Genomic DNA, 72,089 nt, shown 5'->3' with positions numbered 1-72,089 from the left:
ACTATGCTTCGGAATCCGACATTAGTATGGTGAAGCAGCGATACATCGATCGTCCATGGGTTACGCAATTGAGACCGATCAACTTATATTTGATATAAGTAATCCTAATGCAAAGTACGGTATATGTGATATACTGTTTCTGTTTCGTTCATTCAAACACTAAATGATTGTTTTCCTTTGAGCGATCAATGGTCATTTGCTTCGGAATCCGACATTAGTATGGTGAAGCAATGACCTGTTGATCAATCATACTGAATCAACAATCGAGGTGTGTTTGACGGTCTGAAATTGGCGCATTAGGGTTGGTGACGGCGCAAGGGTTGTGTCGTCAAGGAGTTGTGAATTTAGGGCTTTTTGGAAGAGGTCTATAGACTGTTTCAAAGTTCTGTTATTTTGGCCGCGTGAAGCTCGTGTGACGAGCGTAACAAGCGTAACAAACTGGATGCGTGACGGTCGTCACATGCCTTGTGACAGTCGTCACACTCACATTGCCTGTGACGTTCGTCACACGCCTGTGACGGTCGTCACACTCCCAGAGTCAAAATTTTGGGGTTTCTGTTTTGTGACTACGCAAGGGTTGTGTTGATGCAAAACAATGTCCATTTCAAATGAATTGTTCATTAAAAAATTTTGACCGGGCAGCGGAACCCCCGACTAACTCTGCGTAGTGTGATCGGTCGCCGAAATTTAATTTGGTTTAATTAATTAAAGGAATTAAAAATTAATAATAATAATGTGTTTGTTATTATTGCCTTGTTGTGATCAGTTATGGCCTTAGTCTTCCTTCTTTTTATTTTGGGTTTTTAAATACGACCTGCGTGTCGTGCCTCTCCTTTTGATCTCTTAATGTAACTTCTTTTCTCATCTCAAACCCTCGTATGTAAAACGAGTTTCTTCTGGAATGTAATGTTATGAAGAAAGAGAAGAAAACAATGTTATGAAGAAAGAGAAGATTTCAATATCAAAGGAGGACAATCTTGAAGATCTTGCTTGGAGAAGCTTAGAGAAAAACTCAATATTAAAGGAGGACAACCTTGAAGATCTTGCTTGGAGAAGCTTAGATCGTTATTAGGTTAGCTTAGGTTCTCTCATTGGCTTGGGAGAACAATTGCGCTAGGGGCCATAACTGTTTCATTTTGTTTGTATGTATGTTGATGCATGTGAATGTATGTTGATGCATGTGAGAGACGATTTATATGATAAATAAGTCGGTGAGATCAGGATAATTACAATTCCCTCAAACTAAATATTAAGTTTATGCTTTCCAAGTCTTAGCACTCATCAAGACTAGTATCGGATAATGTAGGTTTCGCCTACGCGAGGTGCATGATCTATATATTAGTAAGGTGCGATGGGATAATTGTAATATCCAACTGCTAAGACAATGGGTGAAACTTATCTAAACAAATTATAATGATATTATATGTTTGCTTTCCAAGTTTTAGCACTCATCGAGACTGGTATCGAATATGTAGGTTTCGCCTACGCGAGGTGCATGTTTTGTATTAGTTAAGGTGCGATGGGATAATTGTAATATCCAACTGCTAAAACGATGAGTCAAACTTAATTATAATTTTATTATATATGTTTAGAATCAAGAGTTGGGAATAATCCATATGATGGATTGGAATAAGGAGTTATTCACCCAACTGAAATTTTCGAGAGTTGTATGAGATACAACTAAAAGGAGTTCCTACCTAAATAATCTAGTTTTGTGTAATCCGCCTACGCGGACTTAGAACGAAGTGAAATATGGATCTCGACCCACTAGAAAATCTTCCAACGGGATTTTCCGAATCAAATGATGAGGGTCATTTGTTTTGAGTAAAATAGTGGGAGCATATTTGATTAAAGGCCTAATTAAATATGTCAATGATACTTATATTTTCTTAATCCTTATGTAGATAACCATGACAACAAACACCTCTAACAACATCTTGCGATCAATTCTTGACAAGGAAAAATTGTCTGGGACAAATTTTCTGGATTGGCACCGAAACCTGAGGATTGTCCTCAAACATGTTAAAAAGTTGTATGTCTTGGAGACACCTGTTCCTGAAGAGGAACCTCCTAGTTCTGCACCTAAGGCAGAAAGAGATGCTTATAAGAAGCATGTCGATGATGCCAATGAAACTGCTTGTCTCATGCTGGCTACCATGAACTCAGAATTGCAAAAGCAACATGAGAACATGCCAGCGTTCGATATGATCGAACACCTGAAGCTGCTCTATCAAGAGCAAGCAAGGCATGAGAGGTTTGAAGTTTCAAAAGCCCTTTTCCAAAGCAAGTTAGCTAAGGGAGCCCCTGTAGGTCCCCATGTACTCAAGATGATTGGGTATGTGGAAAACCTTGAGAGATTGGGTTTTCCCCTCGAAAAGGAACTTGCGACTGATTTGATCTTGCAATCGTTGCCAGATAGTTTCAGTCAATTTGTCCTAAATTTCAATATGATTGATATGGACAAATCTCTTCCTGAACTGCTCGCCATGTTAAGAACTGCCGAGCAGAATCTGAAGTCAAAAGGGAAGTCCATTCTGATGATCGGAAATGGAAAGAGACAGAACAAAAGGCCTACTAAGCAGGGTGATAAAGGGAAAGACAAGTGTTGCACCTCAAAATTTGCCCTCTATTTTTAACTCTAACCAATTTTTTGTTTCACATTCATTTGCATCATCTTCATAGCATAACATTTTTTTCTGTCTTAATATTAGCCGGAATAATTTCTCGGAATTTACAAACAGACTGGTCAAATTAACTTTTTAACTGTGCCTAAAAATTAGTCAACGAAAAAATGTCAAGTTTAAGTTTGCAAATGTCGGTAACATTAATCTTCGGTTCACGTGGTTTAATTTGACATGCTAAAAATATTTTTACGACTATTTTTGGTCATATGTTGATCAGTCTGAGCAGTTTAAACGGTCATAATTTTTATTTCAAAATCCGACCAAACGCTGTATTTTTCCGAGTCATTTATTCCGCGCTGATTATTTTGACGTGTTCATTTTATTTTTTCGAGCATTTTGGTGCCCGACTTTTTTTTTTTTGAGTCTATTTATTTTTATATTGGGTATAGAATAAATAAATAGGTTAATTAGTTTTTATTTTAATTTTAACTATTTTAATTATTTAACTTTATTCAGTTTTTAATTTAATATTGGGTTTCAAAATAAACTTAGGCCCATTATCATTAACCTAATTTGTTCCTATATATATTTACTAGCATGACTGATAGAGGGAGGCCGAAAGACAGAACAAAAAAGAGAAACTGAGAGTGGCTGATCTATACTATCGTACACACAGTTTGGTAATAGTTTATATATGATATATACTTTATCTATTTTGTTGATATATTTGTTATTCTGTTTCAAATACATGTTCATATGTGTGACGGTGTTATGTATTCCAGATACATGCGGTTTGGTTAAATATATATATATTTCTATTTTATGTTATAATTTGATTATGTTTTCAGATCGGATCGTGTCAATACGCTGTTTTCACATATACGTGTATGAGGCGTGACATTTGTGTTATCCGATCCAGTTGCGATGATCGCAATTTTGCGCTAGCAACGCCGTTGTTTTTTTTTAATTCATATTTTTTTTATATACATATATTTAGATCTGCACATTTTTTTCATAACTAACTACCCTGATTTTTCCTAAACCCTGACAATTTCGCCACAAACTCTAAATTTCAAACCTAAAACTTTAACCGTGCTGTTTCCTCTAAACCATAAACCTTTTCTTAAACCTTAACAAACCTTATTATTATTTCCTATTTTCGCTCATATTTATGTTATTCATACACTGTAACTGCTTCGCCCTTGTAATATTTTAAGTTTTAACTTGTAATATTTTCAGTTTTACTTTTCGCCATCTTTATTATGTAACTGCACCAAAGCGTTGTAATAATTAGGATTTTATTTTCTGCCATTTATTTTCTGCCATTTTATTTTTCTGCCATTTATTTTTCTGCCATTTAAATTTCTGCCATTGATCCTATATTAACTGCGTGGTTTAGTAATGTAGGACGTGAAAACCTACTAAATTAATTATTTAATATTTTTCTATAACCTTTATATTTTTTTTGTAAATAAATAATAAATACTAACTATTTTAATAACTTTTTTTATTACTTACTTATAATAATAAATCCTTATATATTTTGTAAATAAAATCTAATTGACCATTTTTCTAATTGAATAATAATAATAAACCTATTAATCTAATAATTTGATATTTTCTATAATCTTTATTTATTTTGTAAATAACTAACTTAATATTTTTCATATAACTTTTTTATTTTATAATTTTTACATTAATGTATTTTAAATTCTTTTATTATTACTAATTTATTTTAAACTCATATTTTTCCAATAACTTCTAAAAAAATCTAACTTGTTTAACCTAAAATAATTTCTTTTAAAATTCTAACCTTTTTATTATCACTTTATTATTATTGTTATTTTATTATTGCTTTATTACCATTGTTTATTTATTATTTTATTATTATTTACTTTTATCTATTCTATTTTTGCTTCATTATTTTCCTTATTTTAATTTTGTTTTATTTATAATATTAGGAACAAATGTATAGGTTGTAAATTTATTCTTTCTCGCCTGATTATTATGTATCTGTCCCATAGCCATGTAATAGTTTAGGAATTTATTTTTCTTGCTTTTATTTTTGTAAATATTTATTGCGTGGTTAGTAATTTAGGGAGTGCAAAAAACTAACTGTAAATAATTGAACTTAGAAAATTAAATTCAAGACAAATATCTGAAAAATAACACTCACACCCGTAAGTCGATCTTTGATCGCCATCTGTACTTCCTAGGGTATTCCTCTTGGTTGCCTTCTTTAAATGGTCAAGTCCCTCGAAAATAGGGGTGTCTTAAGCAGAGTCCCTTCAAACAGAAAAATCATCAAGTCCCTATAAACTTAAAAGATCAAGTCCCTACGAGGTTGCCTACGATATAATGATCTTGTCCCTTCGGTAAATATGATGATAGTCCCTACGAGTTGCTAAAGACACCCCTTATGTTGCCTTCATTGACCATACGATGACCCTACGCCCGTCCCTTAAACACATCCAAGGTAATGACTACCTATTCCTTAATAATAGGGACAGTCTTACCATTGAAAGAATATACGAGAACATGAAAGACTTAATCTAGGGTAGGTATCTCATAGTTACTTGCTCACACTTTTCATAATTACTTTTACACCTCACAATTTCTAAACTAGGCTTTGTATACACCCATACGAGGGTCATTACAAGGTACTTAAAGAAACTTTTCTAATCACACACTACACTCTTGCAAACAAACAAAGTGAGCTAAGTAACTAAGAGCCCATGGATAACCATGGATATAAAGGGTGCTAATACCTTCCCTTTGTATAACCTACCCCCCGAACTCAAAATCTTTTTAAGGTCTTTCCTGTTCTTTTATGTCCTTTCCTTTTGGATAAAATAAAAGTCGGTGGCGACTCTTGCTATCCGCAACATTTAATTAAAGTCAGTTCTCCCACCGTGTTACAGAACTGGCGACTCCACTGGGGACTTAATAAAAGAGGGGTACCCTTAGGAATTAGATCACTTTAAAATTGTTTGCCTTGTTTGCTTTATACTTATCTGTTGGGTGCTCTTATGTGTGAAAGACTCTAACCCGGATCTAGTGTACCTTAGGTAAATGGCAATAGACCAAGGAAACTGTACGGCGTATATCGATATGGTTGATCTGGTGGCCATAGTTAGTGTGACTTCTTGGTTGGTGCTTATGTTCCTTAAGCAAGTTGAGGATAATATGAGGCTGCCATATGTTGTCAATACACTAACTGACTTTTAGAACCCTAGTCATCCCATCTTGGCCTTTAGAAAGTAGTGAGATAACCAGCTTTGGTGAAGACTGAAGTTGGTTGATACTCGATACTACACTCATTGAGATCCTAAACTTGGAGGGTTTTGGTTGGCAAGTAAGTTGCCTACTGAACAACCACCCTTGTGAAGGATCAATGATTTTGAGATCCCTTAGAACCTGGTTACTTTTGTAGGACAGGATGAATCAACTAAACTTCAGGGGAGGGTACTTACCTTTAAACCTCATGCAAGCCTTCAAACCTAGGGCTATTGTGTGACTTGTTTGTGTGTGCCACATGTTTGTGATTGAGCATAACATCATAGCATCATCATGCATCATAAGCATAGCATTTTCACTAACCATTTCAAGGACCAAAGGATTTATCTTTGTTCTTTTTGCAGGTCATGGCTTCTGCTCGTAGGAATACTATCCGGATCAACTTTGTAGGAATACCTCCTAAGCTTAAGGAATTGGTCTCTCAAGTTTCTGAAAACTCCCAGTTCATCAAGAGGCATGGTCACCTACTGGATCTAGTCACTTCAAGGTTCAATGAAGACATGATGAGTGTCCTGTTTCAGTTCTTTGACCCTAAACATCATTGCTTCACATTTCCCGACTATCAGCTGGTTCCTACAATGGAAGAGTTCTCCAAACTTCTGGGTATACCTATTCTTGATCAGAAACCCTTCACAGGCTTGGAAAAAGAGCCTAAACCTGAAGTCATTGCTGTAGCCTTACATTTAAAGAAATCAGACATTGTCCTAGAAACAAGGAGTGGAGTTAAGGGTATTCTTGCTAAGGTATTGGTGGAGAAAGCTCAAGTATTCCTGAAGGCTATGAGTTATGATGCTTTTGAGGAGATCTTAGCCCTATCGATTTATGGCTTAGTATTGTTCCCCAATCCAGACCAGTTCATAGACGTACACGCCATCAACATATTTCTGACTCGCAATCCAGTGCCTACATTACTTGGAGACATCTTACACTCTCTTCATACCCGTACTACGAAGGCACGAGGAACTCTGATGTGTTGCATACCTCTATTATCTAGGTGGTTTATTTCTCACCTTCCTCGATCAGTGATGAAGAATGAACAAGGGTTCAGGTGGTCCAAGAGGATTATGTCACTTTCTCATTCAGATATTCATTGGTGCTCTAGATCTATGGAGAATGTTACCATCATTGACCATTGTGGGGAGTTCCCTAATGTGCCACTCCTTGGCATAAGAGGGGGCATTACCTACAACCCTTCTTTAGCTCTACGTCAGTTTGGTTACGCTCGGACTGATGGTCCTCATGACATGTTTATTCAGGGTATTGTGTTCGACTACGACAACGATCTTCAAGGTTACCGTCAAAGGTTCATACGAGCATGGGGTAAAGTGAACAAGGTTGACAGCAAGACTCTGGAACCCAAGTACACTATTCCTATGGAACCATATCTCAGATGGGTACGATCTCGTGCTCAGACTCTTATGATGCCATATCCTGCTATCCTGCCAGTTACCATGGAGCCTGTTGCTGAAGGAGATACTTCTTACATCATTCTTCATCCAGACATGCCCACTGACATGGAAGAGTTACAGAGGTCCTGGATCCAGTTGAAGGAGCAAAGAGATACTTTTGAGACTCATTACAAGGCAAGTCAGGAAAGAATCCTGGAGCTAACAAAACAAATTCACGAGGAGCGGAATCTCAACTCATACCTCAACACAAAGAGGAAACGTCCATGGGAGACTTAAAACCCCATTTTTTGTATTCATTTCATTTTTTGTAAGCCCAAGGGGCAAACAAGTTTATTACTAATAAAAGTTTACTTTTTGGTGGTTTAAACAAATTTAAATCCTACGGTCCTTGAAAACATTGCATAAGCATCTACATACCATATTATTGCATCACAGGTTTCTTATGAACAGGTATCTTATCTTCTCGCTGTTTACCTCAGCAGAAATGGCTCTTGAACAGACTGTCAAAGATCTCCAGGCTCAGAATGCACAATTCCAAGAGTTGATTCTGAACTTGTCCAAGGGGCAAGATGAGTTGAAGACATTGCTGGCTAAGAAGAAGAAGAAGACTAGAAGATCAGGAGGCGTTATCAATCTGGGAAGAAGATTCAGAGGCCCTATCAAGACAAAGGAATAGGTTGATGATTATGAGTCTGAAAATTCTGAGAAAGAGGGAGGTAGTCCCCATGATACTGTGGGAGATTCTGATTCTGAAGCAAATTATTATCATGATCCTAATGAAGATAAGTACAAGATGCTGGTGGATAGAATGAATGCTATGGAGTTACAAAAATCTTCTGGGCTGGATTTTGAAGATCTGAGTTTAATATCTGGAGTGGTCATACCTATTGGTTTCAAGGTTCCTGCTTTTGTGGTGTATGATGGTGTCTCATGTCCCAAGCTGCATTTAAGATCCTATGTCCGGAGGATTCAACCACATACTGCTGATAAGAAGTTATGGATTCATTTCTTCCAAGAGAGCTTGTCTGGAGCTCAATTGGAATGGTACTATCAATTGGAGAGTGTCAATATCCGTGATTGGAATGATCTTGCTGAGGCCTTCTACAGGCAATACCAATATAATGCTGATTTAGCACCTACTCGCATGCAGCTACAAAGCATGTCAATGGGTGCTAAGGAGAATTTCAAGGAGTATGCCCAGAAATGGAGAGACCTGGCTGGCAGAGTTCAACCTCCTCTGACTGACAGGGAGCTAGTGGATATGTTTATGAGTACGCTGAATAGTCCTTTCTATAGTCACCTCATTGGAAGCTCATCATCTGGTTTCACTGAGCTGATAATGACTGGAGAGCGTGTGGAAAGTGGTATAAGAAGTGGTAAGATACAGGTGGGTGCCTCTTCATCAAGCACTGCAAAGAAGCCCCCTAGTGGAAAGAAGGAGTCTAATGCTGTGTATGGTCAACCTGGCCGTAACAGAAGTCACCAATCTGTAGGAGCAGTTCACATTTCTAATCCTACTCCTGCAACACCAGAGCTACCACAGAGCAATCAATAGAAGCTTAAAAGACAATTCACCAAGATCAACATGTCACTGGCCCAAGCCTTGCAACACATGTTGAAAGGGGAACTCATTACTTTGAAGGACCCTCCTCAGAATCCTAATACTTCCTCTCCTCGGTACAATCCTAATGCACGATGTGCCTATCATTCTAATTGTCCGGGACATGACACCAACAATTGCTGGGTGCTGAAAAATAAGATTCAAGATATGATTGAAGCTGGGGAGATTGAATTTGACCCTCCTGGGACTCCAAATGTGATTACTGCTCCCATGCCCAATCATGAGAAGACTGTTAATGCTGTTGATGAAGTTTCATATGTTTCCTCAGTAGCAGATGTGACTACTCCCTTATCTATTATCAAGAAGAAGCTGGTGCAGGCTGGATTCTTTCCAGGTTGCAACGAAGACTGTTTTTATTGTGCCTACAAACCTGATAGTTGCTGGAAGTTGAAAGATGGTATTCAACGCCTCATGGACAATTACACTATATTGTTTGAGAGAACTCCTTCTGTGGAAAGTATGTGTGAACACCTAACTCGAGGTAAGAAGTTTGAAGATGTGGATATGGTTGATAAAGTGCCAGTGAAGATTACCTCCAAAGGCCCTGTCAAGATCACTTCCAAGGGTCCTATCAAAATTACTGCTGAAGGCCTGGTGAAGACTGTTGCTGAAGTTAGAGTGCCTCCCGTGATTTTTACCACTCCTGGCCCTATTCCTTATACTTCGGATAAAGCTATACCCTGGAATTACGGTTCTGATGTTTATATCCATGGTGTTAAGCAGGAACCTTTGACTGATACACCTGTTACTGATGATAACCTTGATGTTGATAATATTGCTGGATCTAGTAAGATCACCAAAAGTGGAAGAATTTTCCCTCCTCCAGCTACCTCAAAAAATACAGTTCTTCCAACTACTACCTCCACTTCTGAGCCAAGTACTGATGCTCGAGGCAAAGGTCTTGTGGTTGAACCTGTGCAAGCTGAAGCACCGACTGCTGAAAATCTCTCTAAACAGATGGAAGAAATGCTGAAGATCATTCGTAAGAGTGATTATGATATTGTTGACCAGTTGGGGCATACTCCCTCCAAAATTTCCATGTTGTCTTTGTTGCTGTGTTCTGAGGCTCATGCTAAAGCCTTGATCAAATTCTTAAGGACTGCTCATGTACCAAATGAAATTTCTACGGATCAATTTGAAAATTATGTTGCACATCTGACTTATGATAATGGGTTAGGTTTTTCTGATGCTGACTTGACTCCTGCCAAAAGAAACCATAACAGAGCTTTACATATCTCCATTGAATGTAGGGGCACTACCTTGACTCATGTGTTGATAGACAATGGCTCTTCATTGAATGTACTTCCCAAAGAGGTTCTGAACAAGCTCAGTCCTGAAGATGCTGTGTTAAGACCAAGTAATATAGTGGTGAGAGCCTTTGATGGTTCAAGAAGAGTGGTGCATGGAGAAATAGATCTCCCGATCAAAGTAGGCTCTCAAGTCTTCGATTCTACCTTCTATGTAAAGGATATTCGTCCTGCGTACTCTTGTTTGCTTGGGCGCCCCTGGATCCACGGGGCAGGTGCTGTGACCTCCACTCTACATCAGAAGCTGAGATATCCAGTGAAGGGAAAGATCGTAACTGTTTATGGAGAGGAAGAATATATGGTCAGTCATGTGAATACATTTAAGTATGTTGAAGTGGAAGGTGAATATGTTGAGACTCCTTGCCAGACATTTGAAGTAGTTCCTTGGGTCGTTCCCGCTACTGAAGCTCCTCCTGTGGTTAAAAGAGTTCCTGTGGTTACTAGAGTACCTCCTACAATGGCTTCCCTCAAAGATGCTAGAGCTGTGGTTGAAGAAGGTGGTTGTACTATTTGGGGTCAGCTTCCCGACATTCCTTACAAGTCTGACAAGTTTGGTTTGGGTTTCACTGCAGAGTCCCAGAAGGCTGTTCGTCGTGCTCGTGCTGTTCGTATCACCAATCAAGGGAACATGAAAGATCAAATCAATGTTGTGGGTGACTATAATGAAGACTACAATCTGGATAACTGGATTTTTCCTACTGTGGGTGATGGGCTCAACAATTGGAAGACTGAAGACGTTATTCCTATCTCCTTTAGTCAGGAGTAAATACTATTACTGCGTTGTTATTTTTAAGCCTTGTGCCTTACCCGGGGCACAATGGTATGCTTGTTTCGGGATGTCATTTCATTTGCATACTTCATTCAATAAAAATCAATGGACGTTTCGTTTTCATAAATATTGGGCTCTTTGTTTTTCTTTTATTTTATTTTCATCAGCTATGTGTTCTTACACACACCCACATCACTAAAATGCAGATCCTCATCCACCCTGGATCCTGTTGATAACAGTTCTACTATTGCCAATTATAATTTCGAGAATCCGATCTATCAAGCTGAAGATGGAAAGGATGAAGATTGTGAAGTACCTGTAGAGCTTGCTAGGTTATTACAACAAGAAGAGAAAGTTACACAGCCGCATGAGGAATTAATTGAGGTTGTAAATCTGGGTACTGAAGTAGACAAGAAAGAAGTCAAAATAGGAGCAGGCTTGGAAAACAGTGTCAAAGAAAGATTGAGTCGGATGTTACGTGACTATGTAGAGGTTTTCGCTGGAAAAATCAAGAGATGATATGGAATGATGAATGTCAAGAAGCTTTTGATAAAATCAAGAAGTATCTCCAAGAACCTATAAATCTGATGCCACCAGTTGAAGGAAGACCTCTAATCATGTATTTGACCGTGTTAGAAAATTCAATAGGGTGTGTGTTGGGGCAACATGAAGAGTCTGGTCGAAAAGAGCATGCAATATACTACCTTAGCAAAAGGTACCGACTGTGAAACAAGATACTCCCAGCTCGAGAAAGCTTGCTATGCTTTGGCTTAGGCTGCTCGCCGACTAAGACAGTATATGTTGAATCATACCACTTTATTGATTTCTAAGATGGATCTTATCAAATATACATCTGAGAAACCTGCTCTCTCCGGAAGAACAACAAGATGATTGCTGAACTCTGCACGCAGTTCAAAATAAAACACCATAACTCTTCTCCGTACCGGCCAAAGATGAATGGCGCCGTGGAGGCTGCTAATAAGAATATTAAGAAGATTCTACAGAAGATGATTGTTACTTACAAGGATTGGCACGAGATGTTACCATTTGCTCTTCATGGTTATCATACTACAATACGTACTTCAACAGGGGCAACCCCATTCTCCTTAGTCTATGGTATGGAAGCAGTTCTGCCCATTGAAGTTCAGATCCCTTCCTTAAGAATCATGAAGGATGCAGGCTTGGATGAAGATGAGTAGATTCAGACTCGACTCGACCAGATAAATTTGATTGATGAGAAGAGGTTGGCAGCTGTTTGTCATGGTCAAATGTACCAGAAACGGATGATCAAAGCTTTCAATAAGAAGGTTAAGCCAAAGGTATATCAGGCTGGTGACTTGGTAATCAAGCGTATCATACTACCACAGGGTGATCCTAGGGGCAAGTGGACTCCTACATATGAAGGACCATTTGTGGTCAAAAGAGTATTCTCAGGAGGTGCCATGATGCTTACTATTATGGATGGTGAAGACTTTCCACAGCCTGTAAATGCAGACATAGTTAAAAAATACTACGCATAAAAAGAGACCCGCTAGGTTGACTGGCCTAGGCAAAAATAAGGGCATCCCGGCAAACCAAAAGGGTTCGGGCAAAAATTAGGGATATATATAAAAAAATGTACACCCGGCAAGTCGAAAACCTGAAAAGGCGGCTTGGGCAAAAAAGGGTATCCCGGTGGATTGAAAACCTGAAAGGGCAATCCAGGCAAAAGTTAGGGATTAAAGCGTATGACTATGTCTCGTTTGGATCACTCATGTAACTTCAACTGATGGTGCTACCTAAATCAAGTTCAAACAGATAAAGATCAATCCAATCGTTTCTGTCTCAACAGCAGAAGATGAGATATTTGAAGATAATGGCAATAGTAGAATTGAAACTCAATAGGATCATTTTTCACATAGCTGTTTTCTTTGTTTTATAAAAAATTTACGACGAATTCCTCTTACTAGGATTTATGTCTCCTTGTACAAACTTGCCTATGTATAGGTCACTTTGTGATATAAATATTTACTTTTACTCTATTTACATAAGCGAAAACGTCCATTGGTTGTGTTTGAATGTATGTATGCTTTTGAATACGATTGATGTCTACCAGAAATGCATAAAATGCAGTAATAGTATTTACTAAGGACGAACGAGGGTAGTAGTTCTACGAAGATTCGCCGGTTCATCCCCACTACAAATCCCCAGTAGAGCAAATCTATCTTTATAGATACTTCGAATTACGTCTCCCCTTGAATTTATGTCCATCTCTTTTATCCTCAGTCGGGATACTCAGGAACTTATTCCTTCAATAGAAGTACGACGAACGAATACGGGAAGTGACAAATACTATACTATCAAACAAGACGGGAACGAGTTCCTCATACTCTTCAGCAACGAATCAGGATTTATTTTCCCTAGCCAGCAGTTGTTATACAAAGATATCTGGACGCTTCAGGCCGCATGATTCATACATACATCACTTACATCATACCATAGCATATCCATAAGTGCATAATACATTTACTTAGATGCACCATGCCATGCATGCATACATATTGCATAAACTAACCTTTTCCTTGCAGGATGGTTATATACAGATAAAATACTATCAACAATTCACAACAGGTCAGAAACGATCTATACGAAGATCTAGTGCTGATACTTAATCATTACTCAAGGTGTCCTCGGATAGTAGGCAAACGGTCTATACGAAGATCTATTCCCTAGTCCATGATATTTTCAGGAGATTTCATCCTGATATTCTTTTGTTCTTGGATATTAGGCAAACGGTCTATACGAAGATCTATTCCCTAGTCCAGGATATTTTCAGAAGATTTAATCCTGATATTCTTTTGTTCTTGGATAGTAGGCAAACGGTCTATACGAAGATCTATTCCCTAATCCAGGATATTTCCAGAAGAGATAATCATCACGAAGATTTATTTCTACTGGTCTATTCAACAATTCACAACAGTTCAGAGACGATCTACACGAAGGTCTAGTGCTGATACTTAATTCAGAAAGAAATCGCCACGAAGATTTGGTTCTGACACTTAAATTAAAAGTATGTTCTTAGATACGATTCAAAGACGGCCTATACGAAGACCTAGTACTGATATCCAGTATCAACATCAAGATATTATCACCTCCTGATATTATGGATGGCATCTATAAGCCCATCTCCAGTTCTTCCAAGTGGCATCTTCAAGCCCACTTAAGCATATACAACTAGTCATTAGTGTTACTTTACGCACCGGCGAGTGCAAATTTTTGGGCTTTTGTGTTCAATCCCCTTCAACCTTCCAAGTCACGAATGGCACACAGGCCAATCTAACTCCTCAGGTTTCAGAAAATTGAACAGGGGCAGCTGTTGCACCCCAAAATTTGCCCTCTATTTTTAACTCTAACCAATTTTTTGTTTCACATTCATTTGCATCATCTTCATAGCATAACATTTTTTTCTGTCTTAATATTAGCCGGAATAATTTCTCGGAATTTACAAACAGACTGGTCAAATTAACTTTTTAACTGTGCCTAAAATTAGTCAACGAAAAAATGTCAAGTTTAAGTTTGCAAATGTCGGTAACATTAATCTGCGGTTCACGTGGTTTAATTTGACATGCTAAAAATATTTTTACGACTATTTTTGGTCATATGTTGATCAGTCTGAGCAGTTTAAACGGTCATAATTTTTATTTCAAAATCCGACCAAACGCTGTATTTTTCCGAGTCATTTATTTCGCGCTGATTATTTTGACGTGTTCATTTTATTTTTTCGAGCATTTTGGTGCCCGACTTTTTTTTTTTGAGTCTATTTATTTTTATATTGGGTCTAGAATAAATAAATAGGTTAATTAGTTTTTATTTTAATTTTAACTATTTTAATTATTTAACTTTATTCAGTTTTTAATTTAATATTGGGTTTCAAAATAAACTTAGGCCCATTATCATTAACCTAATTTGTTCCTATATATATTTACTAGCATGACTGATAGAGGGAGGCCGAAAGACAGAACAAAAAAGAGAAACTGAGAGTGACTGATCTATACTATCGTACACACAGTTTGGTAATAGTTTATATATGATATATACTTTATCTATTTTGTTGATATATTTGTTATTGTGTTTCAAATACATGTTCATATGTGTGACGGTGTTATGTATTCCAGATACATGCGGTTTGGTTAAATATATATATATTTCTATTTTATGTTATAATTTGATTATGTTTTCGGATCGGATCGTGTCAATACGCTGTTTTCACATATACGTGTATGAGGCGTGACATTTGTGTTATCCGATCCAGTTGCGATGATCGTAATTTTGCGCTAGCAACGCCGTTGTTTTTTTTTAATTCATATTTTTTTTTATATACATATATTTAGATCTGCACATTTTTTTCATAACTAACTACCCTGATTTTTCCTAAACCCTGACAATTTCGCCACAAACTCTAAATTTCAAACCTAAAACTTTAACCGTGTTGTTTCCTCTAAACCATAAACCTTTTCTTAAACCTTAACAAACCTTATTATTATTTCCTATTTTCGCTCATATTTATGTTATTCATACACTGTAACTGCTTCGCCCTTGTAATATTTTAAGTTTTAACTTGTAATATTTTCAGTTTTACTTTTCGCCATCTTTATTATGTAACTGCACCAAAGCGTTGTAATAATTAGGATTTTATTTTCTGCCATTTTATTTTTCTGCCATTTATTTTTCTGCCATTTAAATTCCTGCCATTGATCCTATATTAACTACGTGGTTTAGTAATGTAGGGCGTGAAAACCTACTAAATTAATTATTTAATATTTTTCTATAACCTTTATATTTTTTTTGTAAATAAATAATAAATACTAACTATTTTAATAACTTTTTTTTATTACTTACTTATAATAATAAATCCTTATATATTTTGTAAATAAAATCTAATTGACCATTTTTCTAATTGAATAATAATAATAAACCTATTAATCTAATAATTTGATATTTTCTATAATCTTTATTTATTTTGTAAATAACTAACTTAATATTTTTCATATAACTTTTTTATTTTATAATTTGTACATTAATGTATTTTAAATTCTTTTATTATTACTAATTTATTTTAAACTCATATTTTTCCAATAACTTCTAAAAAAATCTAACTTGTTTAACCTAAAATAATTTCTTTTAAAATTCTAACCTTTTTATTATCACTTTATTATTATTGTTATTTTATTATTGCTTTATTACCATTGTTTATTTATTATTTTATTATTATTTGCTTTTATCTATTCTATTTTTGCTTCATTATTTTCCTTATTTTAATTTTGTTTTATTTATAATATTAGGAACAAATGTATAGGTTGTAAATTTATTCTTTCTCGCCTGATTATTATGTATCTGTCCCATAGCCATGTAATAGTTTAGGAATTTATTTTTCTTGCTTTTATTTTTGTAAATATTTATTGCGTGGTTAGTAATTTAGGGAGTGCAAAAAACTAACTGTAAATAATTGAACTTAGAAAATTAAATTCAAGACAAATATCTGAAAAATAACACTCACACCCGTAAGTCGATCTTTGATCGCCATCTGTACTTCCTAGGGTATTCCTCTTGGTTGCCTTCTTTAAATGGTCAAGTCCCTCGAAAATAGGGGTGTCTTAAGCAGAGTCCCTTCAAACAGAAAAATCATCAAGTCCCTATAAACTTAAAAGATCAAGTCCCTACGAGGTTGCCTACGATATAATGATCTTGTCCCTTCGGTAAATATGATGATAGTCCCTACGAGTTGCTAAAGACACCTCTTATGTTGCCTTCATTGACCATACGATGACCCTACGCCCGTCCCTTAAACACATCCAAGGTAATGACTACCTATTCCTTAATAATAGGGACAGTCTTACCATTGAAAGAATATACGAGAACACGAAAGACTTAATCTAGGGTAGGTATCTCATAGTTACTTGCTCACACTTTTCATAATTACTTTTACACCTCACAATTTCTAAACTAGGCTTTGTATACACCCATACGAGGGTCAATACAAGGTACTTAAAGAAATTTTTCTAATCACACACTACACTCTTGCAAACAAACAAAGTGAGTTAAGTAACTAAGAGCCCATGGATAACCATGGATATAAAGGGTGCTAATACCTTCCCTTTGTATAACCTAACCCCGAACTCAAAATCTTTTTAAGGTCTTTCCTGTTCTTTTATGTCCTTTCCTTTTGGATAAAATAAAAGTCGGTGGCGACTCTTGCTATCCGCAACATTTAATTAAAGTCAGTTCTCCCACCGTGTTACAGCAAGGAAGTTGCCAAACCTAGACCCACTGTTGCTGCTTTGAAGCCTAGAGGAGGCATAGCAAAGGCAGGCACCTGCTTCCATTGCGGTAAGACCGGACACTGGAAGAGAAACTGCCCAAAGTACCTGGAAGATACGAAGAATGGAGTAGAGACTTCAACTTCAGGTATTTTTGTTATTGAAATAAATTTATCTACTTCTGCATCATGGGTATTAGATACTGGATGTGGTTCTCACATTTGTACAAATGTACAGGGGCTGAAAAGGAGTAGAGATTTGGCAAAAGGTGAAGTTGACCTACGAGTTGGCAATGGAGCAAAGGTTGCTACTTTAGCCGTAGGATCTTATGTATTGACTTTACCTAGTGGTTTTATAATTCAGTTAGAGAACTGTTATTATGTACCTGCAATTAGCAGGAATATTATTTCCATTTCTTGTTTGGACAAGTTTGGTTTTTCATTTATAATAAAGAACAATTGTTGCTCAATTTATTTGAATGATATATTCTATGCTACTGCACAAATGAGCAATGGACTACATGTCATTGATCTCGAAATGCCTATTAATAACATTAATACTAAAAGGGTGAAACCTAACGAGTTAAAACCAACTAGGTAAGAATATTAAAACTCTTCGATCAGATCGAGGTGGTGAGTATTTAAGCCTAGAGTTTCATGACCATCTGAAAGAGTGTGGGATCCTACCCCAGCTTACTCCTCCAGGAACACCCCAATGGAATGGTGTATCTGATAGAGGAAATCGAACCCTGTTAGACATGGTCCGATCCATTATGAGTCACGCCGATCTTCCAAACTCCTTTTGGGGACATACACTATTGACAACAGCTTACACACTTAACCGTGTTCCATCCAAAGGTTGAGAAGACACCATATGAGATATGGAGTGGTAAGAAACCACATATGTCTTACATAAAGATTTGGGGTTGCGAGGTTTATGTGAAACGACAAATTTCAACTAAGCTTGAGCCCAAATCTGACAAATGCTTATTTGTGGGGTATCCTAAAGAAACAAGAGGGTATTACTTCTACAATCCTTCTGAGGGCAAAGTGTTTGTCGCTCGAACTGGAGTTTTCCTAGAAAAGGATTTTATTTCCAAAGGAACCAGTGGGAGGAAAGTAGAGCTTGAAGAAATTCAAGAATCACAAAGCATTAATACACCTATGGAGGAATTAGAGCAGGAAACACAAGTAGTTGTGTAAGAGCAACATGCTCAAGTAGAACAAGACCAGCGTAGGTCAGGCAGGATACGTCACCTACCTGAGATATATGGCTCAAGGTGATGTATCACTCATTGATCAAGATGAGCCTGTGACCTACTCATGGAATTTTCGTTTTGATGAAACAGTAAAACAATATGGATTAATCAAGAACGAAGATGAGCCTTGTGTCTACAAGAAGGTTAGTGGGAGCATGATCGTATTCCTGGTATTATATGTAGATGACATATTACTTATTGGAAACGATATCCCTACCCTGCAACAAGTAAAGTCTTGGGTGGGGAAATGCTTTTCTACGAAGGACCTAGGTGAAGCAGCCTATATATTAGGAATCAGAATCTACAGAGATAGATCATAAAATGCTTGGCCTAAGTCACAGTACATAGACAAGGTGCTAAGACGCTTTAATATGAATGATTCCGATGGTTATGTGTTTTGGTGAAATGATGGTGCTGTAAGCTTGAAAAGTTCAAAGCAAGATACAGTTGTTGATTCTACAACCGAGGCCGAGTATATTGTTGCCTCAAATGCAGAAAAGGGAGTTGTTTGGATCAAAAACTTCATTAGTGAACTTGGCATAGTCCCTAGCATTGTGGATCCCATTGGTCTCTATTATGATAACAATGGTGCTATCGCACAAGCTAAGGAGCCTAGATCTCACCGACGATCCAAACACATACTCATGCGTTATCATCTCATTCGAGAGATAATAGATAGAGGAGATGTGAAAATATGTAAAGTACCTACACTTGACAATATAGCTGACCCACTGACAAAGCCTCTTGCGCAGCAGAAGCATGATGGCCATACTAGATCAATGGGCATACGGGGTACGCCTGATTGGCTCTAGTGCTAGTGGGAGATTGTTGGTGTAAGCCCTAGAGGCCAATACTTTTTGGTACTTGTATCAAATTATTTATTAATAATAAAAGGCATTTTCTTTATTATGGTTGATTAATAAAGTCCCTGGAATAGATAGTCCGTTTAATGTATTAAGTGTGACTTAATCATGAGAACACATTAAATATAAGGACACTATTCTTAAAGTATCCGTAGTCGAGCTTTAGTGTGAAGTGGGATAACATTAAAGCATTAAGACTATTATGTTTGTAGACTGATGATCACATCTCATGGATCATGGATAAAGAGTTATCAAGTCTTAAACATAGGTATGAATATTAAGAGTAATATTTATACCGGATTGACCCGCTATGAGAATACTATATAGAAAGTTATGCAAAGTGTCATAAGTTATTCTCATGGTGATAATGGTGTATACCACTCTTCGACCTGAAACCACTATGGATCCTAGATGTGGAGTCGAGTGCTTTATTGTTGATCCAACGTTGTCCGTAACTGGATAACCATAAAGACAGTTGATGGGTACTCCACGAATCATGCTGAGGGACATGAGTGACCTAGATGGAATTTTCCCATCCTGTATAACAGGATAAATGTCTATGGGCCCAATATTGAACTGGACAAGGATGACACGGTCTATGCCTTGTGTTCAATATAGACATAAGGGCAAAAGGGTAATTATACACATAAGTATTATCACAGAAGGAATTGTCAGATCACATGACATTTTCGTGTCTTGGGTAGCAGTGATGTGTTGCTAGATACCGCTCACTGTTTATTATGTTAAATATGTGATTTGATATAATTGCCAACGCCGCGAAAACCTTTAGGGTCACACACAAAGGACGGATTGATGAGAGATAGAGTAACTAAGGAATGCCGTAAGGTACGGTGCCCTTAAGTGAATTATAGAACATCGTAAGGTACGGTGTACTTGAGTAGAATACGAAATATGGTAAGGTACCATGGGCTTAAGTGATTTTGGGCATATTATAAGATATGGGCCAAAATACACTTAAGTGGGCTTTTAGCTTGAAGCCCACACAAGTGGTTCTATAAATAGAACCCTTGTGCAGAAGCATAAAGCGCGGTTGCATTCTTTTCGTTTTCACTCTCTCGCTCTCTCTCTCTCACTCAAAGCCTTCATTCGTACCAGCTAGCACTGAGATTGAAGGAACCCGTTCGTGTGGACTGAGTAGAGACGTTGTCATCGTTCAACGTTCGTGATCGCTCCGTGGATCTGCATCAAAGGTTTTGATTGTCACAAGAGATCTGCACCAAAGGTTTCAGTCGTCACAAGAGGTAAATATTCTATCACTGATCATGACCATTCGTAAGGATCTCTAAAGGAGAAAATTTTAATTTTCGCTGCGTTTTGGACCGCAATTCTCCTTCAGTGGTATCAGAGCCACTTACGAAACCATGAATCGGATAGCTGTTTATTTTCTGTATTAATATGATTAAAAGACAGAATGAATCAGTTAATTAAACGAGTAATTAAATTTGGCATCATGAGTGTACGAGTTGGATGATTGATGTTGACTATGCTTCGGAATCCGACATTAGTATGGTGAAGCAGCGATACATCGATCGTCCATGGGTTACGCTATTGAGACCGATCAACTTATATATGATATAAGTAATCCTAATGCAAAGTACGGTATATGTGATATACTGTTTCTGTTTCGTTCATTCAAACACTAAATGATTGTTTTCCTTTGAGCGATCAATGGTCATTTGCTTCGGAATCCGACATTAGTATGGTGAAGCAATGACCTGTTGATCAATCATACTGAATCAACAATCGAGGTGTGTTTGACGGTCTGAAATTGGCGCATTAGGGTTGGTGACGGCGCAAGGGTTGTGCCGTCAAGGAGTTGTGAATTTAGGGCTTTTTGGAAGAGGTCTATAGACTGTTTCAAAGTTCTGTTATTTTGGCCGCGTGAAGCTCGTGTGACGAGCATAACAAGCGTAACAAACTGGATGCGTGACGGTCGTCACATGCCTTGTGACGGTCGTCACACTCACATTGCCTGTGACGGTCGTCACACTCCCAGAGTCAAAATTTTGGGGTTTCTGTTTTGTGACTACGCAAGGGTTGTGTTGATGCAAAACAATGTCCATTTCAAATGAATTGTTCATTAAAATTTTTTGACCGGGCAGCGGAACCCCCGACTAACTCTGCGTAGTGTGATCGGTCGCCGAAATTTAATTTGGTTTAATTAATTAAAGGAATTAAAAATTAATAATAATAATGTGTTTGTTGTTATTGCCTTGTTGTGATCAGTTATGGCCTTAGTCTTCCTTCTTTTTATTTTGGGTTTTTAAATACGACCTGCGTGTCGTGCCTCTCCTTTTGATCTCTTAATGTAACTTCTTTTCTCATCTCAAACCCTCGTATGTAAAACGAGTTTCTTCTGGAATGTAATGTTATGAAGAAAGAGAATAAAACAATGTTATGAAGAAAGAGAAGATTTCAATATCAAAGGAGGACAATCTTGAAGATCTTGCTTGAAGAAGCTTAGAGAAGAATTCAATATTAAAGGAGGACAACCTTGAAGATCTTGCTTGGAGAAGCTTAGATTGTTATTAGGTTAGCTTAGGTTCTCTCATTGGCTTGGGAGAACAATTGCGCTAGGGGCCATAACTGTTTCATTTTGTTTGTATGTATGTTGATGCATGTGAGAGACGATTTATATGATAAATAAGCCGGTGAGATCAGGATAATTACAATTCCCTCAAACTAAATATTAAGTTTATGATTTCCAAGTCTTAGCACTCATCAAGACTAGTATCGGATAATGTAGGTTTCGCCTACGCGAGGTGCATGATCTATATATTAGTAAGGTGCGATGGGATAATTATAATATCCAACTGCTAAGACAATGGGTGAAACTTAACTAAACAAATTATAATGATATTATATGTTTGCTTTCCAAGTTTTAGCACTCATCGAGACTGGTATCGAATATGTAGGTTTCGCCTACGCGAGGTGCATGTTTTGTATTAGTTAAGGTGCGATGGGATAATTGTAATATCCAACTGCTAAAACGATGAGTCAAACTTAATTATAATTTTATTATATATGTTTAGAAGTAAGAGTTGGGAATGATCCATATGATGGATTGGAATAAGGAGTTATTCACCCAACTGAAATTTTCGAGAGTTGTATGAGATACAACTGGAAGGAGTTCCTACCTAAATAACCTAGTTTTGTGTAATCCGCCTACGCGGACTTAGAACGAAGTGAAATATGGATCTCGACCCACTAGAAAATCTTCCAACGGGATTTTCCGAATCAAATGATGAGGGTCATTTGTTTTGAGTAAAATAGTGGGAGCATATTTGATTAAAGGCCTAATTAAATATGTCAATGATACTTATATTTTCTTAATCCTTATGTAGATAACCATGACAGTAAATACCTCTAACAACATCTTGCGATCAATCCTTGACAAGGAAAAATTGTCTGGGACAAATTTTCTGGATTGGCACCGAAACCTGAGGATTGTCCTCAAACATGATAAAAAGCTGTATGTCTTGGAGACACCTGTTCCTGAAGAGGAACCTCCTAGTTCTGCACCTAAGGCAGAAAGAGATGCTTATAAGAAGCATGTCGATGATGCCAATGAAACTGCTTGTCTCATGCTGGCTACCATGAACTCAGAATTGCAAAAGCAACATGAGAACATGTCAGCGTTCGATATGATCGAACACCTGAAGCTGCTCTATCAAGAGCAAGCAAGGCATGAGAGGTTTGAAGTTTCAAAAGCCCTTTTCCAAAGCAAGTTAGCTGAGGGAGCCCCTGTAGGTCCCCATGTACTCAAGATGATTGGGTATGTGGAAAACCTTGAGAGATTGGGTTTTCCCCTCGAAAAGGAACTTGCGACTGATTTGATCTTGCAATCGTTGCCAGATAGTTTCAGTCAATTTGTCCTAAATTTCAATATGATTGATATGGACAAATCTCTTCCTGAACTGCTCGCCATGTTAAGAACTGCCGAGCAGAATCTGAAGTCAAAAGGGAAGTCCATTCTGATGATCGGAAATGGAAAGAGACAGAACAAAAGGCCTACTAAGCAGGGTGATAAAGGGAAAGGCAAGGAAGTTTCCAAACCTAGATCCACTGTTACTGCTTTGAAGCCTAGAGGAGGCATAGCAAAGGCAGGCACCTGCTTCCATTGCGGTAAGACCGGACACTGGAAGAGAAACTGCCCAAAGTACCTGGAAGATACGAAGAATGGAGTAGAGACTTCAACTTCAGGTATTTTTGTTATTGAAATAAATTTATCTACTTCTGCATCATGGATATTAGATACTGGATGTGGTTCTCACATTTGTACAAATGTGCAGGGGCTGAAAAGGAGTAGAGATTTGGCAAAAGGTGAAGTTGACCTACGAGTTGGCAATGGAGCAAAGGTTGCTACTTTAGCCGTAGGATCTTATGTATTGACTTTACCTAGTGGTTTTATAATTCAGTTAGAGAACTGTTATTATGTACCTGCAATTAGCAGGAATATTATTTCCATTTCTTGTTTGGACAAGTTTGGTTTTTCATTTATAATAAAGAACAATTGTTGCTCAATTTATTTGAATGATATATTCTATGCTACTGCACAAATGAGCAATGGACTACATGTCATTGATCTCGAAATGCCTATTAATAACATTAATACTAAAAGGGTGAAACCTAACGAGTTAAAACCAACTAGGTAAGAATATTAAAACTCTTCGATCAGATCGAGGTGGTGAGTATTTAAGCCTAGAGTTTCATGACCATCTGAAAGAGTGTGGGATCCTACCCCAGCTTACTCCTCCAGGAACACCCCAATGGAATGGTGTATCTGATAGAGGAAATCGAACCCTGTTAGACATGGTCCGATCCATTATGAGTCACGCCGATCTTCCAAACTCCTTTTGGGGACATACACTATTGACAACAGCTTACACACTTAACCGTGTTCCATCCAAAAGGTTGAGAAGACACCATATGAGATATGGAGTGGTAAGAAACCACATATGTCTTACATAAAGATTTGGGGTTGCGAGGTTTATGTGAAACGACAAATTTCAACTAAGCTTGAGCCCAAATCTGACAAATGCTTATTTGTGGGGTATCCTAAAGAAACAAGAGGGTATTACTTCTACAATCCTTCTGAGGGCAAAGTGTTTGTCGCTCGAACTGGAGTTTTCCTAGAAAAGGATTTTATTTCCAAAGGAACCAGTGGGAGGAAAGTAGAGCTTGAAGAAATTCAAGAATCACAAAGCATTAATACACCTATGGAGGAATTAGAGCAGGAAACACAAGTAGTTGTGTAAGAGCAACATGCTCAAGTAGAACAAGACCAGCGTAGGTCAGGCAGGATACGTCACCTACCTGAGATATATGGCTCAAGGTGATGTATCACTCATTGATCAAGATGAGCCTGTGACCTACTCATGGAATTTTCGTTTTGATGAAACAGTAAAACAATATGGATTAATCAAGAACGAAGATGAGCCTTGTGTCTACAAGAAGGTTAGTGGGAGCATGATCGTATTCCTGGTATTATATGTAGATGACATATTACTTATTGGAAACGATATCCCTACCCTGCAACAAGTAAAGTCTTGGGTGGGGAAATGCTTTTCTACGAAGGACCTAGGTGAAGCAGCCTATATATTAGGAATCAGAATCTACAGAGATAGATCATAAAATGCTTGGCCTAAGTCACAGTACATAGACAAGGTGCTAAGACGCTTTAATATGAATGATTCCGATGGTTATGTGTTTTGGTGAAATGATGGTGCTGTAAGCTTGAAAAGTTCAAAGCAAGATACAGTTGTTGATTCTACAACCGAGGCCGAGTATATTGTTGCCTCAAATGCAGAAAGGGAGTTGTTTGGATCAAAAACTTCATTAGTGAACTTGGCATAGTCCCTAGCATTGTGGATCCCATTGGTCTCTATTATGATAACAATGGTGCTATCGCACAAGCTAAGGAGCCTAGATCTCACCGACGATCCAAACACATACTCATGCGTTATCATCTCATTCGAGAGATAATAGATAGAGGAGATGTGAAAATATGTAAAGTACCTACACTTGACAATATAGCTGACCCACTGACAAAGCCTCTTGCGCAGCAGAAGCATGATGGCCATACTAGATCAATGGGCATACGGGGTACGCCTGATTGGCTCTAGTGCTAGTGGGAGATTGTTGGTGTAAGCCCTAGAGGCCAATACTTTTTGGTACTTGTATCAAATTATTTATTAATAATAAAAGGCATTTTCTTTATTATGGTTGATTAATAAAGTCCCTGGAATAGATAGTCCGTTTAATGTATTAAGTGTGACTTAATCATGAGAACACATTAAATATAAGGACACTATTCTTAAAGTATCCGTAGTCGAGCTTTAGTGTGAAGTGGGATAACATTAAAGCATTAAGACTATTATGTTTGTAGACTGATGATCACATCTCATGGATCATGGATAAAGAGTTATCAAGTCTTAAACATAGGTATGAATATTAAGAGTAATATTTATACCGGATTGACCCGCTATGAGAATACTATATAGAAAGTTATGCAAAGTGTCATAAGTTATTCTCATGGTGATAATGGTGTATACCACTCTTCGACCTGAAACCACTATGGATCCTAGATGTGGAGTCGAGTGCTTTATTGTTGATCCAACGTTGTCCGTAACTGGATAACCATAAAGACAGTTGATGGGTACTCCACGAATCATGCTGAGGGACATGAGTGACCTAGATGGAATTTTCCCATCCTGTATAACAGGATAAATGTCTATGGGCCCAATATTGAACTGGACAAGGATGACACGGTCTATGCCTTGTGTTCAATATAGACATAAGGGCAAAAGGGTAATTATACACATAAGTATTATCACAGAAGGAATTGTCAGATCACATGACATTTTCGTGTCTTGGGTAGCAGTGATGTGTTGCTAGATACCGCTCACTGTTTATTATGTTAAATATGTGATTTGATATAATTGCCAACGCCGCGAAAACCTTTAGGGTCACACACAAAGGACGGATTGATGAGAGATAGAGTAACTAAGGAATGCCGTAAGGTACGGTGCCCTTAAGTGAATTATAGAACATCGTAAGGTACGGTGTACTTGAGTAGAATACGAAATATGGTAAGGTACCATGGGCTTAAGTGATTTTGGGCATATTATAAGATATGGGCCAAAATACACTTAAGTGGGCTTTTAGCTTGAAGCCCACACAAGTGGTTCTATAAATAGAACCCTTGTGCAGAAGCATAAAGCGCGGTTGCATTCTTTTCGTTTTCACTCTCTCGCTCTCTCTCTCTCACTCAAAGCCTTCATTCGTACCAGCTAGCACTGAGATTGAAGGAACCCGTTCGTGTGGACTGAGTAGAGACGTTGTCATCGTTCAACGTTCGTGATCGCTCCGTGGATCTGCATCAAAGGTTTTGATTGTCACAAGAGATCTGCACCAAAGGTTTCAGTCGTCACAAGAGGTAAATATTCTATCACTGATCATGACCATTCATAAGGATCTCTAAAGGAGAAAATTTTAATTTCCGCTGCGTTTTGGACCGCAATTCTCCTTCATCAACATGACCTAGGAAACTCTTGATACTTTTCATTAGACATCACCTACCCCATGGGGAAACATTAAAAACAAGTTTCCATATGGAAAATGTTAAAAATTACAGTAGGAGTCAACAAATAAAAAAAGAGGAGGTACCATGATCACGACTACACACCTTCACACTGTGAGAATTCCTTCCATCCATCCGATCTTACACAACCGTCTTCACAATCCATATATTCTTTCTTCATGCCCAAGTTTCTAATGCACAATACAATAGAACTGTAACAATGAACATCAAATATGTCATAAGCAATGCAAAATATGAATAAACAAAAAAAGCAGGCAGAAAGTCAAATCCAATTTGATATTTTTGACCAAATTTCAATTGAAACGAAGTGAAACAACATTTTACAGCAGTAAGATAAAAAGGAACACAGTGAACATCAAGTAAAAATCAGTGAGGACCACATAACTTCTAGAAGCCTTTGCATTTCACTACAGACAAAATTTGAAATTTGTCACAATCTCAAGGGCCCCCACAAAATCTGAATGGAAAATTCTCCAACAGATTTCAAATCTTGCACAACTCATGATTGGATAAGATTTGACAACAAATCCTCACTCACTAAGAGAATATTCTTTCTCACATTCTCCCTATAAATAAAGACTCACTCTATTCATCACAGAGACACCAAAAAACCTAAAAGGGACTATGAAGAAAATTACTCTGTCAACCTCACATAAAGCTCATCCTAAGGTTTAATAGAGCTTCAAATTGAAGATATGCATAAAATCAAGCTCAACCTCCTCATACCATAAAAAAACGACAAACTAGCAACGAGCATACCATTAAAACGACTACAAACCAACAATGGAACATACCTTTGAGGATAGTCACAATATGCCATCCGATAGTCATCTTGCTTCAACTCTTTAGTTTTTTTTTTTTTGAATTTATCTTCACTCCATGTTGTACTCGTGTAACTCTGATAACCATAATAAAATCGGGGTATTGGTACTGAGGGGATATGGGTTCTTTGTGATTTCATTTTGAGTGCTTTCTTGCTTACTCCATGGATAACTTGATATGTGTTTGAGTGTCGTTATTTTCATCACCATCGTTTTACCGTTTTAAATCCTAATATTGATTTGCCTTGTTGCTGAGTTCTTATTTAGAAGTTCATTTGGATTTTTATACAAGAGGTTTGATGTTTTGTTCGGAATGTATGTTCATAAGGTTTTTTGGGGACAAATCATTTTCAAAAGAGGGAATTGATGGTGCTATTTGTTTGATTTTGAAATAAGAGAACAATTGAGAGAAGAACGAAAGAGAGCGACAAATCAAGAGATATATTAGGTTTAACTAATTTTTGTTTTGGATGTAGGTTTTTAGAACAGGTTTGGGTCAGGCTGAACCCAACCTGTTTTGGCCACACTGATTTGCGCCCAACCATCACATGGGCTGGTGATTCTCTTTGGGTCTCCATCCCTATTTCAGATACACCCCCGACCCATTATTTTAGTTTCTTTTGTTTCTCTTTTTTTGTTTTTTTTTTGTTTTTTTTTTAAAATAAACCTTTTATCTTTATTTGTTAATAATTTTTTTTTAAATTAATTCTTTTATAATTTTATTCTTTTATTAATGTCTTAAACAATAGTTTTTTATAACAAAGTTTTTTAAAAAAACAACAACAATAAAATGTAATAAAAGAGAAGTTAGTTATTTTTATTTTTCAATTGATTTTATTTTTCTAATTCCATTTTTCCATAAAAAGGAATTATTATATTTGTTTAGATGTATGGTTTTTAAGATGTCCTCTAGATAAAATTCAAAAAAAAGAATTCATATTAGTCTTAGATTGGCGTTGATTATTGAATATTTTATTGATTCTTTTTTTTTGTATGAATCATTGGATCTTTAATTATTGAGTGTTGAATGCTTGCATGCCTTGTGTGATACTTGTTATTTGAATGATCATATGCCATATTTGATTGTATGTCATTGCATGACTTATGTAGTCTTGTATAAGGACCTTTGATTGTTAAACAAGACATGAATGTGCATACTAAAATTCGAACCGTTGATCAACATAAATTACGCTTTCAAAAAGATCTCACTCTTTCTTATTCAAACTATCCTCAACCATTTTCATAACTCAATTCACTTCCTCAATGCAAATCAAAATCTTGACCCAACATCAAACCCTTTTCATAATCAAGTCCAAAACGACTAAGCTATACTTTGACCTTTTTTATAAAATTGAAAGGAAAAGGCTACAAAGGTGAAATGTTCAGTCATAGCCTCGATGTATTAGACCCAAGTAGTAATTGATTTTAAGCTATAAATACCTCGTCTTCCATTAAAATATGAATACATCTCTTTTTCGCAATAAAATTGAAAGAAAAAGACTACCCCGGTGTAAGGTCCAATAATAGTCCCGAACACTAAGCCCAAGTAGTAATTGCTTGCAAGCCTAAGTGTTCGTCTTTCATTCAAAACACTTATAAATATCCAAATACTTTTTGCAATAAGATTGAAAGAAAAAGAGTATCTGGGTGAAAGGTCCAGTCATTGTCCCGAAAATTAGACCCAAGTAGTAATTGTTTGTAAGTCATAAATGTTCGTCTTCCAAAGACTAAAACATACTTTAACAACTCAAACCTTTTTCTGCCTAAGCGCGATGTCAAACCCGTTTCATAAATGAAAGGTGTTACCGTCCCAAGAGATGCAAAACAACGTCTCATCCATATATGTTGAAGTTGAAATAAGTGACATTTTCCCGTGAATGTTGATATGTAGAAATCCATTTAATGTGACGTAACGCCTGCTCCTCTAAACTGTTCAAGGTTTTCCGTTTGATTGCTACAACAACAACCTTCGCTAAAATCGACCAAAACAAATATTTTCCCCCGAACTACGAAGCTTTGAGTTCCTCACTATACCCGAGGATACGTAAGAGCAAGACTCACAATCTTGTCAAGCACCTTAATAAAAAAAAATCTTGTAAACCCTTTCTTTTTGTCTTTTCTCTTTTAATAATTCGAATAAAACATATAACATAAGCTAACATTTACTCGCAAATCTAGCTAAAAGGCTCCCGTTGAATACAACGAACGTGAGGGGTGATAATACCTTCCCCTTGCGTAATCGACTCCTGAACCCAAATATGGTTGCGACGACCATTTTCTTTTTTAAAGATTTTATCGATATTTTACCTTTCCTTTATTGGAATAAATAAAGGTCGATGGCGACTCTATTCGGACAATGTTTCCGCGAGCGTGCAATGCGCTTCACGAAGGATCTTATATTTTGAGGTACGACACTTTTTTTTAAGAAAAATGACATGAATAGACATTGGTAGAAGATGTTAGATAAATACATGACAATCATGATATTTTAAGCCTATTATTTTGAGATCTTTCACTAATACAAGTTTCTTGGCTTTGGAAGAGTACCCGTGAGGAACTTTGATACCCTGCAAATACTCGCAAAAATGTTTTTTATTTTCTACACTGAGTGTGACATGTTAGGGGAAAATATATTTTGGTACCTATTTTTGGGGGGGATAACTCTTGACTTATATCCATCTCCACAAGATCTAGACGAGCATTCTTACCATATTTTTTCTTGCATTTAATGTTGAGAATCGTTCCAATCAAATTATCACATACATTTTTCTCCAAATGCATCATATCAAGATGATGTCTTACATCGAGGCTAGACTAACATGGAACACATCTTAAAATTTTCACTTAAATACGCATCATTAACAATCTCTTCCTTCCATAAAACTTTTAAATCTTTAATTAATGCCCTTAGATACACATCTATACACCACTATAAATAATACATGTCACGACGAAGCTATCATCTCAGCCAAAGAAAATATGAGGTCAAATGACCTGAAACACGTCATTTTTTTTTAAAGTTTAATCTTTTCCCTCAGTTTTGTAGAAAACTGACAAGTTATATAGATCAGGGTTTAAGATTCGATTTCCAGCTCATGGAAATTTATGCTTTATTTAGAAGCAAAATTTCGTCTTTATTTTTTAAAATCATCTTATACCTCGGTTATTTAGAAAGTTGAGATTATAAGTTGATTAATATTATTATATTGAAATAAATTAATCGCAGTTTTTACCTCGATTGATTCCCTCAGTTTTTATGAAAACTGAGATGTTAATTCTAATTATTATTTTACTCTTTCATCAAAATGTTAAGTTTCGTTCATTCACTCTTTACGCTCTAGAACGTTTCTTCGACTGAAACACTATTCTCTCCACCTAATGAACTAAAACATCATTCTCTCCACCTAACAAATTGAAACACCATCTTCTCCAACAAGGAAGGAAGCGCAAATCTCAAATCAACACTTTTTTTTTTCACGTTTTCGGTATGTAGAACTCTTTCATGTGAATGTTATTATTTTTGTTGTTGTTGTCGTTGTTGTTGTTGTTGTTATTGTCGTTGTTGTTGTTATTTTTGTTGTTGTAGTTGTTTTTGTTTTTGTTGTTTTTGTTGTTTTTGTTGTTATTGTCAGGATTTTTTAGAACTAGCGTATAATGTACAATGTTGTTTTTCAGGTATTTCTAGTTGTTGTAGTTTATTGTTACTGTTGTATTATTTTGGAATGTTCATTTTTTTTACTTTCAAAAGTTGTATGATATTATGGATCATAGTTGGATGAGAGCCAATAGATTAATAAATAGTATGAGAATGAATTGATTCAATTTCTTGAATTCGCAAAGAAAAAAAACCTTCCTAAAGATAATGGGGTTTTTCGGTGTCCTTGTAAAATTGTTGAAATATAAAAGAAAACATCCAAGGGATGATATATTCAATCATTGTGTTTGTGATGGAAATACTCAAAATTACACGGAATGGGTATGGCATGGTGAAATGACAAACAAAAGATATGTGTCGCATAGAGTTGAAGATGATGAATTTATGAATGATACTCTAGAAGGTATAATTTGTGATATTTGACTAGATGCTTTTAAGAAAGTCCATGTGGTAGATACTTTGAAAGGTGACATGAAAGAGTCGTTATATTTGGGATACAGAAAACTTATAAGATTTTCAGTTGTGTTAAGACTATTTAATCATAAGGCAAGAGGTGGGTGGACGGATACAAGTTTCACTGAATTGCTTGAGTTGTTGTAAGAAATGCTTCCAGAAGGTAACACATTGTCAAACCATAGTTATGAAGCCTAGAAGATATTGTGTGAAATTAGTTTTAACGACTTCTTGGCAAGTGTACCGATAGTGTCCAATAATAAAATATTGAATCCACGTGGACTGCTTTTTAACAAGACAAAAAGTGTGTAATGTGTAGAAAATAATAAATTGGGGGGGGGGGGGGGCGGTTCAAGTTTGAAAAGCGAAAATAAAATAAATTGTTCAGAAAAAATTATGGAAATGGTCAGGTTGTGTATAAAATCCCATATTTATCTATTGTTGATGTTGAATGCCTCACATGAATAATCTTATCAATATAGTCCCACGACGAATTAACAAAACCGCTATAACCAATCCCTTGTGATATAGCTCACTAATTACTACTCAGAGTTTTCTATCCCTAGTAAACTAGCGTAAGCAGGATTAGGCAATGCAACCGAGCATTAATTCACTAGTCACTACTCAGGGTTTTCTATCCCTAGTCAACCAGCGTAAGCATGACAATTGCCCTAGGTCCAACACATAGACTAATGGTCAGTATTCCTTATGTGCCCAAAATCCGATTAAAAGAGTATCTCACATAAAAATCATTACTAATAAGAAGCAATTGAATAGAATTATAGATGAAAGTGTTCATACAAAGTCATATCAACATGTGTACCAACAATATTGAAACAGGTTCATTAAACACAACCAAACCTAGAGGACTTTAAGTACTCTGATCGCTCGACTGTGTGAGTCGAGAATGGGATACAAACTGCAAGTGCACAGTTCTATCGCGTAGTTTTAAAAGATATCGATCCCACAGGGACTTATGAATCGATATACCGTTATCTAAGGTTACTACGTAAATCTAAGGTGAAAATGTTTGATTGTTTGGGGAAAAACTAAGAGCTAAACTAAGATCTAGATTAAATATTAATAAAACGGATATCGGTATGTAGTTCGTCAAAACTAGGGAATCAAGTCTTTGTCGGTTTCTTGGTTTTAAAATGAATCGTTTCGGTTAACTTTATTGGTTAAAGGTTTTATCTCAAACTCTCGCTCTGTTGAATAAACCATGATTTTATATTAATGTAGCTGTCACTTATAATTAAGTCAAAAATCATATTTTGAAAACAATAAAGTTGCAGAAACTCCTTTTAAGAAAATACTGACCGTTTTAAACACCCTTATCTCAAACTCTCGCTCTGTTGACTTAGGTTATATAATCAAATCCAAATGCTTAACTCTCGTCCTCACATTCAATCTTTAAAAATACTTTTTGGAAAAGGTCAGAATTTAATTAACTCTAAAACTTGCTCTCGCCCTGATCTAGAATTAATGCCTAACTTACACTGTCCAGTTAAAATCTCAAACTCTCGCTCTATTGGTTTTAACTTCTTTATGTCTTTTACTTTTGTAAAAAATCTTGTTATTAAACCTGTAAGTTGAGACCGTAAAAAGATTGATTTTGATTTTAAGTTTAGATAGACCGACTCAGTCTTGATCCCTTATTCTGCTTACTTTACATACCGATACCTGGGCAAATTAGCCAGACATGCTAAATAAATAAGAATTTATATCATGCATAAACAGACTCATTCCAGGCAGATAATATAGATAAATAATAAAACAAAATATTAAATAATGATTAAAGAACCTGAATGCGTAATACAATAGTCTTGAACACTCCACCACAAGCCGGTAGGATTTGTTCTTGGATTCTTCAATTAAACAGTAAATTAAATCAAGGAAATAAAACTGGAATATAACGTAAGGTTAAATCCGGTATAAAGTTGCACAATAGTTTCCGGTGTAGAAACTATTATGCGAAAAATATCTAAAAGCTAAAATGGGAAAGGTAAATTTGCAAGGGAAGAAGAATGTAAAGCTTGCAAAAGAAATAAATAAAATAAACAATGCTGGAAAAGAAAAATAAGCAAAAGCGTGAAAAGAAAATTTGGCAGAGCTTCGGCAATATGAGCGTGGAAAAACCGACCGAGCTTTAGGTTTTTGAGATGGCTATTTATAATAGTGTTGGCAACTGCTTTCCGTTTCTCCCATTCTTCAACGTGGCTACATGCACGGCGTGGATATAGGAGACCAACTTCTCAACGTTCTTCTTCCAGTCTTTCTGAGGGCGTTACTTGCGCCAAAAAGGTAGTGGAATTGTGTGACGCCCGTCACACTATGTGTGACGTCCGTCACAAGGCTGTTTTGCGTGACGCTCGTCACGCACCCTGTGACGTCCGTCACAGGCACAGCGTTGGTGACTTGTGCGCTTTGGGCTGGGCTTTGGCATTTGGTCCCTTTTTTCTCCTTTTTGCACCTCCTTTTCTTCCCTTTTTCACTTTTGCTTCAAAATGGATACCTGACATAAATAGCAAGGAAATACTGCATAATATCTGATAAAATGAGATAAACTAAAGTGAATGATAATATAATCTAATTGAATTAAGTCTTAAAATGTGATATAATTTCGTGTTATCAAACTCCCCCATACTTAAATCTTTGCTTGTCCTCAAGCAAAATTCAGTATAGAACTTGTTAAAAGTTTTAGCCAGATGAAATTTCAAAGCACACATCAATTCGTACTAGGTTGCAAATGGATTTTCGTTTAGGAGGACTTGAGTTTAATCTTGACATCAACAACTACCGTTATAACTTAGATAACCCTACCTTATGCAAATCAGTTCAAGTACCCTATGATAGCTATCCTGGTTCCTTTAGTCTTATTTTACCCGTTTTCATTCTAGCGAAATCACATTAAGCCCTTTATCTTTTCGCGCACATAGTGGAGTAACCGGTTAGTGATTATGATCCGCTTTTAGCTAGAAGTTCTGGTACATAAGTCGGATAACTTCATTATTCAGTCCATTGCAAATTGCGGGGGATCGAACCGTAGTCCGCCCTACCAAGTTCAGTACCAGATACCTACTGAACCAACTCATAATGGATTTTTCATATTGTGTTTTTGCATGATCTGCAACTTTTAGATTAAATGATCTGGTAAGGATCACCTAATTTAATCAGTGCATTTCCTGATATATTCATATATTTTATGTTACTTTGGGGATCATTCACTTATATTCATCGGTTCTCCACGTAGTTTGCTATTAAGACGGTGCTGACTTCTCGTATAAACTACTCGGGGTTGTTATAAAACTAAAAGTTCGAGGAATCGGTATAATAGGTACTTATCCTGATCTAACATATTGAGGTTCTCAGAGCGTTGTTATGGTAATGATTTTGTTTTGATTTCACTCAAGTTTTATAAAGTAAGCAACCTTTATACTTATTGGGTGTGTTAAAATTTTTTTTGTTATGGCTCAAGAAAATTGAGGGAATGGATAATAGAAATTTTCACACTCGGACTTAACTTAAAATGAATTTTTTTTTTTTTTTTTTTTAAATAATAAGAAAGGGAAATAACAATGAAAGGGAAGGTAACATACTTGAAAAATGGAAATAGGAAGAATATTGTTTCCCCCCATACTTAAACTAAACATTGTCCTCAATGTTTTAAGGAAATGAAATACAAGATGGAAAGGAAAAAGAAACTACAACTAAGGTTGTCTTTCGCCTCTGGTTCTTGGACCTGGTGATCTCTGACGTAAGTCTAAGTTGTCGAACCTGCTGAACAACTCAGTAAACCGCTGGTCGGTTATGGCATTCCGAGCATCCTGTTGCTGTTGCATTTGATGCATCATCTGCATCATTTCGACATTCTGTGCCTGCATACCATCGATAGCATCCATAATGTCGTCGTTGGTTGCAGGCCTTCTTCGTCGACGACGTTGGAAGGATGGGCCAGTTGCATTACCGGAAGGGTTGAGCGGGACTGACTGTTGTGTAGGAGGATGATCACCTTGCTCCATTGCTTCAAACTCGTCTGTGGGCGGGTTTGTTTGTGAAGGCTCGGTGGCTTCGGGAGCGTTTAGATCATAGAGGTGGCGGTCGGGGTTTGTGACATCAGTTAGGGCGATATTTGGTAGAACAACGCTTGGGACTGCCTGGTTGTTCACCATAAGATAATATCCTCCGCCTACTCTGTTCTTAATCAGGCGGCTGGATCGACAGTAGCTGATATCCATAGATAGGGGAGGTAGAGATTCTAAAGTTTGGAGTTTATCCCCTAGGTTTAGGCCAAGTGCTATGGTGGTTATTAATCCACCAATCATAAAAGGTTGCCGGCCTCTAGCACATAAGGTGCGGATATGATGAAATAGAAAGGAGGCGGCGTTTACCTTAGTATCCGGTTCGAAGACGCATTGGAGGAAAAATAGCTCCTTTGAGTTGACCTTGTTGTTGTTTGGTCGTCCAAAAACTGTGTTTTGCAAGATGCGGATAAAGTACCGGATAGTTGGGTTATGTATATGGGAAAGAAGGAGCTCTTCCCAGTTGTAGGCATCTATACCGGTAATTTTCTTAAAAAGGCCAAAAACGTCAACTGTGTTCCAGTTTGAGTTTGGAGGGATTCTGGGGTGTACCTGACCTTCTATGGGAAATTGTAACATGGTACTCAATTGGTTTTGGGTTAGAGAGTACTCGGTGTTAAACATACGGAAGGTTGCCGTACCGGTTAGAAATTCGTCTTCACCGGCGGGAGTGGTGTAGTCGTATGAACTTAAGAATTCTAAGGTTAGGGATGGGTAGGTGGGTTGATTATGAGTGCAAAGGAAGGTTAAGTCGGCTAGGCGGAGCATCCATTCGATACCTTGGAGTAGGCCTAATTGTTGTAAACAAGGTAAATCGGGGTACCTGGTGGAAACGACGCCTCGCTGTTGGAAACGCTCGAATTGCTCTTGCTGATAGTTGTCATCTCCGGATCGGAAGATGATATTTCCGAAATTTTGATTTCCCGCCATTGTGATGAATTTTGAAGGAGTGATTTGGAGTGGAAAAGAATTGTATATTTGATATGAGAGAATTGTTTGTGGTGAATGAAGGAGGTTTTGGTAGGTATTTATAGGAGAAGGATTGGAAGATAGAAAGAAAAAGTGGTTGAAGAGTAATTAAGTGTGGTTAAATGAAAAGTGAATGGGGAATGTAAAAAGGTAAGGGGTGTAACGTTCGTCTCCAACGGCTCCCTAACGTTCACATGTCTGAGGGGCGTTACGCTCGTCACAAGGGTGTGACGTTCGTAACAGGAGTTATGCGTGCCGTTCGTCATGGAGTGTGTGACGCTCGTCACACAGTTCTTTTTGGCAGGGCATTCAGCAGCGCTTCACATAATTAATCTGGAGATGAATTTATTTTGATTATTTTGTTTTATTTGGTTTTTAGATTGTTCTATTTAATTTAGCTAATTAATTTGTGTTGCCTGCTATTCTATTTCACATAATAATAATTCATTCTGAGTAACAGTAGAACAGTAGAGAACATAGCCATTGCATAAATTAAATAAAAGCTTTAATAAAATTAACATAATGTAATACAGGAAGGGAAAACAATGAAATGAAAGGAAAATAAATGCGAATCATGAATTCAAATAACATTAATGAAAAATCTAGCCTAAAACTAAATAACTTAGAAAGAAATAACTAAATTCCATCTATCTTCGGATCTCTGGCCGGAGGAGCAAAAGAGTTAACACGATGCCGCAACATACGTAACTGACTTGCCGTACTGCTCATGTATTCTAGGACTTCATGCCTCAAGTTGTGGAAATCTTCCCTGAGGGCGTGATGTTCTGACATCAAGGCTTCAATGACGGTTTTAATATCTGTTCCTGGCATATGATGTCGGAGATCAGGCATGGTTGATTCTTCGGTCAGGACAGGCTGAGGAGGAGGATCAATATCATAGTAGCCGGAAGGTGTCTGAGGGTCAGATTCAGCATGAGAGATATGGTCAACATAGTGCTCATAGTCATCACAGATCTCATAGTCCTGGATGGATTCGGTGGATCCAGCAGGAGTTGGGGTTTCATTCAGGTTATAGAGCCAGTTCCTTTGGTTATGAACACTAGTCCTAGGATCGGGCATGGTGAATAGGCAGAGAACCTGGTTATCAATAATAAGCTCAAACTCATCAGACCCTAAGTTCGCTATGAACATAGTGTTGAAGAGGAAAGGTATACTCATAGTAGTAATGCCGCAAAAAGGGTTAAGGTCAAGCATAGGCTGACGCAATCCAATAGCATTACCTATCATGGTTATCAAACCGCCTATTCTAATGGGTGCTCGCTCATCCTGGATAAGGTGGTCCAAATTAGCTAACATAAAAGTAGCGTCGTTTACTGGACGGTTCTGGGAAGCACAAAATATGATGAAGAGTTCATCACGTGAAACTGAAGTACTATTTGGCTTCTTCCCAAATAAAGTGTGTGTCAGGGTCTTATGGAAATAGCGGAAGGCTGGGTTGTGTATGCTTCCAGAGAGAAACTCATGTTCTTCGGGCTCATCATTTCCAGTCAGCTTACCCCAAAAGTGTTCAAGCTCTCTATATTCAAAAAGTTCTTCCTGGCTTACAGTGAATGTATCAAAGGAGGTAGGAAAACCCAAAAGGTTGGTAAAGTCTCTAATATTAAATTGGAACTCCATATTGAACATTCTGAACTGGATAAAACCTCTGCTAATTCCTTTTCCATGGCTGGGTAGATAGATTAATGAACTAAGGAATTCTAGTGTGAGTCTCCGGTAGGTGGTGAAATGTCTCAGGATAGGGGATGTCTCCCATCCTATCTGATTCAGCAGATACAGGACACTCTGTCTCAGTCCAAGGGCAGTCATAGCCCATTCATCAGCATATAAACTAGGTAGCATCTCTCTAGCGGCTAATTCTTCAAACTTTTGTTTCTGAGCCATTCCTCTGAACTTGATACCCATACGATCAAAATGTCCCATCTGGTTAGTGTTAGCTAGAGAAAAGAAAACATGAGTTTAAGTCAGGATTTGGCCAAATGCCGAAAGAAGGAAAAAAAAATATTATAATAAAAAAAAAAAAAAATTCTTTTTTTTTTCTTTTTAAATAAATCAAGAATGAATACTAAACAGAAATTAAAAGAATAGTTAAGAAAGAAATAGGGAAATGATAATAATAGAATAATAAAATAACAAATTAATTTGTGGGTTGTCTCCCACTAAGCGCTTTGTTTAAATGTCGCAAGCTCGACAAAGAAACTGTTAAATATAGTCTATGAGTCCTGGGGGCGTTTCGTCTAAGTGTAGAATTTGCGAATCCTCGTTGGTTTCCGCATAGTGATAGTGTTTCAGACGTTGCCCGTTTACGGTGAACGGTTCTGTAGATTATCCTTTTATTTCTACCGCTCCACTGGGAAAGATTTTAGTGATATGAAAAGGTCCTGACCATCTGGATCGTAGTTTTCCCGGGAATAACTTTAGTCTAGAGTTAAATAAAAGTACTGCGTCGCCTTGCTTGAAGATTTTCCTTGATATACGCTTGTCATGCCATTGTTTTGTTCTTTCTTTATAGATTTTGGCATTTTCATAGGCGTCTCTTCTGAGTTCCTCTAATTCGTTTATGTCAAGGATTCTCTTTTCACCGGCGGCTTTATAATTCAAATTTAAATTTCTAATAGCCCAATAGGCTTTATGTTCTAATTCTACCGGGAGGTGACAGGATTTTCCATAAATGAGCTTAAATGGGGTCGTCCCTATGGGGGTTTTATAAGCAGTTCGATATGCCCACAAAGCTTCTGGTAATTTCAATGACCAATCTTTCCTTGAAGTGGCGACCGTTTTTTCTAGAATTTGCTTGATTTCTCTGTTAGACACTTCCACTTGTCCACTGGTTTGAGGGTGGTAAGGTGTTGATATCCTATGTCTCACTCCATATTTAAGTAGTAGTTTTTCGAGTACCTTGGATATAAAGTGCGATCCACCATCACTGACTACTATTCTTGGGATGCCAAATCTCAGAAATATTATATTTTTAAAGAGTCTAGTTACTACTCGGGTGTCATTTGTTGGAGAAGCTATAGCTTCGATCCACTTTGATACGTAGTCAACTGCCACAAGTATGTATTTGTCACCGAAAGAGGATGGGAAAGGTCCCATGAAGTCTATCCCCCACACGTCAAAAATCTCTACTTCCAAAATACCTTTTTGTGGCATCTCGTCACGTCTAGATATGTTTCCCGTGCGTTGACATCTGTCACACTCTTTAATAGCCGTATGCACGTCCTTCCAAATAGTTGGCCAATAAAAGCCAGCTTGTAGGATTTTAGAGCAGGTCTTGGATGTACTTGTGTGTCCACCATAAGGAGCGGAGTGACAGTGTTGGATTATATTTTCTACCTCTTCTTCGGGTATACATCGACGGAAAATACCATCGGGGCCTCTTTTGAAAAGTAAGGGATCATCCCAGTAATAGTGTTTTATGTCGTGGAAGAATCGTTTCTTCTGCTGGTAAGATAAAGTAGGTGGAACTATTCCGGTAGCTAAATAATTGACTAGATCAGCGTACCATGGTGTGACAGATATAGCTAAGGTGGTTTCTAAGTGCATGTCGGAGTTGTTCTCTTCCAAAGTAGCTATGAGTTTGTCATACGAGAAATCATCATTAATGGATGTTCTTTCCGGTTCAAGGTTCTCAAGTCTAGAGAGGTGGTATGCTACTACGTTGTCAGTTCCTTTCTTGTCCTTGATTTCTAAGTCGAATTCTTGTAGTAACAAGATCCATCTTAGGAGTCTAGGTTTAGCATCCTTTTTTGTTAAAAGGTACCTGATAGCAGCGTGATCGGTGTAAACTATTATTTTGGCTCCTACCAAGTAAGAACGAAATTTATCTAGCGCAAATACCACTGCTAGGAGTTCTTTCTCGGTTGTGGCATAATTCATCTGTGCTTCATCCAGGGTTCTGCTAGCGTAATATATAACGTGGAGCTTTTTATCCTTTCTTTGTCCTAGAACAGCACCTACAGCATAATCACTGGCATCGCACATTATTTCGAATGGTTCATTCCAGTCTGGTGTCTGCATAATGGGTGCGGAGATCAATGCTTGTTTGAGAGTTTGAAATGCTTTTAAACAGTTATCGTCGAATATGAATTCAGCATCTTTCATCAACAGTCCGGTTAAGGGTTTAGTTATCTTAGAGAAGTCTTTGATGAATCGTCGGTAAAAACCGGCGTGTCCTAAAAAGCTTCGTACTTCTCTCACGGTTGTTGGGGGTTGAAGATTTTCGATTACCTCTATTTTGGCTTTGTCTACTTCAATTCCTCTGTTCGAGATGATGTGTCCTAAAACAATTCCTTCTTGTACCATAAAGTGGCACTTTTCCCAATTAAGTACTAAGTTTACTTTTACACATCGCTCAAGAACTCTTTCTAGGTTTTCAAGGCATTCTTCGAAACTTTGTCCGTATACAGAAAAGTCATCCATAAATACTTCCATGATGTTTTCGAGAAAGTCGGCGAATATTGCCATCATGCATCTTTGAAAAGTTGCAGGGGCATTACACAGACCAAATGGCATTCGTCTATAAGCGAAGGTACCAAAAGGGCATGTGAATGTTGTCTTTTCTTGGTCATCAGGGTGAATTGGTATTTGAAAGAAGCCTGAATAACCGTCTAGATAACAGAAATGTGAATGTTTAGCTAATCGTTCTAACATTTGGTCAATGAATGGTAAAGGGAAATGATCTTTTCGGGTTGCTTTGTTTAGTTTCCTATAATCAATGCACATTCTCCATCCCGATTCGATTCGTTTAGTTATAGTTTCTCCTTTTTCGTTTTCAATAACGGTTATGCCTCCTTTCTTTGGTACAACGTGTACAGGACTAACCCATTTGCTATCAGATATAGGATATATAATACCTGCTTCCAATAACTTGGTTATTTCTTTCTTTACTACCTCACTTAGGATCGGATTTAGTCTTCTCTGGTGTTCCCTAGAGGTTTTACAGTCTTCTTCTAACATGATGCGGTGCATACAAATAGAAGGGCTTATTCCTTTAAGATCGGTTATGTGGTATCCTAGTGCGGTTGGGTATTTTCTTAAGATATGTAGGAGTTTTTCTGTTTCGAGTCTTCCTAGATCGGCATTAACTATCACAGGTCGTTCAAGTTCTAAGTCTAGGAATTCATATCTCAGATTTTTGGGAAGTGTTTTCAAATCAGGGGTTGGTTTGTTAAGACACTGCGTAGGGTCCGGTGTTATTGCTAGGCATTGTTTAGATTTGTCCTCTAAAAGATAGTCTGATGATTTATCTTCTCCTGACTCTGCTTCTTTTATGCATTCATCGATGATATCCATGAAGTAACATGTATCTTCTATTGCAGGTGCTTTCAAGAATTGGGAAAGAATGAATTCAATTTTCTCTTCACCTACTTCGAAGGTGAGTCGTCCTCGTTTTACGTCTATGATTGCACCGGCAGTTGCTAAGAATGGTCTTCCTAGTATAATAGGTGTAGTATCATCTTCTCTAATGTCCATAATTGTGAAGTCAGTGGGAATGTAAAACTGACCTATGCGTACGGGAACGTTTTCAAGGATTCCTACAGGATATTTGATGGAACGATCTGCTAATTGTACAGACATTTTGGTCGGTCTTAATTCTCCCATTTCCAGTTTCTTACATATGGATAAAGGCATAACGCTAATTCCGGCTCCTAAATCGCATAAGGCTTTGTCTATGACAAATTTTCCTATGTGACAGGGTATAGAGAAACTACCCGGATCCTTGAGTTTAGGGGGCATGTTTTGGATTATAGCGCTACATTCGGCAGGGAGTGTAACGGTTTCGCTATCCTCAAGTTTCCTCTTATTAGAAAGAATTTCTTTTAAGAATTTAGCATATGAGGGCATCTGCGTAATAGCTTCGGTAAACGGAATTGTAACGTTTAATTGTTTAAGGAGATCAACAAATTTTCTAAATTGGCCTACATCTTTGGTTTTAACAAGCCTTTGAGGGTAGGGTATAGGTGGTTTGTAAGGTGGTGGAGGTACATAAGGTTCCTTCTTTTCTAGGGTTTCCTTATTACTCTCTTCCTTTTCCTTAGGTTCACTTTCCTCAGTTGATTTCTTAGGGTTTTGGTTTTCTATCCTTGGGTCAGACGGTCCTTCCACTTCCGTTCCACTTCTTAATATAATTGCATGAGCTTGGCTTCTCGGATTAGGTTGGGGCTGTCCAGGGAATGTACCAGTTGGTGCAGCAGTAGGTGCTTGTTGTTGAGCTACCTGAGATATTTGCGTTCCCAGCATTTTGTTATGGGTAGCCAAGGCATCTACTTTGCTTGCTAGTTGTTTAAGTTGTTCGCCAGTGTGTATGTTCTGGTTTAAGAAATCTTTATTGGTTTGTTGTTGGGAAGCTATAAAGTTTTCCATCATGATTTCCAAGTTGGATTTTCTAGGGGTATTATTGTTAGGATTGGATTTCTGATATCCCGGAGGTATAGATGGGGCTTGATTTGGAGACTGTCCAGGTGCGTATAAAGCATTATTACTCTTATATGAAAAGTTTGGATGGTTCTTCCAATTTGGGTTATAGGTATTCGAATAGGGGCTTCCTTGAGCATAGTTTACTTGCTCTGCTTGGATTCCAGTCAAGAGTTGACATTCCGCAGGAGTGTGGCCTTGGATTCCACAGACCTCGCAATTCTGAGTTATAGCAACCACGGCGGCTGGAGGTGATACATTTAAACTTTCAATTTTTTGGACCAAAGCATCCACTTTTGCATTAACGTGATCAAGGTTACTTATCTCGTACATGCCAGTTTTCGGTTGAGGTTTTTCCACCGTTGTTCGTTCGGTTCCCCACTCCCACTGATAGTGGTTTTGGGCCATGCTCTCGATAAGCTGGTAAGCATCAGCATAAGGTTTGTTCATTAGTGCACCACCTGCAGCGGCGTCTATTGTTAACCTTGTATTGTATAAGAGACCATTATAAAATGTGTGAATTACTAACCAGTCTTCCAAACCATGGTGTGGGCAAAGTCTCATCATGTCTTTGTATCTTTCCCATGCTTCGAAAAGAGACTCGTTGTCTTTCTGTTTAAATCCGTTTATCTGGGCTCTTAACATAGCTGTTTTGCTTGGCGGAAAATATCGGGCAAGAAAAACTTTCTTCAACTCGTTCCATGTGGTGACTGAGTTGGAAGGAAGTGATTGAAGCCATCTTCTAGCGCTATCTCTTAATGAGAAAGGAAAAAGACGAAGTCGAATTGCCTCTGAAGTGACACCATTAGCTTTAACAGTATCAGCGTATTGGACAAATACGGATAAATGAAGGTTTGGATCTTCGGTAAGATTTCCAGAGAATTGGTTCTGTTGCACAGCTTGCAACAGCGAAGGTTTAAGTTCAAAGTTGTTTGCTTCGATTGCGGGCGGAGCAATACTTGAATGCGGTTCATCTTACGATGGAGCGGCGTAATCTCTAAGAGCACGAGCTGGTTCTGCCATCTCGGTTAAAGAAGGAAGATCTTTGAGATCAGGAAGGTCTATAGGAGGGAGATTGTTTTCAGCACGATATTCCCGAATTCGTCGTAAGACTCGGAGATATAGTTCGATATCGTTGATTCGTAAATAGAGCGGCTCGCCTTGAGAGCGAGTGCGTGGCATACAAATCAACGAAAGAAAGAATAGAAGAAAAAAGAAACCTTAGTCTCTACAGCGTAACGGAAGAGTTACGATATCGATTAAATAGAAAGTCCCCGGCAACGGCGCCAAAAACTTGATCGCTCGACTGTGTGAGTCGAGAATGGGATACAAACTGCAAGTGCACAGTTCTATCGCGTAGTTTTAAAAGATATCGATCCCACAGGGACTTATGAATCGATATACCGTTATCTAAGGTTACTACGTAAATCTAAGGTGAAAATGTTTGATTGTTTGGGGAAAAACTAAGAGCTAAACTAAGATCTAGATTAAATATTAATAAAACGGATATCGGTATGTAGTTCGTCAAAACTAGGGAATCAAGTCTTTGTCGGTTTCTTGGTTTTAAAATGAATCGTTTCGGTTAACTTTATTGGTTAAAGGTTTTATCTCAAACTCTCGCTCTGTTGAATAAACCATGATTTTATATTAATGTAGCTGTCACTTATAATTAAGTCAAAAATCATATTTTGAAAACAATAAAGTTGCAGAAACTCCTTTTAAGAAAATACTGACCGTTTTAAACACCCTTATCTCAAACTCTCGCTCTGTTGACTTAGGTTATATAATCAAATCCAAATGCTTAACTCTCGTCCTCACATTCAATCTTTAAAAATACTTTTTGGAAAAGGTCAGAATTTAATTAACTCTAAAACTTGCTCTCGCCCTGATCTAGAATTAATGCCTAACTTACACTGTCCAGTTAAAATCTCAAACTCTCGCTCTATTGGTTTTAACTTCTTTATGTCTTTTACTTTTGTAAAAAATCTTGTTATTAAACCTGTAAGTTGAGACCGTAAAAAGATTGATTTTGATTTTAAGTTTAGATAGACCGACTCAGTCTTGATCCCTTATTCTGCTTACTTTACATACCGATACCTGGGCAAATTAGCCAGACATGCTAAATAAATAAGAATTTATATCATGCATAAACAGACTCATTCCAGGCAGATAATATAGATAAATAATAAAACAAAATATTAAATAATGATTAAAGAACCTGAATGCGTAATACAATAGTCTTGAACACTCCACCACAAGCCGGTAGGATTTGTTCTTGGATTCTTCAATTAAACAGTAAATTAAATCAAGGAAATAAAACTGGAATATAACGTAAGGTTAAATCCGGTATAAAGTTGCACAATAGTTTCCGGTGTAGAAACTATTATGCGAAAAATATCTAAAAGCTAAAATGGGAAAGGTAAATTTGCAAGGGAAGAAGAATGTAAAGCTTGCAAAAGAAATAAATAAAATAAACAATGCTGGAAAAGAAAAATAAGCAAAAGCGTGAAAAGAAAATTTGGCAGAGCTTCGGCAATATGAGCGTGGAAAAACCGACCGAGCTTTAGGTTTTTGAGATGGCTATTTATAATAGTGTTGGCAACTGCTTTCCGTTTCTCCCATTCTTCAACGTGGCTACATGCACGGCGTGGATATAGGAGACCAACTTCTCAACGTTCTTCTTCCAGTCTTTCTGAGGGCGTTACTTGCGCCAAAAAGGTAGTGGAATTGTGTGACGCCCGTCACACTATGTGTGACGTCCGTCACAAGGCTGTTTTGCGTGACGCTCGTCACGCACCCTGTGACGTCCGTCACAGGCACAGCGTTGGTGACTTGTGCGCTTTGGGCTGGGCTTTGGCATTTGGTCCCTTTTTTCTCCTTTTTGCACCTCCTTTTCTTCCCTTTTTCACTTTTGCTTCAAAATGGATACCTGACATAAATAGCAAGGAAATACTGCATAATATCTGATAAAATGAGATAAACTAAAGTGAATGATAATATAATCTAATTGAATTAAGTCTTAAAATGTGATATAATTTCGTGTTATCATACTCATAATTTAGAATATAACACCAAAAATAATTAACAATGTTTACATATGAATTCCCTTGAAGGATCATCCTCCAATGGCTTCCAATGCTCTTAAAAATCACCTTTAGTGTTGCAAACTCGTACTCCTTGTGTAGAAATTCGTAAACCTTGAAAAAGTGCAGAAAATCCCCTTAAAAAGCCTTCAGAATGAACCGGAACACATCAGAAAAGCCTAGAAAAAGGAACTATCACGTGCGCGATACTATCTTTATGTACCTATCGCGCGTGATACTGCGTGTAATTATTTCAGTGGGTGCACGCTTTTGCTCCCTTTTCACCTGATTTTTCACTAAGTCAAATTTCTTCACACTTAGCTATTTTTTTCTCATTCTTTGGTCTTTCTTCTTCATTTTTGTTCCTCTTTAACTTGTTTGGATCTATTTCTTCGACCTGATTTATGCATTGACGAATTATCATCATAATCCTAAACTTAAATTGTTGCTTATCCTCAAGTAACTCACCTGCAACTACACATTCTAACAAAACATGTACATATAACACTCAATAGTTTGTTGTTGATCTTAGAAAAAGTACATGTACATGTAGATTTTGGGATTTGGATGGCATTCCATGTAGACATACGTGTGCATAATTAAGCTATATACAACAAAAACCAGATAATTTTGCGGATGGATGTTACTCTAGGAAAATGTATGCCATGTGTTTCCATTTTCCTATAAGTCCCCTAAATGGAATATACATGTGGCCTAAATTTAATGCAGATGAATTAAACCCTCAAGAAAGGACCAGGAGGACCCAATAAACTTAATTTTAGAGAATTAGGTAAAGGTGGCTTAAGATTGAATAGAGTTGGTGGGACATACAAATGCACCAAATATGATAAGATGGGCCATAACTCAAGAAAATATAGGGAGAAAATGCAGAATCCATATGCTTTGAAAAGAAAGGTAAATTTTCATTTTTTATATTGTTTACATATATTGTGTTATGTTTAATTACTTGAATTGATTTTTATGTAGAGAAAGACTCTTAGATACTATACAAAGAAAGCAAATGTTAGTCCTACTACAACTGATGCTCAACTAACAATTAGTGATTATGTTACTGATATGAATCCTTCTATAACTGAGACTTAACCTGCAAATGGTGATCCTACTATTGAAATGAATTCTACTGCAACTGATGCTCAACCTACAAATGGTGATCCTGCTATTGATATAAATTCGGAAAATGGTGATGACATATTTTATCCAGAATTCGGTACTCAACCATTTGCAACTGAGACTCAACCTGCAATTGAGACTCAACCTACTGCAACTATGACTCAAATTATGAAGAAAAATCCCAAAAAGAAGGTGAAGTATGCTCTAAACAAGAGAACATGTGACAAATTGAGGACATTTAAGACCAAATCAATTAAAGGGCTAGGAGAAGCTAGTAATTAACCACTGATAATCCATGAGGATGAAAAGGGCCCACAAGAACTAACTATGGTGGTACCATACATAATGTAACGCCGTATATAATATATGTCCTGAATAATATCATACACATGTTAAATTTTGATACTAATACAACACAAGTTCCTAACATAATCATTATATACACATGTCAAAACTAAAATAATACATCTATGGTACATGAAAAACAAAAACAATAATAGGATGAGATAAAAAATCTCAGTGAGTTCCCCTATCTTATGGGTCTTCTCGGCTCTACATGGTTTCTAATTGATTTCCTTAACTTAATTATTTCAAAGAAATAGAGACTTAAGCAACTAGAGGATTTTCGCATTATATGGAAACATGTACTCTTGAGTTCACCAACTCAAATCAATCATTATTCAGAAATCATACCAAGGCATCTTTCCCTGGCCAACCCTACGTCTAGGTTTTCGACATCAATCATTACTTCTATGGGACTCTAACCCATTTGGTTGCACTATGAGACTCTAACCCATTTGGTTGATCATATAGGACTCTAACCCATTTGGTCGAACATGCGAAGCAATAGTGCATATATCACAATTCTTACTTTTCATAAGCCTCACAATTTGGGATGGGCACGACAATGGGGTTGTTTCCCAATACATGACTAGTTCATCAATCATAATGTGATTATACTCGTCAATCACTAGGTGATCTTATTCACCAATTCCTAGAATCTACTAATGTTCCATACAAATCATATTAGTTCATGACTAAGCCTTTTGACCCCAGTTGCACCTATGACCTTAATTGAAAACATGTCACTCAACTCACAACAATTCACAAACAGAAACAACTATGTGGTTCTGACAAAAGGAGTGCATGAGATCCAAGCTTCTTCTTCCAATAAGGTTTTACAAACCATTACTTATGAGCTTACTTCATTGGTGAGATAGTTGGCAGTAGGAAAAACTCAAACAAAAAGGTTATGTGGCACTTGCACCTCTCCTGAACATGCAACAAATACATATCCTACCTTGCAAGAGGGTGTAATTTCTGATTTTCCTCAACCATATGCATCAAATATTTACAATCCTCAGAGAAATAACCAGTATAGGTACAACACTCTTGACCTATACTTTAACAAGTACCATTCAAATTGGAGAAACCATTTAAACATTTGGTATGAGAATCCATCCATACAACAACCTAGTCAACAATAGTTGATGCTACCACTGCCACCACCACAAAACACTCCACAAGTAACAATCTTTGCACCTTCCGGACCTTCATTAGAGGACCTTGTCAAGAAAATGGTTATACATAATCTTCAATTTCGGTAATGAACATGTTCTAGTATTCAGAATTTGTAGACACAAATTGGACAACTTGCAATTTCAATGAATTCCAAGCAATCCCAAGGATCCAACCAGTTAGCTGCCCAAACAGTAGTGAATCCAAAAGGCCCTAATGTTAGTGAAATTTCCTTTAGATTCGGAAAGAGTGTTGAATCGGTTGAACCAACTTTAGAAAAAAGTAAAAAAGTTGTTGAGCCCATGCCTGATTCTGAAGTTGTTGTTGATAAAGAGTATGTACCACAAATTCCTTTCCTGCAAAGATTAGTGAAAACTAAAAAATGGATGAGGAAGATAGGGATAAGGAAATATTGGATGTATTCAGAAAAGTGGAGATGAAAGATCCCACTTCTTGATGTCATTAAACAGGTTCCCAAATATGAAAATTTTCTAAAACACTTGTGCACACACAAAAGGATATTAAAGGGAAATGAAAGAGTTAACATGGGACATGACATTTCAGATTTCTTCCAGTCTATGCATGTACCTAAAAAGCCAAAACATGCCAAAATGTTCTAGGTCTCACTCAGGCCATGCCCCAAAAGTGCAAAGATCCAGGAACCTTCTTTATTCCATGTACCATTGGGGGTACGAAGTTTGAAAATTGCATGTTAGATTTAAGAGCTTCAATTAATGTTATGCCTACTTTTGTTTATAACAATCTTGATCTTGGTCCTTTGCAGAATACAAGTTTAATGATTCAGTTGGAAAATAAAAGCAATGCCCTCCCTGCTGGAGTAGTAGAAGATGTACTTGTTCAAGTTGCTGACTTCATTTTTCTTACAGATTTCTACATTCTGGACATGGAAGGAGAAACTAAGTCAAGCAAGGCACCCATCATGTTAGGTAGGCCATTTATGAAAACTGTAAAAACAAAAATTGATGTTGATGATGGAACAATGGTCATGGAGTTTAGGAATATAATTTTTAAATTCAACATTTTTGATGTTATGAAACATCTATGAAAGAGAACTTTATTTTTCACATTAAATTTATTTCTGAATTAGTTGATGATACTTATTCTAAGTTGTTAGCTGATTTTCCATCATTGTCTGATTTTGATGAAATTTAGTCTTATGATGCAAGTACTGACACTTATATCTGTTTTGTTTATGCAGAGATTGAAGTTGCCTTCCAGGTAGATGTTTTTCCTGCAGATAAAGTTGTAGATGAAACTATTTTTGCAGTTGAAGCTCTCGACATCCCGACTGTCCCAACCAAACCATCCATTAAACAACCACCTTCTTTAGAGCCTGAATTACTTCCTAAAGATTTAAATTATTCATCAAATCTTGAATTTGAGTGGGAAGAGAAATTATTTCAGGAACACAAGAAGGAAATTGGATGGACTTTGAAACTCGTGATATTAGCCCATTCATGCATATGCATATGATCTCACTTGAAAATGGAACAAAAGCAGCGAGGCAACCCCTTAATTCTTTGATTCTTGATGTTATGGAAAATGATACCACTTTCATGTGCCCTTTCGACACTTTTACTTATCAAAGATCCTTATTTGATCCTAGAATAAAAGGTGAAGGCACTAATAAAAATTTCATGGTAAATGGACACTGGCCAAAGCAATTCCATGAGAGCTCTACTTTGGAAGAATATACTATAGAAGAACTCTCTTTGGGAAATGTTGCTTATGCGATCATCTATCCATATTGATTGCTCGGTATGTTCTTCCCCCCTCCCCCTTCTCTCTCTCTCTCTCTCTCTCTCTCTCTCTCTCTCTCTCTCTCTCTCTTATTTTATACTTATGTTCTTTCATTCAGAATAATCTATGTCTTAAGTGTGTGTGTGTGTGTGTAGGGGGGGAGTAATTTACTTCTGTGTTTTTTTATTTGTCATTTACTTGTTTCTTATTTAAAAGAATAATAACAATAATGCATGTTTTTCTTTGGTTTTTGGGTTGCAAGTGTGAGTAATTTCTTTGTTCTCTTGACTAAAGACCCGTGGTGTGATGTGAGTGATTTGTTGTGCATTTTTAGTATAATAATTAGGACTAAATTCTGAATTATGCATCATTTGTAGTTGATCAATACCCTTTGTGAGATTTTGAGCCTAATAATGGATAACATTAAAAAAATCATCTATTTATTTCTTGTGTGATTTCATTCATGTTTGTTAGTCTCTAGAACTTGATCTGACTCTTTTTTAAATTGTTTATTTAGTCATGCACACTGATATGATAAAGGTAAGTTATTTTTATTTTATTTTTTATCCACTTAGCCAAAAAGTCAATCTTCAAAATATCATCCCTTGTTTGGAACCCCATTGAGCCTATTTATCTCATTCTTTGTTTGAAACTAATTACAAGCCTAAAAGTGAAAAACAATGTTATTATCATATTCAAAAGGTTGAAAGAATCTTGTTTGCAGTTGTGCGGCGTGAAGTTAATATAGTTGTGATATTTCAAAAGTTGGTAGAGAAAAAAAATATAGAAAGAAAAGAAATAAATAGAAAAAGAGAAACAAGGAAGAAAATTCATATTCTTATCGTATTCCTTCTAGAAAAAAAAGATCAAAATAAAAAGAAAAGAGAAGAGAAAATGACTGCAAAGAAGTTGCTGAAAAGTTAATGATTTATTATTTAGTTTGACTCCCACAGTCTCCTTAAATTCTCTTTTGTCCCTTTAAATTTTATATTAGTATCCCTTAGTATTTATCTCATCATTACCTTGACCATGTTACAACCAAAACAAAGTCCTTTTGATCTTTGTGTGCATGTATTTCAAGTATGAATGTTAGAGTCTTTTTAAGCTTATGGTTGTGCTAACTTTTATGATGTGCTTTGAGTGTAAACAGATAGCGTAAACATTTGAGAGTGAGAGAATATTTATATCATATGAGGATCTTGCCACTTCTGATGCACTCTTCCGTAAATTGTCCTCTTATTTGCTTTGATTGTCACAATAAGTTACTCACTAACATCATATTACTTGAAGCTTAGAATGAGAATTTTGCTTATCCTTTTGTGATTTTGAAAGTCTTTGAAATTTTATGTTATGTTTTTGTTCTTGTTTCTCGTTTTTACTCTGTTTTGAATTTTGAAGTCAGAGTTTTGCTCGGAGTGTAAAAGTTCAAGTGTGGGGGAATTTGATCAACTTATTTTAATACACCAAATTTTACTTTGTGCTAATACAATTTTACAAATTATCGCATTATTTTAATTGCTTTTCGAAAACCTAACCCGCTTTTTCATTTTTTTTTATTTTGCTAAATTAACTTAGAATTCCCGCGATACGACTCAAGCTAGTGTCACTTTCATATGCTACACTTTATTTACTCATATTTTAACCCGTGCGCGACTAATGAATCAGAGATTTACTGGTTAGACCTTAAAAGATTGTAATGGAGAATTCCTAAGTGGCATAATAGGTAATTCTTCAATATCAAGAGTTACCATTTAACTCATGTTTATCCAACTTTGTCACCTAGATAGACCTCAATTCAAGTTAAGTGGGCCTATAAGGATTTGAATGTGTTAACCTCTTCTATGAGCATTGTTTCATGTTCCTTGTCTAGTACTTTGGAGTATAGTCGAACCAAAAGTGTGTATAAGGTTTTATAAATACATGACCAATCATGTGTATTATATAAAATGTCTTATATTTGCTAAATGTCATGAATTATGGTGAAACAATCATATTTCATGTGAAACAACATGAATTACTTCCAATGTGCATATATGGTTATTTGTGTGAGTTTGATTTATTTACTATTCCATTTTACATAATCTACTTACCTACTAATTCCTTATTTATGTTTGGGGTTTGTGTGATTATGGAGAACCACCGAGAGCAACATGTGAAGAATAAAGTGGAACTAATTGCTATTTTCCTATTATGAAAAGTCTATTTTATTTTGATTGGAAAAAAGATTTTTACTTTGATTTCATAAACGAGGTAACAAAGGACGTCATAAAATTTTGTCACTTTTTTCTTCGGTTATAGATCCACGAGGTAACAAAGGACGTCATAAAAATTTGTCACTTTTTTCTTCGGTTATAGATCCATTTAAGGAAAAATTATATTGATCATTGATTCGATCCTCATAAACAGTAATTTCATATTTTATTCAAAACATACAACTTTTTCTCTTAATAATAGAACTACCGAGATGAAATAAATAAATATATCTATCTATCTATCTATCTATCTATCTATCTATATATATATATATATATATATATATATATATATATATATATATATATATATATATATATATATATATATATATATATATATATATATATATATATTTGTTTCACATGTTTTATTAAAATATAATTTTTTTCACTATTTTACATTATTTTTGTTCAAATCTATAAGTATAATATTGTTAAATTTTTTTGAAACTTCATCATCATCCTTGTGAATCTTGGTGAAGAGAAAATCCTGAAATTTATTACATATTTGTATATTGTAATATATTTAAAATGACTTACATTTATTATTATTTCTTACATAAAATTAGCAAATATTATGTAAGAAAAATAATTTATCATGTATAAAGACAAGAGACTATGCAAAGAACACTAACCTTGAACCAATACTACTTTCAACTCTTACAATCCATCACAAAGACAGTTTCCACGCTCCTTTAAGTTTCACTTTTTCAATCCTAATATATTTCGTTATCAATGTTTATGATTCACAAGGTAGCATCCTAGATATATAGTGTGACCTTCATGTTCTGAATGAACGTTGTGTTGGCGACGACAAAGATTTGTTAGTGAAAACAACTGTGACACTCTTTCCCTCAATTATTTTTTAATAATCGAAGTAAAATGTTATTTATTTTTTAAATAAATAATAATAATAATGACATTTCGCCTTAATTTATAGATCAATCGGGAGAATATATTACATCTATTGCATATATAAGAAAAAGGTGTACGGTATGGTATTTCATTTAATTTTTTTTTTATCATCCACCATTTTTTTTTGAGTTGTAATTTTTTTAGTATGATTAAGAATAGGTTTCTAAATATTGTCAGACAAGGAAATAACAATAACATTTCAGGAGATGGATCATAAGAGTGAAAAAAATATTTTGTTTAAGATTGATAAATTACTACTACAATAACAACAACAACATCTTGAAAGATTTCCTAACTAATTAATAAATCTTAAATATTTTTTTGTCTTATAATCCATGAAAGAGAATGATGCTTACGACTTTGACCGGTATTAGATGTGTTAGGTTAAGAAAAACTATAATGAATGAATGCTTTTATAAAAAATAATAAGTAAATTTTCTCCTCGATTGTTAAGATATACGAAAGAATAACATGTTTGATATTTAAATAAATAAAATATGACACAATTAAAAAAGAAATAAAACATATACAACATTTACTATGATTTGAAGCATATCCCTTAATTACTTTATCGCTAAGTCGTGCGCTGCAATTAAGAGAATAGATTTATATGTGTTTGAATAAATAAATGTGGCGTATTCATGGTTTATGTCTCAGTTACATATATATGCATTTATATATAATAATAATAATAATAATAATAATAATAATAATAATAATAATAAGATAGAAATGTTTTAATGGTGAGATTTATTATCCATTATAATCATCTTCAATTCAAATAATTAATCTATAGAATTGTAAGCAAATAATATGTGATTTCTTAAAAATAAAAACTTTTTATATATTGATTGATTTGAGAGTTTAGTGAATAATTTCTGCTCTAAAATCCATAGCTAGGGAAACCTAGTCCACTCCTTTTCCAAATCAATTGGCCAAGCGTGTTCTTCCTCCAACATTGTCATCTACCTTATTGTACATGTCTATGTCTCTATCTCTCTTTCTCTCTCTTGTGGTCCATTTTTTTCTTCCTTATATCTCTCTCACCTCTTTCTCCATTTTTCCATACCATATATCATCATATTTTACAACTCCTATATATATATATATATTCTTCACCTTCTTCGACTATATATATATAGCTTGTTTCTTCCTTGATTCTCTATATAACTAGCTTCATTTTCCATTTTATAGCTTTCTATTTTAGGAAAGAACTTAAACACTTTGTAGAATTCAATATTTACCTTCATTACAAAAAAAATTGTTAACACCACCAAGCTATGTCTAGTCGAAGGTCAAGACAACAATCAGGAGGGTCTACAAGAATCTCTGATGACCAAATTATCGAACTTGTTTGCAAGTTGCGTCAACTTGTTCCTGAGATTCGTAATAGGCGTTCTGACAAGGTACTATAGCTATTTCAAAACACACTCTCTCACATTTTTCATAAGAATAAAAATGTATAATTCTACATTCAACTTATTCAAAATTTTGAACTTGTTCAACTTGAATGCAGTACTATTAGTACTGTACTAGTTGTTCCTCTTTTCAAAAGACAGTTTGAATAATACTCTTGCACTCATATTGGTAATTTTTATATAAGTAAAAAAGTTATTTTTTTTCACATTTTTATAAAATGGTTAGTGACAGATATACTATTTCTTTTATTAGAGAACATCACATTTGTGTATATAGATGCACTTGAAAGATTTACGATTATATTTCCTGCATTTTATATTAATATCCCTATGTTGTATAAGAAAATTATCTTAAAAATAATTGACATTTCAAATTTTTAAGATGATATTTGTTTTTCAACTACATGATCTAGTTAATATTACATGTACCGAATTTTTTTTTTAAAATAATCAGTTTTTAAAAAAAAAATCGAAAATAATCAATAATTCAGAAAAAAATATCAAAATAACCAGTTTTACAAAAGGATGTGCCATATGAATTGACGTATCTGAAGAGGAGGCGCCAATAGCATTGGCGCATACATTGGACTCCTCATGAGGAGGCGCAAATGCTCCTGACGCCTTAGTGCAATTTGTAGTGTGGAGCATCACATGCAGGCGCCATAGAGATTGACGCCCACACTACAAATTACACTAAGGCGCCAAGAGCATTGGCGCCTCCTCATGAGGGTCAATGCATGCGCTAATAGCATTGGCGCCTCCTCTTCATGGTTAGGGGATGCGTCAATTCATCTGTCGTATCCTCTTATAAAATTGGTTATTTTGGTATTTTTTTTGAATCATAGGTTATTTTCAAAAAAAATTAAAAAAATTGATTATTTTAAAAAACAAATCACATGTACCATTCACAATACAATATAATATTTTTATTTTATTTTTAAGATAAAAATAAATACAATAATATTGATAAAGTCGAAATGATAAAAATATTATTATATTTTTTTATTTTTATATATTTTTGAATAATGCTAATTTGTATACTGGAAATACAAGATAAAAAATCCATTTATAAAAAATTTAAACAATTAAAAAAGTACAATTTCTAATGTGATATTATTTTTTTAAGTTCTTAACTTATATTTTTTTACTAAAAGTAAAATAATCAGTTAAGTTAATTATGAAATAATAATAAATGATAGATTATAATTAACTATTAGGTTCCATGCTAACCATGTTTATAAGTATACATTAAAGTATTTAATTTATAAACCATTAATATTTTTGATTTATAAATGAATTTAAAGTAATATATATCTGAATGGTTCTGATATATCGAAGGTGTATGACATAATATATTTATTAATCTCTTTATAAATATCCATAAGCTATTCATATAATATTAATTTAAAAATAAATTTAGTGTAAACTTACAGTCAAATTGTTGGACCAAATAATACATATATTTTATTCCAAAAAAATCATGCATATGCATAAAAGTTAGTACTAGCTAGTGATAGCATGATTTTTTAAACCTAAAAAAACATATACTTATGGGAGCATGTGTGATGTTTTTTTCTCCCTACATTGAACTCTAAATAGCTACCACATATTTAATGTATTTGATTTGATGTAAATGAAGTACGGAATTTATAGGTAACCGAAACTGACATAGTGGATGCATGCAGGTACCAGCTTCTACGGTCCTACAAGAAACCTGCAACTATATCAGAAACTTACAAAGAGAAGTTGATGATTTAAGCCTCAGATTGTCTCAGTTGTTGTCCACAATTGATGCTGATAGTCCTGAAGCTTCCATCATTAGGAGCCTGCTTAACCAATGAACTTTAAAGTCACATTTTCAATTATATTTTATTAGTACTTGTTTGATTGATATCTCTTTTAATAGAAGGCAAAAAATGTAGCACTTGTTTGAGGTAGTTTCAGGTTTAATAGTGTAATGAGTTCGGTATTGAAGGTTTGAGATCAGATTTGTAACTTTGTAAGAGGCGATTATTATATATATAATGCTAGTTATTTGTTATTTTCTTCCTATAAGTTGAGCTCATGAACTAACTTCTTTTGTTATTACTATTATTTTGGTTCAATTATAATTATTACTCCATTATTAAATTTGTATGCATGATCATTAGAGTAAGATAAAAGTATTAAACAGTTAGATTAATCAAATTTAATGGTAGGAGTTCTAATCTTTTGTCTTGTTATATATATATATATATATATATATATATATATATATATATATATATATATATATATATATATATATATATATATATATATATATATATATATATATATATATATATATATATATATATATATATATATATATCGTGGAGAGAGATTACCCTTTTAGGCACTAAAATAAATGCTCTCTTAGAGTTAGATTCAATAGATTGTATCTTCTTTCTCATCATTAGGGGAGGAAGTTGAGAGAGTTTGTGTCATGAGTGGAGAATGATTCCATCAGAGATGGTGGTCCATGGTAATAAAAAGTGTGATAGTAAGTGCATTACTTTTCACCATAAATTAAGGTTTTGGTGGAAAACTGGATAACACGATACATTTGATCAAGGTTGCAAATTCCAACTGTGACGAAATATTGTCAGCCCACTTTTTTTTATCTGATATGTTGATTAATTGATTGTGCTTGATATATGGATCAGTTGACGGTGCTTGATATTTTGATCAAGTGATGGTGTTTAACATGTTGATGATCAAGTGATAGGGCTTGATATGTTGATCAAATGAGGGTACTAGTATGTTAATCAAGTGATGGTTTTTGATATGTTGACCAAGTGAAGGTGCTTGAAGATCAAGATGTGTTGATCAATGTAAAGCTTAAAGATCATAAAATGGTGATTAAATTGTGGTAATCAAAGTTGTGATTGATCAAGAATGTTGGGCTTAGAGATCAAATTATTTATGCCTATAAGTTGAAACAACGCCTTGTATTCAGCTAAGTTTGGTGAAGTCAACAAAGATCTATGATAAAGAAGTTTATTTATAGATGGAGGTTATCATGAAGCGTTATCGCAAGCCTCATTAGAAGAAGATTCAAGGTTCCAGATAAATGCTAAATTCAAAGATGATGTGGCAAGGAACCAAGAACTTCAAAGTTATGAAAGAGAGGAAGTGTGGAAGCTTATCGGGCCTGTTTCAATTGACTAGTGTCTGTAAATGTATAATACTAGCTCTCTAATTTACTATGGCAAATAACACACACACTTTCAAAACTTTAAAAAGCCTATCTTATTTTATGAAAATATACTAATTTTTTTTAAAAGACTAGCCAATTAATTAGGGGTATGTATTTTCAATTAGAAGCATGTCTTACATGTTGGACATATGAATCCAACACAAGAGAAGGGGGACGGGGTGTGCGGGGTGAATTATGGGTTTCAGATAAACTTGATTTTGAAAAACTTTTTGGATCATTTTTTGGGTTTAAATTCATTTCAAAATATTTTAGAAATAAGTAGCGGAAACTAAAGGTGAAGAAAGTAAAATGCAGAAATTTAAAGAGTTAAGGGATAAAGAGAAGACACCGGGAATTATATCCATTTAGTAAAAATGACTTAGACCTCTCCCCAAGATTTGATATTGAGAGTACCCCATAAACTTAAGATTTTTTAATAGGTTGAACTATTAAACCCCCTTATACAAGGAAAGTGAAGTTTTTTGCTAACTTCCAACAAAACAACAAACAAACAAAGAAGTAGTGAGTCTTCCTTCCAAACTACAGATTGAAGCAGTTTGTCTTCTTTCCAAATAACAACTTTAAAGCGACTAGTATTCAAGCTTTAAACTGAGATTTTACACTGCCTAATCTTGAACCTTAATGAGCTTTTAATACGGGTTAAACTCAAACCAATGGGGTTTTAATAGGCTAACCACAAAACTATGAGATTTTATAAATGGGTTATATTTAACCTTAGCAATCTTGTAACCTAATTGAGCTTATGAACCAAACTTAGGTTACACAGGATAACCACAAACCAACTTGAGATCTTACTACAGGATGATCTCAAACAGATGAAAGCTCTTGAACGGGTTGAACCTTCAAACTGAAACGATGACTTAATAACTAAATCCCCAAACTAAAGCTTTCAACAATTTTAGCTTCAAACACAACTAAAAAAACTAAATGGATAAATAATTCAACCATGGTAAAAAAATTTCATTGGTGAATTTATAATTCTACCCTTCCAGAATTACACAAATGCCTCACTCGCAAAAGACCTTTCTCGAAAGCACTACGACTAAATTTCTAAGTGACGGAAAGTGAGAAAATATTTTAGAGATAGAGAGAGTGGGGAGTGAGATATGAGAAATCACGATTCTGGATGTGAAAATATGAGGGGAGGGTCCTCTATTTATTGGCTAAAGGGTGGCACGAAAAAGGAAAATGTTTTAGACCAAATTTAATGAGCCAGTTGATTGGCATCATGCACCAGTTGATTGGCATCATGCACCAATTGATTGGTAGGACAGAAATTAATCATGAGAAGGTTTTAGAAGGAATGAAAAAATATTTAGTTGTTATCATTCATTAAGACATTGTCCTAAACGTTTGTGGAATATTTTTGCACTAACCCAAGCAATTAGGTATAAGTACCAATCGATTGGCCAGTAGACAAAACATTCCTAGAACTTTTATGACAACTCTCGATTCATCTGAAACATCCTCAAAACCTTTTTAGAAATATTTCTTTGAGAAAAATATGTTTTAAGACTTGTTTTAGTGAGTGTGTGATTTATCCATATAACTTTATTATAAGACCCTTTGCTTTTACAATGTTGTTCACTCTGAAACTAGACAAAATGTACCCGAATGCGTCGCACGATCGAACACACAACAGAGTCTCCACCGAACTTTACTTATCCAAAAAGAGGGAAGGGAAAATATTGATAAAACCCAAGGGGAGCAGCGAAACGGGTAAGGAAGTCAGTTATGCAATGGGAAGATATTAGCACCCCTCACATCCATGATACTCCATGGGAACCGTTTTGATTTCTCTTGCTTGAATGAGTGTTGTTATCTTCATGTATCTGCAAAATAGAAAATGGGTTAGAAAAAGAGTGCTTGAGGAGGATTGAGACCCTCATGCCTACGTATTCTCATAGTGCAATGAGAAGGTCAAAGCCTCGTAGTTTGTGAAACCACAGAGAGAAAGAGGGGAAAAGAAAAGAAAAGTTCTCTCCAAGGATTCGCTTCCTCGTGCCTATGTATCCTTATAGTAAAATAAGGAAGTCAGAGCTCCGTAGTTCGGAGGACAAAGAATAAAAGAAAAAGGAGATTGAGGGTGGTGTTTAAACCAAAAGGAAAAGGCTTACCAAAGCACTGGGACTGACATGGTAAGGGAATGGTGTTTAAACCAAGAGGAAATGGGGTTAACCATAGAGGTGTGTCCCAAAATAAAGGATAGGGGTTAACCATATAGGTGTGTCCCAAAAGAAAGGATATGGGTTAACCACAGAGGTGTGTCCCTAAAAGGAGGTGTATAACCATAAAGGTGTCAACCTGTATTGTGGTGTCAAAACTAAGAAACGGTGAGGGTTAACCATAGAGGTGTGTCCCAAAAAGGAGGTGTATAACCATAAAGGTGCCAACCTGAATTGTGGTGTCAAAACCAAGAAACGGGGGTTAACCATAAAGGTGTGTCCCAAAGAAAGGATAAGGGGTTAACCATAGAGGCGTGTCCCTAAAAGGAGGTGTATAACCATAAAGGTGTCAACTTGAATTTTGGTGTCAAAACCAAGAAATGGGGTTTAACCATGAAGGTGTGTCCCAAAGAAAAGGAAATTTGAATGGTAGTTAAACCAAAAGTAGGGATAAAAGGAGCCACATGGGCTATCTATATACTTGACAGTGAATTGACTGAAATTGCACTAAAGCTTATGAATAGAGATGAATACTGTGAGCAACTGGGTCATTCGGCCTGTACCCAAAATATTCAGAATGAGGATATGAATGCTCCCTCCCACCCCTTCTTTATCGCTTAAGGCTCATGACATGCAATCATTGTCAATGTCTGACAAGTTGTTGAAGCAGGTGCATATGGATGATCTGAGGGGATGAGGCAGATGGTTGATGCCTGATTGGTGCTTGAGGTCTTGGGCTTATTGAGAGGCTGAAGCTCCAAAGTAACAGAGACAAGTCCCATCAAATGACCAAGGGGCTTATGGTTACTCAGTAAATACAAAGGGAATATGTGCAAAGTTATAGGATATCGAGTCTCACAGTCGGTGAACTTCTTACTGAGGTAGTAAATGGCATATTCTTTCTTTCCAAATTAATCTTGCTGACCAAGAACACAACCCATACTCTCATCTAGCACAGTCAAATACATGATCAATGGTCTTCCTTCAACAGGTGGAGACAGAATTAGAGGTTCAAGCAGATACTCTTTGATACTATCAAAAGCTTTTTGGCAATCTTCGGTCCAATCACAAGACTAATCTTTCTGAAGAAGCTTGAATGTAGGTGCATATGTGGCAGTCATATGTGATATAAATCTTGAGATATAGTTCAAGCGGCCGAGAAAACCTCTAACTTGCTTCTCAGTTTTGGGCGCAGGCATCTCTTGTATTGCCTTGACCTTGGCAGGATCAACATCAATACCTTTCTCGCTGACAATAAAGCCCAACAACTTACCAGAGTGAACACCAAAAGTACATTTATTGGCAATCATATCATCAACATAAACTTCAATCTCTTTATGCATCATATCATGAAAAAAAGTGGTCATGGCTCTCTGGTACGTTGCACCAGCATTCTTTAAACCGAAAGGCATCACTCTATAATAGAATGTTCCCTAGAGTGTAATGAATGTGGTCTTCTCCATATCTTCAGGTGCCATCTTGATCTGATTATAACCGGAAAATCCGTCCATAAACAAAAAGACTTTGAATTTAGTTGTATTGTCTACCAACATATCAATGTGTGGCAGAGGGAAATCATCTTTCGGACTGGCTTTATTCAAATCTCTATAATCAACACACATGTAGACTTTTCCATCTTTCTTCGGAACATGCACAATGTTAGCCATCCATTGTGGATATTCGGAGGTAACAAGAAAACCAACATCAATTTGCTTCTGTACTTCCTCTTTGATATTCACTGCCATATCATGATGTGTTCTTCTTAACCTCTGTTTGACCGGTGGGCATTCTGGCTTCAACGGAAATTTATGCTCCACAATCTCAGAATACAGACCAAGCATGTCTTGATAGGACCAAGCAAACACATCAGAATAATCTCGAAGAAGATCAATCAACCCCTTCTTAGCTTCTGGACACGGTTGAGACCCAATCTTGAAGTCCTTCACATCATCATCGGGACCCAAGTTGACTAATTCAATCCGCCCTTCAAACGGCTGAATGGCTTTTTCCTCATGCTCAAGTAAACGGGATAACTCATCAGATATTTCTTCATCGTCATTCTCTTCCTCAGCTCCAAACACGGGGAAATCAAAGTTTGGAGAGGGAGTATGATCATTATATTTAATGGGTTTGAGAATTGTCGCTCCGCGAAAAATACAGAGTCACCATCGGTTTTTATTTATTCCAAAGGAATGGGAAAATATCGAGAAAACCCCAAAGTATGGTCATCGCAACCACGAACAGGTTCGGAAGTCGGTTATGCAAGGGGAAGGTATTAGCACCCCTCACATCCATGGTACTCCATGGGAACCATCTAGGATGTTTCCGCTCACGTGTGTATTATTTATCGAAATGTTTGCTTGCCAAAGGTTTGCGGAGTGGAGGTAGATTTTAAATTAGTGTGCTCGCCAAGGATTGGGTCCTCGTGCCTATGTATGCCCACTTGTTGAAGTGAGAAATTAGAGCTTTCGTAGTTCGTGGGTTTTAAATTGTTTGTTTGTTTTGTTGATTTTATTACCTTGAAGAAGGGTTTTCGATGTTGTCGCCCTAAGGCTCAAACAAAAGGTCTGAATGTGTTGAGTTGTTTTTATGTTTTTGCGAAAGTGTTATTGATTTCGAATCATACTAAAGACTATGGATAAAGGTGAATACCTTAAACGATCAAGCCAAACGTCTTGTGTTCGAAGAATTCAGAATGAGTGTAGGAAAGCTCCAGTCTCATCCCTTCTTTATTGCTTAAGGCTCGTGATGTACGATCCTAATCGCCATTTATTGTGTTTTTAAATTTGAGTTAGGAAAGACCGCTTGACGTTGGATCAAGGGTTTGTTTAATGTTTTTGATTTAAGAAAAGACCGTTTGACGTTGGATCAAGGGTTTGATTATTGGTTGTGAAATGGTGTGCGTTCCTAATGCCTAAGGAGTAGCTAACAAGTAATAAAAGAAAGCAAGTGAATGCGTACATCAGAAAGTGGAGGGGGTACATGTAAAGTACAAGGGAGTGCAGGAAGTAAATGGTCTCATTGTCAGGTAGCCCAAGAGAAAGCCTTGTGTGTGCATTGTGTCCTAAGCTAACAATTGGATAATGAAATTACGAAACAAGTCTCCCTCGGGAAGTGCCATGAATGCATTCCATTCTTGTAATAAAAGATTACAAGTCCTCGGAAACTCCAAGTCGCATAGGTCAATCACACAAGTCCAAGTCCAAGTGCAAGGGTACTAACAAGAAATCTCTAAGTCCTTTGTCCAAAGTTCTTTCCATGCTTGGAGAATTATTGTATTTTTGTTTTTTAAGTCTTGACCATTTTTAGTCATTTTTAGAATGAGATGAAGTGAGAATGTACAATATAAAGCAAAATAAAGCAGTGTAAAGTAAATGACAAAAATAAATGTTAGAAGCGGAATTGTAAAAGAATTAGAAACAAAATTTAAATGTTAGATGCGGAATTTAAAGAATTAGAAGTTAGGTGCATGAATTAAAAGTTAGTGGTTAGATCTTAGGTGTTAGAAATCAAGATTAATCAAAATCAAAATCAAAATATAAAATAAGAGAACTGAAATCAATACAAAAAATCTAAATCACATGTCTAAAGTAAAACAACATTCTAAAATTATCAAACAATATCACAATTAGGATCAAATTAAAATTCTAACGTCAATCAATATCAAGTTTAATATCAAGTTATTTCTAAGATCAACAAACAATTATCAAAAGGTTAAGAGGAAATGAGATTCTAAGATTAAAAAAACAATTATCAAAAGGTTAAGAGAAAATGAGATTCTAAGATTAAAAAAACAATTATCAAAAATAAAATTCTAAGCAATTATCAAACCATATTCTAGAATCATTAACCCAATTATCTACAACTCTAGGCAAGTAATCCAATTACCTAATCAATTAATCTAATTATCCAATTAACTAATCAATTCACAAAGCAACATGGACTTGAACCAATTATCCAACAGTCCGGACCTAAACCATTTACCCAACAGCAAAAATGCGAACATGTTTCCTCACTCACGAAGACATCGAGAAAGACACCATGGAATCTACTTTCAACCTTATCCTAGAAATGAAATCGAAACCAGAAATGCGCTATATGCATATGTTGAGGGAAAACGTACCTTACCGTGCGTGTCGTTAATACTCGCAGCTCTCCAATCATTGTGTATCGAAGCTGAAGGCAAAAATTCCACTTGACTCGTCATTACGCTACGATGAAGGAAGCAGACTCTACTCAAATCGGCCTTGCGTCGTGAATCCAGATTCGGTTCGACCTCGTTGCTAGCAGGTATTCCTTTCCTCCTTCTTCGCGTTCTTCTTCTTCTTCTTCTTACTTCCGGAACTGTCTTCTTATTGCAAGTCCACACGTGAAAGCAATGGTGAGAGTGGAGTGTTTATTGGAGGTTTAGCTCTACCGTGTAGAGCTTCGAATGATGAAGCTCTCACAACAATGGAGTGAGCGTGTACTAAGGGTTAGGGAAAGAGTGCAGAACTCGTTTTGGATCAGAAAAATTTGGGCAATGATTGGCAATAATTGCCCTATTTATAGCGTGATCCAAGAGGGTGGTTTGGGGAATGACAGCTGCCCCTATTTAATCTTCTCGACCCTGAATGTATGGATGACAACAACTTCCAGACAATCAAGGTAGGAGAGGATTAAATATTAGCATAATAGGAAATTTTCCCGCCATGAACACATGATAATCTATGTGAAGATAAGTCGCAAGGAGGTATTCTTCACTGGGATATGTGGGATGAACAGGCTAGTCTTTGTGCAGGATAGCTGCTAGGAATTGGAACGTTATTTGGTGGATGGTATTATGAGATGTTATGCATGACGTATGCAGTATGCTAATGCAAAAGGATTAATTATTTTCGTCTTTCTCTAAGGTTTTTTGTTTTTTCTCTTATTCTTTCTTTTTTTTCATTTTTTTGTTTCCATCTCTTTTTCATTCTTTTCTTCTTTCTTCTCTTTTCTCGCCTCCCCTATCATGTTTTGGCATGTAACAGGTGATCGAGGTACTCCCGCAAAATTTTGCAAAGTCAAATGAGGTGTCTTACTGGGGATATACGATTTTCTCGCACAACAGGTAGCAACGGCTCCTCTGTACTAGAAATAGGTCTTCCGAACAAAAGGTTAAGAAGGAGGGTGAGGTTCACACAGACGAGTGATGGATACCAATACAAGTAAATATCGAAAGGGATTTAACAACATGAACGAGCGTTGCGATCAATACAACGGGTACTGAAAAGAGGATCGACACGGACGAGTGAATCAATTCAATACGGATGAGTATCGAAAATCAATACAGACGACGGACGAGTATTGGAAGAAGTAATGATTAACACGGACGAGTGTCGGGGGTCAATAAGCATTGAAAAAGAAATGATTAACACGAACGAGTGTTGAAGACCAACACGAATGAGTATTAGAATATGGTGACAACACGGATGAATGTCGGAGATCAATACGGACGAGTATTGAAAGATAATGATTAACACGGACAAGTGTTGAAGGTCAATATGGACGAACATTGAGAAAGAAAGGTACCAACACGGACGAGTGTTAGGTCAATACAAACGAGTATCGAAACGAGAAAGGTAACAACACGGACGAGTGTTGGGAGTCAATACAGACGAGTATAAACAAATGAAATTATTGACACAGGCGGATGTTGAAGACCAATACAGGCGAGTATTGAAACAGGTTAACACAGACGAGTGTAGAAGATCAATACGGACGAGTAGTGAAACAAGTTAACAACACGGGCGAGTGTTGGAGATCAATACGGACGAGTGTTAACAAAGAAATGCTTAACACGGACGAGTGTTGAAAATCAATACATACGAGTATTGACAAAGAAATGATTAACACGGACGAGTGTTGAAAATCAATACGGACGAGTATTGACAAAGAAATGATTAACACGGACGAGTGTTGAAAATCAATATGGACGAGTATTGACAAAGAAATTATTAACACGGACGAGTGTTGAAAATTAATACGGACGAGTATTGACAAAGAAATGATTAATACGGACGAGTATTGACAAAGAAATGATTAACATGAACGAGTGTTCAAAATCAATACGGACGAGTATGAACAAAGAAATGATTAACACAGACGAGTGTTGAAAATCAATACGGACGAGTATTGACAAATAAATGATTAACACATACGAATGTTGAAAATCAATACGGACGAGTATTGACAAATAAATGATTAACACATACGAGTGTTGAAAATCAATACGGACGAGTATTGACAAGGTAATGATAAACACGGACGAGTGTTGAAAATCAATACGGACGAGTATTGACAAAGAAATGATTAACACGGACGAGTGTTGAAAATCAATACGGACGAGTATTTACAAATAAATGATTAACACGGACGAGTGTTGAAAATCAATACGGACAAGTATTGACAAATAAATGATTAACACAGACGAGTGTTGAAAATCAATACGGACGAGTATTGACAAAGAAATGATTAACACGGACGAGTGTTGAAAATTAATACGGACGAGTATTGAGAAAAAAATGATTAACACGGACGAGTGTTGAAAATCAATACGGACGAGTATTGACAAAGAAATGATTAACACGGACGAGTGTTGAAAATCAATACGGACGAGTATTAACAAATAAATGATTAACACGGACGAGTGTTGAAAATCAATACGAACGAGTATTGACAAAGAAATGATTAACACGGACGAGTGTTGAAAATCAATACGGACGAATATTGACAAAGAAACGATTAACACGGACGAGTGTTGAAAATCAATATGGACGGATATCGAAAATAAATGATTAATACGGACGAGTGTCGAAAATGAATTCGGACGAGTATCAAGGTAACAACACGGACGAGTGTTGAAGATCAATACGGGCGAGTATTGAAAGAAAGTATCAACACGGACGAGTGTTGAAGATCAATACGGATGAGTATTGAAAGAAAAGGTAACAACACGGACGAGTGTTAAAGATCATTACGGACGAGTATTGAAATGAAATGATAACAACACAGAAGAGTGTTGATGATCAATACGGACGAGTATTGAAAGAATGTATCAACACGGATGAGTGTTAAAGATCAATACAGACGAGTTTTGAAAGAAAAGGTAACAACACTGACGAGTGTTAAAGATCAATACAGACGAGTATTAAAAGAAGATATCAACACGAATGAGTGTTGAAGATCAATACAGACGAGTATTGAAGGAAAGATTAACACGAACGAGTGTTGCAGATCAATGCGGACGAGTACTGAAAGAAGCTAACAACATGGACAAGTGTTTAAGATCAATAAGGATGAGAATTGAAAATCAATACGGACGAGTTTCGAAAAGGAGGTATCAACATGGACGAGTGTTGAAGATCAATACGGACGAGTATTGAAAAAGAAGGTAACAACACGGACGAGTGTTCAAGATCGATATGGACGAGTATTGAAAAAGAAGGTAACAACACAGATGAGTGTTGAAGATTAATACGGACGAGTATTGAAAAGCGGATTAACACGGACGAGTGTTGAAGACCAATACAAATGAGTATTGAAACAGGTTAACATGGACGAGTGTCGAAGACCAATACAGACGAGTATTGAAAGAAAGTATCAACACGGACGAGTGTTGAAGATCAATACGGACGAGTATTGAAAAAGAAATGAGTTATCATAGGCGGTTATCAGGGATCAATACATACGAGTATTAAAAAGAACCAACACGGACGAGTGTTGAAGATCAATACGGACGAGTATCGAAAGGAAGTATCAACACAGACGAGTGTTGAGGATCAAAACTGACAGGTATTAAAAAAGAAGGTTAATACAGACGAGTGTTGAAGATCAATATGGACGAGTATCGAAACAGAGTATCAACACGGACGAGTGCTGGAAAAAGGATCAACACGAACAAGTGTTAGAGAAGATTGCAGAAAAATGGGTTAACACAGACGAGTGTTGCAATTCAATACGGACGAGTATTGAAGATCAATACAGACGTGTATTGAAAAAAGAAAGGATCAACACAGACGAGTGTCAAGAATGGCGACTTCCCTAGGGATCAACACGGACGAGTATTGAAAGAAGAAAAGGGGACCTCCCAGGCAAAAGGCAGTGGACCACTTACAAAAGGTAAGGGAGTGGTTGAAGATTCCCAAGGTATTTGCAAAAGGCAACCCAAGGGTGAGTTTTGAAAAACATGCGGGGAAAACCACTTGAGGGTTTCAGGAGGTTGTTCGTAACTGGGGAGGAAGAATGTCTCAACGAAGGATTCTTTTACACTTTCGAGAAAGACTTGTATGCAATTATGCATGTTTATTTTTCAAGGCGTAATGCTCCACCCTAATGGAATATGCTATGCGCTTTTGGTGATGCAATGTTATGTAATGCATGATTATTTATGCAATGATGATGCATGGTCAGACTTTTGGTTAAGCGGTATGGTAGGAAATGTCTGGAGATTGAGAAAATTGGGTACCAGTAACCACTGGGTTTATCAATTGGGATCAATGTTCTTTGTTAAAATATTAGGGGATGTGTTTAGTGTGACTCCCCGAAATTCATCTCGAACATAGAAGTCTCTTATGCACCACGGATCTTGCTCTGAATAGCCTTAAAAGTACATAAAAGATCTTCCTTCTCTAGTCAGTCATGCCCCAGTCAATTGGGAATGTGCATGTGTTGCCCCAGTCAATTGGGAATCTACATGTGTTGCCCCAGTCACTTGGAACTGTATACCTCTTATTAACTATCTCGGAAGATTGATTTCTTGGGTACCTGAGGTAGCTTGCTCCAATGTAAGTCTTGGAATAACTTTTCTTCTGACTGGCCGACCTCTGAGGGAATGCCCCTGACTAATGTTTTGTAGAGATTTGTCGAATCTCGACGTGAATTCCTTAGATAACTGAATCTTATAGAGATTTATCGACGTGATTACTTCATATTGGCCGATAATTTAAGTGTCTTGTCTTTCTGCTCAACGGAGTTCTTAGACATTCTGCCTCTTGATATAATCACACGAAGTGGCTGATCGCTGCTCACGGAGTCTCGGGCATCCAACACTTGTTAGGATCAATCAAAACAATTTTCCCCTGCTCAACGGAGTTCTCAGGCGTTTATCTCTCTGAGTACGATCAAATCAAGGTGACCTGTCTCTACTCAACGGAGTTCTCAGGTGTTATGTCTTATGATTTGATCAGTTGAAGTAATTTTCCTCTACTTAACAAAGCATTTTAGGCATCATTCTCTTATGGGGCCATCAAGCTTCCCAATTCATGTTCGTTATGAAAACTCTCTTGATGCCAAATGCTCACTCATGAGTAACACATGTTCACTTTTAGGAATGATAACAATAATGCGATGTTTATGCTAGTTTTGAAATCCAAGCATGCTCACTGAAATTATGACATACAATGAATTTATCATTGATTGAGAATGTCATATCAACACAAATTATCAGCTAATTGTTGAGGAGTCAGTTTTAACACTATTGTTTTGACCATAATACGCTTTCGAAATAAATCCTGCTTCAATTAGGTCTTTTGAGGGTTGTAACGTGGTCTGGTTCACGGTTTCAAAAAGAAAGGATATAAGGCTCAAACTTATCCTAACCCACCCGTTCTTCGTGATGTTCTTCAGTCCTACGTTCAACTAGTTCGATACAAGCGCTCTTTCTCCAAAAGGGATTTGGGAGTGAAGGTTAATGAACCCACGAGGTTTTTGGTGTGACATTCATCCTTTTGTTTGATTTGTAGCCACACGAATTTGTTCTTGCTGAGGATTTTCTTTCGATTCCTCTTATGCAGATTTGTTTTTTTTCGATTTCCTTACTTTTGCTGGATTGGTTCAGATTTATAATCCACAGGGATGCCCTAGTTTTTGCCTAAGTCACTCATTTTCGAGTTTTCGACTTAGCGGGCTTTCTTTCTTTTTTGTTTTTGTTTTCTTTCTTTGTTTCTTTTTGCTGAAACAAATCGTGTGACACTTATCTATTTGATAGGAAGGGGTTGTGACCGCCTCGCGCCTCTATGGGTGAGGGATAACCATTTGGAATTTGGTTTCCGACCTCTTGTGAGGGATAAAATATGGTTGATCCTCAGATGGGACACTCCTCTTTTGAAGTTTGAATGCTTGGTCAAAGTAACTGACGACTACCCTGCCCTGGTTTGTGATTGAGGGTTTTATATTTAAGAAAGAAACTCCTACTCCTTGGCTCGAAGGGGTTAACTAGGGATTATCTTCCTTATATCTCCGGTGCTTGGGATTTGAAATAATGCCTTACATCATCAGCACGGTTTTATTCAAAAGCGTACGAGCAGTGAATTCGCGTTTTTAATTTCATCATCCTCCTCCAAAAACCAACATTTGAATATTGACAAGATAAAGTATGAGTCGCCACGAATGGGTTTATTCAAAACATGCAAATTCATTTCAATGTCATTATTATTCAAAAACAAACAAGTTTATTACAAATGGATGCTACAAATGACAATCAAGAAAATCACACATGAACATGTTTTAACCAAACTAATGATTGTGGACATAATTGGCCTTATTCAGATCCTTAGACTGGAATTATTAGGCTGGCAACAGATAACATGACTATCTTCAAAGAGACCCTTCTCAAACTCTTCTCACCTACCCTAGCTTCCATGTATACTGATCATGGCATTGCAGATGTGCCCTCTTGTGGAGGCACGGGAGTGTTCACTATGTTCAGGCCTTACGGCGTGAGCATAATGGCCCTTGAATCAATCAAGTCTTGTATCTTGTACTTAAGGCTCTTACAATCTTCGATTGAGTGTCCAGGTGTCCCAGAATGGTACTCACACCTAGCATCCACATCATAATCTAAAGGAAGAGGTGTTGGAGGGGCCTTAGCTTCCTTCAGCTGCACCAACGAGCTATTAAGAAACAGAGGTAGAAGTCGACCATATGATATAGGCACTGGATCGAACTGCTTTGGAGGCCTTCTTGGTCCCTGTCTTCTTTGTTGAGCGAAGTTCCATTGCTGATTTGGATACTGTTTTGCCACAGGGTTCCTCTACCTCGGTCGGGGAACAGGAAATGGCCGCTGATACGGAGCCCTTGGAGGTACACGAGGTGGATG

General features: G+C 36.4%; 1 protein-coding gene and 1 pseudogene across 1 annotated transcript; both read left to right on the top strand.

The window, feature by feature from the left end:
• The first annotated feature begins 44,021 nt into the window (after positions 1 to 44,021).
• LOC127133880 (uncharacterized) lies at positions 44,022 to 44,121 on the top strand (annotated as a pseudogene).
• Positions 44,122 to 55,041: 10,920 nt separating this feature from the next.
• LOC127128541 (transcription factor PRE6) lies at positions 55,042 to 57,605 on the top strand. The gene is made up of 2 exons (XM_051057887.1): positions 55,042 to 55,552; positions 57,250 to 57,605. Exons 1-2 carry the CDS (start codon positions 55,427 to 55,429, stop codon positions 57,403 to 57,405), a joined length of 282 nt encoding a protein of 93 aa, XP_050913844.1. The 5' UTR covers positions 55,042 to 55,426; the 3' UTR covers positions 57,406 to 57,605.
• Positions 57,606 to 72,089: the final 14,484 nt, after the last annotated feature.

This window comes from Lathyrus oleraceus, chromosome 3 (assembly GCF_024323335.1).
Source record: "Lathyrus oleraceus cultivar Zhongwan6 chromosome 3, CAAS_Psat_ZW6_1.0, whole genome shotgun sequence".
NCBI lineage: Eukaryota > Viridiplantae > Streptophyta > Magnoliopsida > Fabales > Fabaceae > Lathyrus > Lathyrus oleraceus.
The sequence above is the reverse complement of the archived record's forward strand: the minus strand, read 5'-3'. Positions and strand labels throughout refer to the sequence as shown.

Excerpts from the sequence above, each read along its gene's own strand:
- LOC127128541 (XM_051057887.1), top strand. The coding sequence starts at position 55,427 with ATGTCTAGTCGAAGGTCAAGACAACAATCAGGAGGGTCTACAAGAATC. Across the intron at positions 55,553-57,249 it reads GTAATAGGCGTTCTGACAAG|GTACCAGCTTCTACGGTCCT; the intron begins GTACTATAGCTA and ends GGATGCATGCAG.